Below are 72,089 nucleotides of genomic sequence, written 5' to 3' on the forward strand. Positions count from 1 at the left end.
TTTATATCTGTTCTCTTAAGAGAACTAATTTGTAGTAAAATAGTCTGTAGGCACTTGCAGGAGAGTGAGACCAACGTTAATGATTAGAATATCATGCTTAAAGTATGTCTTCATTTAATTTGAATAACATCTATTTTTCCTTTCTTTTGTTTTATATTGAGTAAATTACATGAGTATTCTTGCTTTTAATTTATTACTAATTATTTTATCTTTAGAGATGAATAACATCTTTCTTTTTTAAAAAAAAATTTAATAGCCTTTTATTTATAGGTTATATGTATGGGTAACCTTACAGCATTGACAATTGCCAAACCTCTTGTTCCAATTTTTCCCCTCCTTCCCCCCAGCCCCTCCCCCAGATGGCAGGATGACCAGTAGATGTTAAATATATCAAAATATAAATTAGATACATAATAAATATATATGACCAAACCATTATTTTGCTGTACAAAAAGAATCGGACTCTGAAATATTGTATAATTAGCCTGTGAAGGAAATAAAAAATGCAGATGGGCAAAAACATAGGGATTGGGAATTCAATGTAATGGTTTTTAGTCATCTCCCAGAGTTCTTTCGCTGGGCATAGCTGGTTCAGTTCATTACTGCTCCATTGGAAGTTATTTGGTTCATCTCATTGCTGAAGATGGCCAGGTCCATCAGAATTAGCCATCATATAGTATTGTTGTTGAAGTATATAATGATCTCCTGTCCCTGCTTGTTTCACTCAGCATCAGTTCGTGTAAGTCTCTCCAGGCCTTTCTGAAATCATGCTGTTGGTCATTTCTTACTGAACAATAATATTCCATAATATTCATATACCACAGTTTATTCAGGCATTCTCCAATTAATGGTCATCCACTCAGTTTCCAGTTTCTGACCATAGAGAGCTGCCATAAACATTCGTGCACATACAGGTCCCTTTCCCTGAATAACATCTTTCTTAATTGATAATTGGTCAAATGATATGAGCAGTTTTCAGATTAAGAAAGTAAATTATACATAATTGTAGGAAAAAGTGTTCTAAATTAATTTGATTAGAGACATGTAAATCAAAACAATTCTGATGTACCAACTTACATATATCAGAAAGGCTGAGAAGACAGAAAAGAAAAATGATAAATTTTGGTGAAGATGTGGGAAAACTGGAACAATAATCCATTGTTGCTTGAGTTATGAACTGATTCAATCATTCTGGTAAGCAATTTGGAAACATGTGCAAAGGCTTATACAACTGTGTATATCCTTTGATCTAGCAATGCCACCACTAGGTCTGTATCCCAAAGAGTTCGTAAAAAATTGAAAAGGATCCACATGTACAAAACAAATTATAGTAGCTCCCTTTGCAGTAGTTAAGTACTGGAAATTGAGGGGATGCCCATACACTGAGGAATGCTTAAACAAAATATTGTATATGAATGTAATAGAATGTTATTATGCTGTAAGAAATAATGAGCAGGTAAATTTCAGGGGGAAAATCCTGTAAAGATCTAAATGAACTGATGCTGAGCAAAGTGAACAGAATCAGGAAAATATTGCACCACTGTAACAGAAAGATTTTGTAATGATCGATTCTGATATACTTTGATCTTCTCAGCCATATGATGATCTAAGACAATTCCAAAAGACTTATTATGGAAAATAATATTCACATCAAGAAGAAGGATTACAGAGTCCAAATGCATATTAAAACATACTATTTTCAATTTTTTTTTAGTTCACATAGTTTTTTGCCTTTTGTTTTGATTCTTCTTTCTAAACATAACTAATATGGGAATATGTTGAATGATTGTACTGCATAACGTACATCAGATGGATTGTTATCTTGGGAAGGGGAAAGAAGAGAGGGAAAGAAAATATGGAAATCAAAGTCATATAAAAGTAAATTTTAAAAACATAAATTTTAAAAAATTTAAAATGAATGACATCATCAGCATGACTTTTCTGAAATTATAAACACACTGTGGGGAGCTCAAAAATTAAAATTGAATAAAGTAGGAATGCAACTTATCCACAATATGATTTCTCCTCTAGAACCCTGGCATGATTTTCATTCACAATAGCATAGTGGTGACTCTTTTCAGAGAATTCCAGATTTTCCAGTTCAGAGGAGAGATGGGTGAACAAGTTAAGTTAGAGAATGATAATATTCCAGTAGTATATATGGATGTTTGTGTGCGTGTCACACACACACATCCATATATACTACTGGAATATGTGGAATGTGTGGAATACACACACACACACTATATATATATATATATATATATATATATATATATTACTGTCAGGAATAATGATATTAAAGATAATTATATTATGTTGCAAGTTTACTGGGAAAGGCAAGAAAAATCAACAACAATAAATGTTTTAATATTTTGTTTCTGATAATTCAGCTTTCTAATTGTCTCAACTCATATCACGGCCACATTATTCTTTTCTGACAAATAATAAAATCTAATGAAACTAAATTCAAATATACTTTCAGTTAAACATTTATTCATTTTAAAATCAAATCATTAAAAATTTATTGAACATACAATTTAGATAATGTCCTCTTTTAGACATTGTGTGCAATGGAATAGAATGTTAAATTTAACTCAAACAACATTTGTTAAATGCCTACTATGGGCAAGGAACTTCACTAGGCAACAAAAATATAGAGCAAACATATCTATCAAAGACATTACTTTTAAAATATAAGAATTGTGATGATAAATGAAGAGTCATGAAACCTTGTATGGAGAGAACTCTCAGATATAGATTTATGGAAAGAGCAGATCCAAGGAACTTAAAGGGAGCTGTATGAAAATATGGAAGAAAAATATCACCAGGATCAGGTATTTTTTATGAGTTTTATTGGTAAAAATTTAACACCAATTATAGAGGAAAATAAGTGATATTTTTATTGTGAATAAAATTAAATGACTTTCTTTGGAGTCTTTCAACTCTGAGATTACATGCATAATCATTTTAAAATTAACAAACAATTAAAAAAACAGGATACTATAGGCTTCATAACTCTGATATTGGCTATATTTATATCTGAAATCTGTAACTACTTAATTTCAACTCATTCTGAGGATCCTAAGGGTAAGCTTGCTGTGTGTATGTTTGGGGAATCAGTGAAGTATTCATTACTATCAGACTACACCGTAGCTCTTGAATCCCTACTAGTGTGTTTCCATATATGCAACTAAACCATGTTATAGTTGAATCTTTTTGTTTCTTCTGTTACGTGAAGTCACTTTTCTGCTACTTTCACACCACCAAAGAAGTTTTAGGCTCTTTTAGTAAGGCAGCAGCTTTATATTCTTTCAGTGAAATAACAGCTTTTATCCCAAGGTTTGTGATGATCAAGCCTTGTAAAGAGTTTTCAATGTAGGAGAAGGGAATGAAGGACTAAGCATTTATATAGTGCTTTCTAAATTCCAGGCACTATATTTAGCATTTTACAAATACTATTTCACTTGATTCTCACAACAGTTTTTGGAGATGAATGCTGTTATTATTCCAATTTTACAGTTGAGGTAGTTGAGGCAAAGATATTATGCAACATGCCCAGGGACACAAAGCTATTAAGGATCTAAGAATATATTTGAATTCAGGTCTTCCTGACTGCATTCTCAGCCTTCCATCTGCTAACCTACCTTGGTGCCTAGTTATAAATTAGTATTCTCAAGGAAAGGATCCATAAAAACTCAGCTTTTGGCCTCTTATGAATTTTGTAGTTATTTTGAATGTATTTCTTTTCCTATAATTATTTATTGGATTTTGTTATTACTATCTAGAAATATGGTTGATTTTTGGAGCTGTATTTTGTAAGCTTTGACTTTGCTGAACCTATTTACTGTCTCAATTTGTAGATCTCTCAGGAATGCATAAAGCATAAGATTGCAAAATCACTATTTTATCTACTTTTTACCTATTTATGCCTTTATGTTCTTATTGTTGTCAATTCTATTGTAGATATTTTTAGAAATATATCACATAATCATAGCAACAATGGGTATTCTTGTTTTACTCCTGTATTTAATTGGGCTGCTTTTAATATATTCTTATTGCATGTCATACCTGCTTTTAATTTTAGATATACACTTTGTGTAATATTTTCATAAGCAAAGCCAATAGACTTATAACTGAGGTATGTATTCTGAACAAAATTAGTTTATTAAAAATTATATCTATCACAGTTAATAAGGAGGGTCAGATTGGCCACTTCATCAAGTCCAGTCATGCCAGTGAGAAGAAGAAGATCATATTTTTTGACACATGAGGAAAAAAGAGAGACTTGGAAAAATAATATTCGGCTACATCAAGAGAAGCAGACTCATATTCAGGTGAAGCTTGTAATTCCTCTATCAGTCAGTTAAGAAATGTTAATTGTTGTGTGGAACTCATCTGTATCTTGCAATCTTTAGTAGGTCATCAGTAACATTTAACTAGCTATCATTTAGAGGGATTTAAATCTTCTCGGGCTACACAAGAGAAAGCAAAGATAGAGATATGTATTTTACTGGATGGCCCCAGTTACTGGGGGTTCATAAAAAACAAAGTGCTGTCTCCTGGGCTAAAGATATGAGTGATAACAGATTTTCTTTTCTATTTATATCATTAAAGTAATTGAGAAGCAAAACTATATTCCCGAGCTTAACTCAACAATGATGTAAAAATATGGTTTGAACAATGGTACAAAATGTGTATATTATATAGAATAACATCAATTACAGAATAGATTCAATTATTTTCAGAAGATTTTTATTTTCAAAATTCATTTATAGATAATTTTCAACATTTACTCTTACAAAACCTGGTGTTACAATTTTTCCTTCCCTTTCCCTCACTGTCATCCCTATATAACAAGTAATTCAAGATATGTTAAAAAATGTTCATTTCCTCTAAACATATTTCCACAATTATCCTGCTGCACAAGAAAAATCAGATCAAAAAGGGAAAAAATGAGAAAAATGTAAGCAAAGAAGAAAAAAATAGTGAAAATACTATATTATGATCTACACTCAGTTCCCATTGTCCTCTGTGTGTGTAGATGGCTCTCTTCATCACAAGACCATTGGAACTTGTTTGAATCACCTTGCTGTTAATAAGAGCCACATCCATTACAATTGATTATGTCATAATCTTGCTGTTGTTGTGTACAATGTTCTCTTGGTTCTACTCACTTCACTTAGCATCAGATAATGTAAGTCTCTCCAGGCCTCTCTGAAACCATCCTGCTGAACATTTCTTATAAAACAATAAAATTCTATTACATTCACATATATAATTTATCCAGCTATTCTCTGATAGTCATCCACTCAATTTTCAGTTCTCTACCATCATAAAAAGTTCTGCTACAAACATTTTTGCACATGTGGATCCTTTTCCCTTTTTAATAATCTCTTTGGATTAAAGGGCCAGTATATACATTGCTGGATCAAAGGTTTGATAGCCCTTTGGGAATAGTTCCAAATTGTTCTCCAGCTTTGTTGGATCAGTTCACAACTCAACCAACAATGTAATAAACTCCTATTTTTCCCAAATACCCTCTAACATTCATCATTATCTTTTCCTGTCATCTTAGCCAATATGAGATTAATCTCTCAAAGTTCTTTTAATTTTCATTTCTCTGATCAGTAGTGATTTGGAGCACCTTTTCATATGACTAGACATGGTTTTAATTTCCTCATCTGAAAATTATCTGTTCATATCCTTTGACTACTTATCAATTGACGAAAGTCTTAAATTATTTTTTTTATAAATTTGCATCTATTATCTATATGTTTTAGAAATGAGAACTTTATCAGAACACTTGAATATAAATATTTTTGCTTCCCTTTATATTATTTTATTTTATTGCTTGCCTTCTCATTTTGTCTGCATTGCTTTTGTTTGTACAGAAACTTTTTAACTTAATATAATCAAAATTATCCATTTTGCATTCCATATAAACTATAGCCCTCTTTTGATAAAAAAAAAATCTTTCATTTTCTACAGATCTAAGAGCTAAACTATTCTTTGTTCTTCCAACTTGCTTATAGTCTCTATATATACATTTTATGTCTAAATCATACCTATTTCAACCTCATCTTGGTATAGTATGTTAGGTGTGGGTCAGTACCTAGTTTCTTCCACAGTAATTACCAATTTTCCTAGCATTTTTTATTAAATAATGAGTTACTATCCAAAAAGCTTCAGTCTTTGGGTTTATCAAATAGTACATTACTATAATCCTTGACTATTGTGTCTTATGAACTTCACCTTTTCCCTGATCAAATAATCTTTTTTTCTTAGCCAGTACCAAATGATGTTAATGACCATTGCTTTATAATATAGTTTCAGATATGGTACATCTAGTTAAACTTCATTTGCATTTTTTCATTCCCTTGAAATTCTTGGGTTTTGTTCATCCAGATATAAATTGTTATTATTTTTCAGAGCTTGTAAAGTGATTTCTTGGAAGTTTGATTTGTATGACACTGAACAAATAAAACAATTGAGACACAATTGTCATTTTTATTATATTAGCTCATATTCTGCAAGTTTACTAAAATGGTAAATTATTTCTAGTAGATTTTTAATTGATTCTTTAGGATTCTCTAAATATGTCATCATATCATCTGTAAAGAGTGATAATTTGGCTTCCTCATTACCTGCTTTAATTTCCTTTTCTTCTCTTATTGTTAGAAGTAGTATATCTAATAAAATATTGAATAGTAATGATCATAGAGAACTACCTTCATTCATCCCTAATCATATTGAAAATGGTGCTAGTTTATCTTCATCAGATATGCTTGGTGATGAATTTAAATAGATGCTACTGATCCTTTTAAAGAATGGTATACTTTGTGATCTGAAAGGAATTTTGTACATTAAAATGTCGATCAAGAAAGAGGTCTACAGAATGAGCTAATTTCAACAGTCCAATGCACATTTCCCTCAAAGATTTGTGAGTATAAACAAACAATTTATTATCCTTGTGTGTGTCAAGCATTTATTTATTTCTATCTCAGTATTAAAAAATTCTCCTCTGGCATTAAAAAATTCTCCTCTAATGTTATATTTCACTCATTGGCTCAACGTTAGGTACATATTCATAAGAAAACCTTGATCATTCCATCTAGTGTATTAGAGAAAAAAATGAAATTAGGTTTTTTTTGTAGGATCTTCTTGTCAGATTTATAAGCATATATTACTCAAAAACAACAATTAGGAAATAAAAAAAAAGTTATCTCAGGTAACTTGAGTTCTCAGTATGATCAAACTAAACAAAGAAAAAAATTGTTGCCATAGATTGAAACATTATTTCTTACACATTGCAATGTGTAATGATGTGATATATTGTACTGACAAAAATATGCATGATTTGGGTGTTATAAAAGCAAGAAATCTCAGGATTTATTCTCTGAATAACAATTTTGCTAGCAACAGAATAATTTCTTTGGAATGTAAATGATGAACAAAAAATATTAGCCATAATATATTTAAACAAAAATGTGTTATTTTCAACCAAGGGTCCTTATGAATATCAATTTTGAATTATACAGATGTACAAAACAAACAGAACAAAACAAAACTGGGTCGTCAAAGTAACAAATATTCATCACTTTAAATCACTTTCCAACATTCCAATTTGAAGAATTCAAGCACAGATTTTCAAAATGTATTTTAATACTTAATCCTTAGTTGTGTTTCATACTCATGAGTTACTACTAATCTTATAGTAACAATAGATCCCTTCAAACTTGACAACTTTCCAATTTTTTATCCATAATGTGTATCTACCCTCAATGATCTTACATTTTAATAGTAAAAACCAATATAAACATATAAGAATGTATAAAATATATACAAAAGAGTAGGAGACAGGATTGGATATCACACAAAATTAAGGCATGTGAGATGACCTAAAGGAACTTTGGAATTCCAAGAAATAGAGGTAAAGGATAAACTTATACCAAGCAGTAATTATGGCCATTTCAAATGCATTGTGAAACTACATGAAACAATATGTGAAAGATAGAGCAAGAAGGGTAGTTTTACTTTAAAATAGAATCATGTAAGTGAGCAATATGTAAGATTAGAAAAAAACAAACCCAGAAAGAGGCTAGGTTGTGACATGTTAATTATAAAATAGACATTTCCATTTGATTCTTGATATAATAGAGAATCACTAAATTTCCTGGGGAGGGGGATAATATGATTAAACCTGTGGCATTAGGGCAATTTTGTTGACTTTGTAGAGAATATTAGAGTCATGAAAGGTTTGAAACTGAAAAACCAAAGGGGGTCAAATTTAAAAACATTAGGAGAAAGGATTTGTGACCTAAACATGGAGAGAATTATGTGGGAAGAGATAAAGGATTCAAGTGAAAAATTCTGTATAGATAAAAATTAAATTTTTAAAAATTTAGATATCTGAAGAGAATAATTATAATATGGTGATGAGGACTCTCAAATTTTAGACCTCGTGGTATGCTTAACAGTAAATGGCAGTTAGGAGGAAGGATGGATTGGGAAATAGAGAAGAGGATTTTGAATCCTGTTTAGGACATTTTGGGTTTTATACTGCAGGACATCATTAAAAGAGAATTACAGGCTACCTCTTATCTCATTATGAAATGATTAGGCAAAATCTTGATCTATATTTAATCCCCAAAAAGCTATGCCTCATAATCTTATAGTTTCAGAATAAATGTCTCTGAATCTCCCATGTCCCAAATAAATGAAGATGAATGAGTTCTTTCCCAAGGGTCTCCTATTATTCAAGCAAAAATAAGTGAGATGTAACATTCTTTAAGATTCAGCCAATATATCACTTCATAAGAGAATTTTTCCCTGGTAGCCATAATTTTAAAGGATTTCACTTTTTTTTTTATTTTCAGGTAGATACTTATTTCTTTATATCCCCATTGGAACACAAACTTCTTGAGATCAGGTGCTATATTTTTGTTTTGTACTTGTGTGCCCAGAGCTGAGGATGGTGTTTGAACATAAAAAAATGATGAATATTAAATTATATCAAAACTAGAAATACCAATTTATATAATCTTAAAAATAAAGCAAACTGAATTATCATCATTTTGCTTGGATCTAGAAATAATCTAATTCTATATACAAAAGTATTGTTTTTTATTTAATGTCAACCTGCCTGCCAAAAATAGAAATTAGCTATGACATAAGATCCAGTACCCTGAAAGCTCCTTGAAATTAGGAATTGTTTCATTTGTTCCATTGCATATGCAGCCCTGATTAGCTTCTGAAGCATAATACCTGCTTAATAAATATTTGTTGAATTGAACAATTAGTTGTGGAAAGTGCCTTACACATGCAAATACATTCAAATGAATGTATCATAGTTATATGTGTATGTATGTAAGGATAGGGACAGAGATAGGGATAATTGTAGACCTATGTATGAATATTTCTCTTTACATATGCTGAGGATTCAAAGATTTTTTTCTATTTCTTGGGATAGTATAATAATTACATCAAATCATAAAACACATTGGAACATTCTAACTTTGAAATATAATAATTTTCCCCATTTTATAGTATTTTCATATTACACATAAAATAGTTTTCAATATTCATTTTTCATATTGATCATATTGTGAAAGAAAAACCACAACAAAGGGGAAGAACTACAAAAAGGGGAAAAAAGAAACAAAAAGTGGAAACAGTATACTTTGTTCTGAAGTCAGTATTCATAGTGTTTCTGTGGATGTGGATGGCATTTTCTAGCACAAGCCTATTGGACTTGTCTTGGGTCATTATATGATTAAAAAACGTAAGTCATCATAATTGATCATCACAAAATCTTGCAATTACTGTGTACAATGTTCTCTTGGTCTGCTTATTTCACTCATCATCAATTCATGGAAGTTTGCTTTCTTCTTCTGAAATTCCCCTGCCCATCATTTCTTATAGCACAATAATAATCCTTTACATTCATATACCACAATTTGTTCAGCCATTCCTCAAGTAATGGAAATCTGTTTGATTTTCAAATATTTGCTATCACAAAGACAACTGCTTTAAATATTTTTACATGTAGTTCTTATTCAATTTTTAAAATCTCATAGTAGTGGTATTGTTGGATCAAAGAGTATGGATAGTCTTATAGTCCTTTAGGCATAGTTCCAATTTGCTCTTCAGAATGGTTGAATCAGTTCACTCCTCTAAAAAAGGTATTTATATTCTAATTTCTCCACCTCTCCCCCCAACATTTATAATTTTCTTTTTTATTCATTTTATCCAATCTGACAGGTTGAACATAGACTGGTAAAAAACAAAGAAGACTTGGGGAATCAAAGGGGTCCTCCCAGAACAATCTGAGAAGCACAGAAGAAAGACCTCACATCTGTATTTAACTAATGTGAAGTGTAAACACCTCCAAGTTAGCTCCACAGAAACAGCAAATAGAGAGCCCTGGAGCTATCTGGGTTTTACCAGAACCCCAGCCAGAACCATGGACATTTTACCTTTTTGGACATCATAGGGAATCAAGGGTCTGAGTTCAGGAAGGCTAAGGAAACCTTGGCTGATTAGAAATGTCATGGGTAAATGTGCTACTGAGATGAGGTCCTTGGCAAAAAGGAACCAGCACACCCAATGAATGCATAAGCTGTGATATAGAGACATTGCTGTCTGTAGGCACTTTCAGGAGCATGGGGCTTTTGGTTTTTGGTTCCAGGTCAGAAGGGAGAGCTTAATTGAATAAAGAGACACCATACCCCCCTCAAAAAAACAGGGAAAGAGGGGCTTACGCTAATAATTCACATAAAAAATGAACAGGCAAAGAAAAAAAACTCAGCAATAGAAATGTTCTATAGGAATAAGGAAGACTGGTGTGAATCTTTAGAGGACAATGAAGTAAATTAAGCCTCCCTCAACCCAAAAAGTAATGTTAAATAACCACCTACCCAGAAAGAATTTATAGAATAACTCAAATAAAGAATTTAAAAACCACATGAGAGAAATAGAGGAAAAATTCAAAAGAACCATCCAAAGAAAACAAAATTATGGGGTGGGGAGTTAATAAATCGGAAAAGGAATATAAGTCTTAAAGAGGTCAATAATTCTTTAAAATTAGAATTGGGAAATTAATTCAATATATATTAAACACGTGCAGTTCTATACTATGCAAGAAAAATCAGATAAAAAAGGAAAACATGAAAAAGCAAACAAAGTTGGGGGGGAGGAGGCAAAAGAAAAGATGGCGGAGAGGACACATTTTGTTCTCATCTTCTGCCATGACCCTCAAATTAATTAGCAAATCAAGCCTCTGAATTAATACTTGAATGACAGAATCCAAAACTATTGAGAGCTCAACAAATTACCAGCAGAATATAATTTTGAAGATCTCCAGAAAATGTCTGTTTCAATTGGGCAAAGAGGGAGGTGGGTCAAACACAAGCAGGTTGAAAACAGACATCAGTGTAGGCAGTCCAGACCCAAGGTGATAGGAGTTTCACATGACAGAGAATGTATGGGAATAAATTAGATCAGCAGAGAAATGATAAAATATACAACACACACACAAAAGGAAAATAGTGAAACTTGAAAAACAAGAATCTCACAGGACCTGGCCATTCCCAACTAGCATTGGAAGTCAATAAACACTGACTCAGTGCAGCCCCCACAGACCCATTCAGCTGTTGTTGCTTGTAGAGGAAGCTTGAACAATTCACCCTGCCTTAAAAACTGATCTCAACTTTTTTTTTTTTTAAATGAATAAAAACTCAAAAGAAACTCCAACTATAGATATTATTTTATGGTGAAAGAGAAGAACAGATTTCAAACCCTGAGGAGACTAAAAGCAGATCATCTTCATATGAAGCCTCAAAAGGTTATATGTCCCCATCACACAAGGCTCTCCTAGAAGAAATTTTAAAAAGGATGTTAAAAGAGAGCTAGAAGAAAAATCGGGAAGGAAAATATAAAATTTGCTAGAGGAGCTGGAAAAGGCAACACAAAAACTATTTGAAGAAAATTCACGATAAAATACACTTATTGAAGTAGAAAAAAAAACATGCAACTTATTAAAAGATAAATTTGATAAAATGGAAAAAGTAAACAACTCCCAGAAAAACAGAAATTTTGAAACAGAAAAAAAGAAATAACTCCTTTAAAAACAGAATTTGTAAATCAGAAAAAAAAAATTCCATAGAGCAAAACAATTCATTAAAAAATTCATTTGGAGAAATACTTTAAAAAGTTTAAAAAAGTAAAGGAAGAAAATAACTCAGTGAAATTCCATCTTGAACAAATAAAAATCAATGACTTAATGGGAAAACAAGAATCAGGCAAGTAAAATTAAAAAAAAAAAAGAAAAGAAAAGAAAAAAATGTATAACACCTAATTGGGAAAACAACCAATATGGAAAATAGAAGTAGGGGAGTAAATCCAAGGATTATTGGACTCCCTGAAATACATGATGAAAAAAGACTCTCGACATTATCTTTCAGGAAATCATCAAAGAAAACTGCCCAGATATTATAGGATCAGAAGGTAAAATGATCACTGAAAGAATTCAGAGAATACCTCCTGAAAGAGACTCCAAAATTAAAAACCCGGGGAATATCATGGCTAAATTTGAGAACTATTAGATCAAGGAAAAAATATTACAAGCAGCCAAAAAGAAACAATTGTAATACCAAGAAGCCATAATAAGGAATACTCAGGACTTAGAAGGATTAAAGGGCCTGGAATCTGATGTTTTGAAAGGTATAGGAACTTGGAATGCAGCCAAGAATAAATTACTTTGCTAAAGTGAGCATTTCCTTTCAGGGAAGAAGATGGACATTCAATGAAATTAGTGAATTCCATTTATTTTTGAGGAAAATGCCAGAGCTAAACAAAACAAACAAACAAAAAAAAATGACTTCAAAATAAAGAACTCGAGAGAAATATAAAAAGGTAAAAAGAAAAGAAAAAAAAAACTCTAGAGAACTGTATTTCTGTTATGGGTATATGTAATGGGCTGAGGTTTGAGTTGATGCACTGAGGTCCCAAGTATGTGAGGCTAAATAGTAATTGGGCTATACTCTATTAATATACATGATTGGATAAAGAATGGTCCCTGCCCACTCTCTGTGCAAGTCCTGCTGTGTTGTATAGGAAATGACGATTTTGGTGGGTGGAGGAGAGAGACAGGAAGAGAAGCAGAAGCTGGGAGAGATTGGGCCTGGGTTCCATACTCCTAGCTGCTGGTCGTGTGGCTGCTGGTCTAGCTAGCTTCTTGACTCAGCTACACACATTGCTACTGCCCGTTCTCTTCCAGCTTCTCTTCCTGTCTCTCTCTCTTCCACCCACCAAAATTGTCATTTCCTATACAACACATCAGGACTTGCACAGAGAGTGGGCAGGCACCATTCTTTATCCAATCATGTATATTAATAGAGTATAGCCCAATTACTATTTAGCCTCACATACTTGGGACCTCAGTGCATCAACTCAAACCTCAGCCCATTACAGGTATACATTGAGAGTATATGTAAAATCTGAATTTACTGTTATAATATAAAAAAGAAGTTAGAGATGGAAGGGGGATTGTAACAGAAAAAAGGGGAAAGCGGAGGTAAATTGAGGAAAAATATATCTCAGGAAGAGGAAAGAAAGCATGTTTTAATTGAGGAAAAGAAGGGAGGGTGAAAAATATTGTGTGAATCTTACTCACATCGGATTTGGCCCAAAGAAAGAATATTACATATATTTGATTTCTTCAAGAAACATCTCTCATCTTATAGAAAAGTGGGAGGGGAAAAGGGACAAGGGAAGGGGTAGGGTAACTAGAAGGGAAAAGAGAAATAGTAGGAGAAAGGTATAAGAAAGGGGGAAGTTCTCTATCGGGGAGGGACTGCTTGAGGAAAGTAGTGCTCCTAAGAAAAATACTGGGGAGGAGGGAAAAGAGAAAAAGAAAGAGAAAAGTATAATTTGGGGTTAATAATATAGCAGGAAATACAGAATAAGTGGTTTTAACTGTAAATGGGAATGGAGTGATCTCTCCCATAAAATATAAGTGGATAACAGACTGCATTAAAAGTCAGAATCCTACAATATGTTGTTTACAAGAAGCACATTTAAAGCAGAGCAATAAAAAAAGGAAAGATAAAAGGCTGGAGTAGAATCTATTATACTTCAGGTGAAGTAAAAAAAAAAAAAAAAGCAGGGGAGCCCATCCTAATCTCAGATCAGAAAAAAAAAAAAGCAAAAATTGATCTAATTAAAAGAAATAATGAAAAAATTATATCTTGCTAAAGGGTATCATAGATAATGAAGAATATCAATATTAAACATATATGCACCAAATAGTGTAACATCTAAATTCCTAAAGGAGAAGTTAAGAGAGTTGCAAGAAGAAACAGACAGCAAAAATTGAATAGTGGGAGATCTTAAAATTGCTCTCTCAGAACTAGATAAATCAAACCAAAAATAAGTAATAAAGAAGTTAAAGAGGTAAATAGAATACTAGAAAAACTACATATGATAGATCTTTGGAGATAACTAAATGGAGACATATAGGAATACACTTTCTTCTCAGGCATTTCATGGAACCTATACAAAAACTGATGATATATTAGGATATAAAGATCTCAAAATCAAATGTAGAAAGGCAGAAATAGTAAATGCATTTTTCATAGACCATAATCCAATAAAAATTACATTCAATAAAGGGTAAGGGGAAATAGACCATAAAGAAATTGGAAAGTAAACAATCTCATCCTAAAGAATGAATGGTTGAAACAGCAAATCATAGACACAATCAATAATTTCATTGAAGAATATGACAATAATGAGACAGCACGCTAAAATTGTGGGATGCAGCCATAGTGGTAATAAGGGGAAATTTTATATCACCAAATGCTTACTTGTATAAAATAGAGAAAGAGAAGATCAATAATTTTGACTTGCAAATAAAAAAGCTAGAAAAAAATTAAAACCCCCCCAACCAAATACCAAACTTGAAAATCTAAAAATAAAAGGAGAGATCAACAAAATTAAAAATAAAAAAGCTAATGAATTAATAAATAAAGCTAAGAGTCGATTTTATGCAAAACCCAACAAAATGGATAAACCTTTACTTAACTTGATTAGAAAAAGGAAGGAAAGATGAAAATCAAATTGTTAGTCTCAAATATTAAACTAAAGCAATCATCAGGTATTTACATTGCCCAACTTTATGCCAATAAATTTGATAACTTAAGTGAAATGGAGAAATACTCACAAAAATATAAATTGCCCAGATAAACAGAAAAGGAAAGCATTACTTAAATAGTGTTATTTCAGAAAAAGAATAAGGGCAAGCTATTAATCAACACCCTAAGAAAGACATCCCAAGACCAGATGGATTTACATGTGAATTCTACAAAAATTTTAAAGAACAACTAACTTCAATACTATGTAAACTATTTGAAAAAATAGGGCATGAAGATGTCCTACCATATTACTTTTGTGACACAGACATGGTGCGAGATACCTAAACCAAGTTAGATGAAAACAGAGAAAAAAAATTATAGATCAATCACCCTAATGAATATTGATGCAAAAACTTCAAATAAAATATTAGTGGGGTGGAGCCAAGATGGCAGAGAAGGCACATGTGACTTTCTAAGCTCCTCTCATTCCCCTCATAATCAACTATTTTATCCAGCCTCAGAAATAGCTCTTCACTGCTTAAATTCATGAAGATCAGAAGCATACAACTTACAAGCTGAAGTCAATCTGGAAGATCGCCAACTAACACAGGCAGTGAGAGACTAGGGTCCTGAGCAGACCAGGGGTGGGGTGATCTCTGTGGTTAGAAAAGTTATAGAGACCACTCTGCTATAGGCTAACTGCTCTGCCTTGATTACAAAGCAGTAAATTGGCAGAGAAATTGAAGCCTAAAACAGAGGATACTCTAAAAAATGCCAGAATCAAACAAGATCTGGCTTTAACTACTCAAACCCGGAAGTGACTCAGGCAAACTGAAATGAAGCCATATTAATAACCAAATTAATAAAAACCATATGATAATCTCAATAGATGAAGAAAAATCATTTGATAAAATCCAACATCCATTCCTATTAACAAAAACTTGAGAGTAGAGAAATAAATGGACCTTTCCTTAAAATAATCAGTAGCATCTATTTAAACCCAGCAATAAACATCATATGTAATGGGACAAACTGCAACCATTCCCAATAGGATCAGGAGTGAAACAAGGTTGTCCACTATCACCATTACTATTTAATATTGTATTATAAATGCTAGCTTTGGCAATAAGAGCTGAGAAAGAGATTAAAGGAATAAGAATAGGCAATGAGGAAACCAAATTAATCACTCTTTGCTGATGATATGATGGTATACTTAGAGAACCCCAGAGATTCTACTAAAAAGTTATTAGAAATAATCCACAATTTTAGCAAAGTTGCTGGTTATAAAATAAACCCACATAAGTCATCAGCATTCTTATATATCACTAACAAAATCAAACAGTCAGAGTTCAAAGAGAAATTCCATTTAAAGTAACTACTGATAATATAAAATATTTAGGAATCTATCCGCCAAGGGAAAATCAGAAACTTTATGAGCAATACTACAAAACACATTCCACACAAATTAACTCTGATCTAACCAACTGGAAAAAATATTAAATGCTCTTGGATTGGGCAAGCAAATATAATAAAAATGACAATACTATCTAAACTAATCTATTTATTTAGTGCTATAACAATCAGACTTTGCAGACTATTTTGATGACCTAGAAAAAATAACAACAAAGTTCATATGGAAAAACAAAAGGCCAAGAATTTCAAGGGAATTAATGAAAAAAAATCAAATGAAGGTGGCCTAGCTGTACCAGATCTAAAATAATATTATAAAGCAACGGTTACTAAAACCATCTGGTACTGGCTAAGAAATAGACTAGTAGAACAATGGAAAAGGTTAGGTTCAAAGGACAAAACAGCCAATAACTTTAATTATATAGTGTTTGACAAACCCTAAGACCCCAATTTTTGGGATAAGAATGCATTATTTGACAAAAATTGCTGGGAAAATTGAAAATTAGTATGGCAGAAATTAGGCATTGACCCACACAACACCGTACACCAAGATGAGGTCAAAATGGGTTCATGGTCTAGGCATAAAGAATGAGATTATAAATAAATTGGAAGAGCATAGGATAGTTTACCTCTCAGACCTGTGGAAGAGAAAGGAATTTATGACCAAAGAAGAATTAGAGATCACTATTGATTACAAAATAGAAAATTTTGATTATATCAAATTGAAAACTTTTTGTACAAACAAAACTAATGCAGGCAAGATTAGAAGGGAAACAATAAACTGGGAAAACATTTTTACAGTCAAAGGTTCTGATAAAGGACTCATTTCCAAAATTTATAGAGAATTGACTCTAATTTATAAGAAATAAAGCCATTCTCTAATTGATAAATGGTGAAAGGATATGAACAGACAATTTTCAGATGATGAAATTGAAACTATTACCACTCATATGAAAGAGAGTTCCAAATCACTATTGATCAGAGAAATGCAAATTAAGACAACTCTGAGATACCACTACACAACTTTCAGATTGGCTAGAATGACAGTGAAAGATAATGCAGAATGTTGGAGGGGATGTGGGAAAACAGGGACACTGATACATTGTTGGTGGAATTGCTCTCCAGCCATTCTGGAGAGCAATTTGGAACTGTCCTCAGAAAGTTATCAAACTGTGCATACCCTTTGATCCAGCAGTGTTACTACTGGGCTTATATCCCAAGTAGATACTAAAGAAGGGAAAGGGACCTGTATGTGCCAAAATGTTTGTGGCAGCTCTGTTTGTAGTGGCTAGAAGCTGGAAAATGATTGGATGCCCATCAACTGGAGAATGATTGAGTAAATTGTGGTATATGAATGTTATGGAATATTATTGTTCTGTAAGAAATGACCAGCAGGATGAATACAGAGAGGATTGGCAAGACTTACATGAACTGATGCTGAGTGAAATGAGCAGAACAAGGAGATCATTATATACCTCAACAACGATACTGTATGAGGATGTATTCTAATGGAAGTGGATTTCTTCGACAAAGAGAAGATCTAACTTAGTTTCAATTTATCAAGGATGGATAGAAGCAGCTACACCCAAAGAAAGAGCACTAGGAAATGAATGTAAACTGCTTTCATTTTTGTTCTTCTTCCCGGGTTATTTATACCTTCTAAATCCAATTGTCCCTGAGCAACAAGAGAACTGTTCAGTTCTGTACACATATATTGTATCCAAGATCTACTGTAACCTATTTAACATGTATAGGACTGCTTGCCATCTGGAGGAGGGAATTGAGGGAGGGAGGGAGGGGAAAAATCGGAACAGAAGTGAGTACAAAAGATAATGTTGTAAAAAATTACCCTGGCATGGGTTCTGTCAATAAAAAGTTATTTAAAAAAGTATTAGTAAAGGGTTTTTAGATGATCATCCCTAGGATAATACACTATGACCAAGTAGGATTTATATTAGGAAAGCAGGGTTGGTTCAATATTAGGAAAACTATTATCATAATTGACTCTATCAATAACCAAATTAGCAAAAAATATATAATTATCTCAGTAGATAGAGAAAAAGCACTTGATAAAATCCAAAACCCATTCCTATTAAAAATACTTGAGAGCATAGGAGTAAATGGACAAAAATTTAAAATAATCAGTAGCATCTATTTAAAACCATCAGAAAGCATCATAAGTAATGGGGATGAACTAGAACCATTCCCAATATAATCAGAGGTAAAACAAAGTTGCCCACCATCACCATCACTATTCAATATTATATTAACAAAGATAGCCTTGGCAATAAGAGAAGGAAAAGAGATTAAAGGAATTAGAATAGGTAATGAGAAAACTAAATTATCACTCTTTACAGATCATATGATGGTATATTTAGAGAACCTCACAGAATCAACTACAAATAATCCACAACTTAGGAAAGTTGCAGGATGCAAAGAAAATCGACATAAATCATCAGCATTCTTATGTACCACTAACAAAATTCAACAGCAAGAGATACAAAGAGAAATTCCATTTTAAAATAACTGCCAATAGTAAAAAATATGTGGGAATTTATCTGCCAAGGGAAAGTCAGGAACTACATAAGCAAAAGTACAAAACTTTTGACACAAATAAAGTCAGATTAAGTAATTGGAAAAATATCAAGTGCTCTTGGATAGGTTCAGCAAATATAATAAAGATGACAATACTCCCTAAAATAATTAAACTCCCAAGAAATGATTTTAATGAACCAAAAAAAAAAAATAACCACAAAATTCATCTGCAAGAACAAAAGATTAAGAATTTCCAAAGAATTAATGAGGAGAAAAGCAAATGAAGGTGGCCTAGCTTCACCAGATCTGAAACTGTATTATAAAGTAGCTATCATCAAAATCATTTGGTATTGGCTAAGAAATAGAGAAGTTGATCAGTGGAATAGATTAGATTCACAGAACAAAATAATCAATAAATATAAGAATCTAGTATTTTAAAAACCCAAAGGCCCCAACTTTTCAGATAATAATTAACTGTTTGAGAAAAACTGTTGGAAAAATTGAAAAGTAGTATGTCAGAAAGTAAGCATAGACTCATACCAAACACATTATACCAAGATAAGGGCAAAATGGGTTAATGATCTAGACAAAAAGAATGATATCATAAACAAATTAGAACATAGGGTAGTTTAAATCTCAGATTTGTGGAGGAGGAAGGAATTTGTGACCATAGAAGAACTATAGAACATTATTGATCATGAAAGAGATCATTTTGATTGTGGAGTTAAAATGTTTTTGTACAAACAAAACTAATGCAGACAACATTAAAAGGAAAGCAATAAACTAAGAAAACATTTTACAGCCAAAGAATCTGCAAAAGGTCTCATTTGTAAAATGTATAGAGAATTGAGTTCAAGCCATTCTCCCATTGATAAATGTTCAAAGGCTATGAATAGACAATTTTCACATTGAAGAAATTGAAAGTATTTGTAGCAAAAATTGATCTAATTAGAAGAGATAAGGAAGGAAATTACATCTTGCTAAAGAGTACCATAGATAATGAAGCAATATCGGTACTAAACATATATGCACCAAGTGGTATAGTGTGGAAATTCCTAAAGGAGAAGTTAAAATAGCTGCAAGAAGAAATAAACAGCAAGCCTATAATAATGGGAGATGTCAACCCTGCTCTTTCAGAACTACATAAATCAAACCACAAAATAAATAAGAATGAAGTTTAAAAGGTACATATAATACTAGAAATATTAGGTATCATAAATCTTTGGAGAACATTGAATGGAGACAGAAAGGAGAATACTTTTTTTTTCTTGGCAGTTCATGGAATCTATACAAAAACTGACCACATATTAGGAAATAACGAAGACATAAATAGTGAGTGCAGTTATTGAGAACATGATGGAATAAAAATTACATCCAATAAAAGGCCAAAAAATAATCAAAAAGTAATTGGAAATTACTTAATCTCATACTAAAGAATGAATGGGTGAAATAGCAAATCGTAGACACAATAATTTCTTACAAGAAAATTAAAATAATGAGATAACATACCAAAATGTTTGGGATGCAGCCAAAGCATTAATGATGAGACATCTTATATCTCTATTTGCATAAAATAAAAAGAAAATCAATGAAATGGTCTTGCAACTAAAAATGCTAGAAAAAGTACCACTTAAAAATCCCCAAACACCAAACTTGAAATTCTTTTTTTTTTTTTTTTTTTTTTTTTTAATTTAATAGCCTTTTATTTACAGGTTATATGTATGGGTAACTTTACAGCATTAACAATTGCTAAATCTCTTGTTCCAATTTTTTACCTCTTACTCCCCACCCCCTCCCCCAGATGGCAGGATGACCAGTAGATGTTAAATATATTAAAATATAAATTAGGTACATAATAAGTATACATGACCAAACCGTTATTTTGCTGTACAAAAAGAATCAGACTCTGAAATATTGTACAATTAGCTTGTGAAGGAAATCAAAAATGCAGGTGGGCATAAATATAGGGATTGGGAATTCAATGTAATGGCTTTTAGTCATCTCCCAGAGTTCTTTCTCTGGGCGTAGCTGGTTCAGTTCATTACTGCTCCATTGGAAATGATTTGGTTGATCTCATTGCTGAGGATGGCCAGGTCCATCAGAACTGGTCATCATATAGTATTGTTCAAACTTAAAATTCTTAAAACAAAAGGAGAAATTAATAAAATTGAAAATAAAAAATACTACTCAATTAATAAATAAAACTAAGAGTTGGTTTTATTAAAAAAAAACCCAAAATAGATAAAACTTTAGTTAATCTGATTAGAAAAAGAAAAGGGGAAAATCAATTGTTAGTCTCAAAAATGAAAAGAGAGAACATTCTACTAATGGATGGGAAATTAGAGAAATAATTAGAAGTTATTTTGCCCAACTTTATGCCAATAAATTTAATAACCTAAGTGAAATAGTGGAATACTTGTAATAACATAGATTGCCCAGATTAACAGAAGAGGAAATAAAATATTTAAATTGTCCCATTTTAGAAAAAGAAATAGAACAACCTATTAATCGATTTCCTAAGAAAACATCCCTGGGGACCAGGTAGATTTATATGTGAATTCTACCAAACTTTCAAAGAACAATTAACTCCAATATTATATAAACATTTTTTTAAAAAAAATAGGGGATTAAATGGAACTGATACCTATACCAGGTAGGACAAAAACAGAGAAAGAAAATTATAGAACAATCTCCATAATGAATATTGATACAAAAATATTAAATGAAATATTAACAAAGAGATTACAGAAAATCATCCTCAGGATAATAACCCATAACCAAGTAAGATTTATACCAAGAATGCAGGGCTGGTTCAATATTACAAAAACTATTATCAGCAGTGACTACATCAATAACCAAATTAAAAATATATATATGTTTATCTCAATAGATGCAGAACAAAGCATTTGATAAAACTCAACACCCATTCCTATTAAAAACACTTGAGAGTATAGGAATAAATGTATCTGCCTTAAAATAATCAATATCATCTACCTGAAATCATCAATAAGCATCATATGTAATGGGAATAAACTGGAACTATTCCCAGTAAAATCAGGAATGAAACATGGTTCCCAACTATCACCATTGCTATTCAATATTGTATTAGAAATGCTAGCTTCAGTAAAAAGAGATGAAAAAGAGATTAAAGGAGTTAGAATAAGTAATGAGGAAATCAAATTATCACTCTTTCCAGATGATATGATGATATACTTAAAGAACCCCAGAGATTCTACTAAAAAGCTATTAGAAATAATTGACAACTTTAGTAAAGTTGCAGCATACAAAGTATATCCACATAAATTATCAGCATCAGCATCAGCATATCTACAAAATCCAACAGCAAGAGATACTAAGACAAATTACATTTTAAAATAACAGTCGATAATATAAAATATTTGGGAAAGTCAGGGAGTATATAAGCAAAAGTAAAAAACACTTTCCACACAAATAAAGTCAGATCTAAACAATTTGAAAAATATCAAATGCTCTTGGATAGGTCAAGACAATATAATAAAAATGACAATACTATCTAAATTAATCTATTTATTTAGTGCTATCAATCAATCATCCAATCAAATTCCCAAGAAACTATTTTTCTGACCTAGAAAAAATAGCAACATAATTCATCTGGAAGAACAAAAGGTCAAGATTTTCAAGGGAATTAATGCAAAAAAAAAAAAAAAAAAAAAAAAAAACAACTGAATGTGTCCTAGCTGTACCAGATTTAAAACTATATGTTAAAGCAGGGGTCATGAAAACAATTTGGTACTGGATAAAAAACAGAGTAGCTGCTCAGTGGAACTGCTTAGTTTCACAGAACAAAAGAAGCAATGACTATAATAATTTAGTTTTTGGCAAACCCAAAACTCCAGATTTTGGGATAAGAACTCACAATTTGACAAAAATCTGCTGGGAAATTGGGAAACTAGTATAACACAAACTAGGTATTGACCCCCTAACACAGTATACCATGATAAGGTCAAAATGGGTTGATGCTGTAGACATAATGATATAAAAAAGTTGGCTGGACATAAGATAGTTTAACTCTCAGATCTATGGAGGAGAAGGAATTTGTTATCAAAGAACAACTAGAACTCATTATTGAACATGAAATAGATAATTTTGATTATATTAAGTTAATTTTTTTTACAAGCACATTTGAAAGGGAGCAATAAGCTGGGAAAAAATTTTTATATTCAAAGGTTCTGATAAAGGCCCCATTTATTAAATATATAGAGAATTGACTCAACTTTATAATGATTCAAACCATTCTCCAATTCATAAATTGTGAATGGAAATTGACAGACCATGAGATGAAGAAATTGAAACTATTTTTAGTCATATGAAAAGGTGTTCCTAATCACTATTGATCAGAGAAATACAAATAAAGACAACAATGAGATATTACTACATATTTGTCAGATTGGCTAAGATGACAGAAAAAGATAATAATGAATGTTGGAGGGGATGTAGAAAAACTGGCATATTGATATATTGTTGATGGAACTGTGAATGGATCCAAACATACTGGAGAGCAATTTGGATCTCTATTCAAAAAGTTATCAAACTGTGCATACCCTTTGACCAAGAAGTATTTCTATTGGGCTTACACCCGAAGGGAAAGGGACCCATATGTGTAAAAATGTTGGTGGCAGCCCTTTTGGTAGTTCCAAGAAACTGGAACTGAATGGATGTCCACCAATTGGAGAATGGCTAAATATATTATAGTATATGAATTTTATAAAATACTATTGTTCTATAAGATACGTCCAAAAGGATGATTTCAGAGAGGTCTAATGCTAAGTGAATTGAGCAGAACCAGGAGATTATACACGACAATAACAAGAGTATATGATGATTAATTCTGATGGACATGGCTCTCTTCAACAATGAGAAGATTCATACCACTTCCAATTGTTCAGTGATGAAGAGAGCCATCTACACCCAGAGAGAGGACTGTAGCAACTGAATGTGGCCCCAACATAGCATTCTCACTCTTTCTGTTGTTGTCTGCTTGCATTTTGTTTTCCTTCTTTTTTTTTCTTTCTTGATCCATTTTTTCTTGTGCAGCGAGATAACTGTATAAATATGTACACATGTATTAGATTTTGCATAAATTTAACATATATTGCACTACCTTCCATCTAGGGGAGGGGATGGGCGGAAGGAGAGGATAATTTGGAATAGAAGGTTTTGCAAGGCTCAATGTTGAAAAATTATCCATGCATATGTTTTGTAAATAAATAGCTTTAATAAAAATAAATAATATAAAATAAAATAAAACTTGTCAGTAACAAGAAAAAAACTATGTACATATGAAAAAATAAAAAAGAAAACAAATTTGGCATTCATTTTCAAAAATAAAACATTTTCCCTTTTACAAATCAAGTGTATTTGTTATTGTTGATGTCATTTTCTACATTTAGGATTTACCAAAAAACATAAATAAATGTGTCAATAATAAAGGGTTGGAAGATTTTACCATTGCCCTAACATCCTGCCTTTTGCCAGAAATTGCTTTGTCTTATGAGGTGACAAGATAGCTAGTATATAATGTGCTGTCATTCAGAAACTTTCCTTGGTGGTAGTGTAATGCATTTTGAAATATACTAAGGATATCTCCTGAAGGGAAATTATCTTTAATCCCCTTTTAGCATGCTGAGAAAATGTCTTCATTGAATTATACACCTGTATGCCACAGTATTTTTCTTCAAAAAATTTCACAGTGCATAGGTAACACACCATGACTCTCTCTACGTATCTGAAATAAGCCTGTGGTAGTACAGCAGAATGGTCAATATAGTTTGTTGTGTCCAAACCAACGATTCAGTCTAGATAGGAAGCAATTGAATATACTGTGAAAAGATCTGGATAGATTGCTAGAAAACAAAAGAAAACAAAACAAACAAATAAAAAAAAAAAAAAAAAAACCTCCATCTTGGTAAAACTTTCCAATTATTTGAATATTTTGTCTTCATATCTTTTAGTACACCCCAGAACTCATGAGTTAATTATCCAGGAAGTTCAATTTGATAATTCTCTTCTTTAGTCATTAGGTTTTTAATGTGTACATGGTGCTGGGCATGCAAAAAGTAACTAAAGTATGGAATCCTGATTTTAAGCAAGGAAAGAAGAAAGCATTTAATAAGGAACTACTACGTGTGCGGTGGCAGCTAGGTAACATAAATAGATAGTGTACAAGTTCTGAAGTCAGGAAGACTCATATGATCAAGAGATTTATGAATTTAGATAGGAAAAATAAATCTCTACTTTCACTAACCTCTAATTTAGCATTTCCTTCCAAAATGAATTAAGACAAAAGAAAATATGCTGAGAAGCTGCCTTCATTCGACTACTAAAAGAAATGATGACATGAAAATAGTTAACAATCCTTGTCCTCGAAGTAAACTCATTCTTCCACTGATTCATATCCAAATTTCTTTATCAACTGCCAGTAATATGTACCCAGTTTTATCTACAAACCTCTTTCAACAACAAAGTAATGGTGATTTAATTTTGATCCTCTAAATCTAATCCCTTGAGACTCACAGACTGAATGATTCTGTGACCTATTTGCACTGTGTCAGTAAGTTGAGGACACTTTTTTAACTATGGCAAGTTTTGTGGAAGTGATGTGAAATAAATTTTAAAGTATGTTTCTAATTTTGGCCAGTTTCTAGTTTCATTATTTTGGCCATGTCAAATAATTTTTACTTCTTTGGCACTTTAGAGAATTTCAGATGTTTAGAGAAAGTGATCCCAGTTTCCCACTGCCTACAAATACACATACACACAGAGAGAATATTTAAATGTAGATTAGTAACACACACACAGTTTTAGGTGACATTTTTCTATATCAAGCTTACAAGACCATGAAAACTCCCCAAATTTTTAAATGAATTCTTGCCTACTCACAACAGTCTATGATTTACTTGTATTTTTGATTTTCAAAATCCAAATGAAAAACTTTATATTTGTCTGTTACATTTAATCTAATAGTTTGGCATCCTAAGATCCTTTAGAATCCTAATTCAATTGCTCAAGTATTAGCTCTCCCTCTGAGCATTAACTAATCTATCTATAACCTACCTACACAGTGAACAAAACACTATCTATTACTGCAAATAAAGTTCTTTTCCAGCAATTTATGATTGGCATATTGACTGCATTTCTAGAATGTTAAATTATTTGGCCAAGATTGCACAGATAAGTAAATATTTTTTCACCCCTCTGGTAGAATGTCTTCTTGACTGAAAGATGGCCTTCTATCAACTATAGTATGCTATAATAAGAGAACTTCAGAGAAAGACTTGTGTGAAAACAAAAGGAATAAAAGTAGAAATTTTATTGAGACAAATTTGGTCTCAACATAAGGAAAATAAAATATCTGAAAAAAGTGAGTATTCTGAAAACAAAATAAAGTGTTTTGGGAAGTAATGGGTTCTATATCACTGAACTGTGGAGAATCACTTCTCAATGATGACGTAGAACAAATACCCACTCAGACCATGACTTTATCCTCTTACAAAACTTCAAAGTGATCATTTGGATTAAATAGAGAGATATTGTGGGAGGACAAAAGATTATGTAAAGTTTATGAGTTGCAATGTTTTTTCCCATCCACATTTCTGTGAACCAAATGTCCCTGACAGAAATCCCTTCAAAGTGCAAGAATATACTGTTTCTTGAAAATGTATGTTTTTATACATTTCACCTCACCATGTTTGGTCATCTGAAATCTCAGTGCTCTCTGAGGGGTGGGAATAGGGAATTTTTAAATAGTGGTTTAAGCAATTATTTATAGCTTTACAGAATAAAGATGACAGAAATGGGAGACCATAAAAAAGAGAAGAAAACAGAAGATGTAGAGAAAAACAAGGGCGACATAAAAGAGAAGTAACAGAAAAGGATAAAAAAAATTTTAAAAAAAGTCTTCCTAAAAGACAGCTATGAGTTTGATGCATCATGGAGTACAATTTTTAAGATCTACTCTTATCAAGTAAGACACAAAGTAACATTTTTAGGAATAAATCAAATAGCCTGGAAGTTCCACATAAATTTCTTATACTGCCTATATTCTTTTATATTGTAATATAGTTAATGACGGATTTTTGTGACTAATGTGAATGATATTCAAATAAAAAGGCACTTTGATTCTTTCCTTTTCCTAGGAAACTTGATTTAAAATGCATTTCTAGTTATACATCTTTGGCCCTCAGTGATTATTTTCATAAAAGGAGAAGAATGAATAGTAAATCAGCCTATTGTGTCCACAAATTAACTGTGGTCTGCTGATCGATTCTGCTCAAATTAATTTGAACTCTTTGGTGCATTTTTTTTGCTAAATATCACATTATTAAGCATTCACAATCAGCCAAACTAAGAGTGACAGGGAAATGCATCAATTTCATATTTACTTAAGTATTTATTACAGAATCATTATGAAATAACCTATAAATGGGAAAATATAAACAATCTTTACATAGAATTATACAGCAGGGAAGAATGGGAGCTATACATGTGGAAAATAATTAGAATTATACATAACAGGTAAGTAGGAAAACAAATTTTAGTTTACTACTTTAATTGTATGACAATTTTAACATATTCATAATAAAGAAGTAAACTCCCACATCATTTGAAATATTTAAACACAGCCTGAATGTCCATCTTTGGGGCATATTGTGTTAGGGATGGTTTCAATGAGATTCAGAACAGCACAAACTTTTAAAATTCCCTTTTAATATTATGTGTCAATGACTCTATGTTTTTGAGGATTGGCCTAAGTGTGGATTTTTGACCCCTTTCTTTATTTAAATTCTCTTCTAGACTAATTTCATTCATTTTCAATGTTTCTGTTATGCACACAATGTATGTGAATCTCACATTAATATTTTTATGTCAAACTTCTCCTTTATTTGCTCCTATCTGGTATATTGAGCTATGTTTATTTTCTATCAGCACAGATACAACCTACCCAAACCTAAACTCATTAGTAAATATAAATATATGTGTGTGTATATGTATATATATATATGTATATATGTATATATATATTTACAAATATTTATAAATATATAGGTAGATATATAGATATACAGTAGTAAATTATACTGCTACTCTCAAATAAATAGAATGCTGCTTTCATTACCAAAAATTTTATATGTTTATTAATGAAACCTACATCTTCCCAGGAATCAAAACCTTTGAGTCATCTTTGACCCTTTCCATAACCCTAACATATGAACCATCATCAAATATGAGGTATTCTTTCTCTTCAATGTATCTTAAATTCCTACCTTCTTTGCTCATGCTATAGTGATTTAAAGGCAATATTTACTTCTCAAAGAGACAATTAAAATACGCTCAAAACTAAAATCTTTCACAATAGTCTGTCCCATGTTTCCTGCCTACCACTAACAATGAATTCCATAAAGCAAAATAAGGATCACATAATAACTTTGTCAAAGTTTAAAGTTGTAACATCTTATCAGCATAATCAAGATGCCCCAAAATCTGGTCCTAGAAGACTTCTATTCCAGCATATTTTCTTATTAAAAATATTTTACTGACTGTACTCTAACAAATTGTATTTACCTTTTCATGACTTTTTTTTTTGTTTGGCTGATGAATTAGGATCATCTGATTGTAAGCTTCTTTGAACATAGCGAATGTTGTTATAACTTTGTTTACTCTTTTTTGTATAACCAGTACTTAGTACAATGTTGAGATACTTAAAAGATATTTATTGATTGATTGTTGTAGCATGAAGACAAATGAGTTTAGATTCAGAAAACCCGGTTTCTAGTCCTGGTTCCACCAAGGACTAGTCATGTGACTTCAACTATTTCTTCTCCATTGAAGTTTTAAATTAAAAATTATCAACCCATTCAGATTATAGTAATTGTTGTGTAACTCCAGACATTTTTTCCTTTGCTCAGGGAGCTCATCACCTAGTTCCCTGTTTTCTACTCATTGTCAGTTTCTGCCTTCCTATTATGGGACTTCCAAAACTACACTGATACTTTTTTAAAGTTGATAATCTCCCAATTATTCACTTTCCATCCATAGAGATAACCACATATCATATCTCATAATGACCAATAAGTGTTTCACTTCTTTGATTAAAAACTTTAAAAATAGAGCATTATAATTATAAATATATGTGAACTAACTATAACTGAGCTTTAAATGTAGGAATATAACTCTGTAGCTCTCCTCTAGACCCAATTATTTCCTTCTGTTATTTCACAGTGAAACTTTTCCCAATATCTTATTTTATGATTGAGATGTTCTATGAGCCCTTTCGTTAATCCATTGCTTTCTTCTTGAACAGATTAACCTCTGTTACTTTGATTCTGTCTCTGCCTCTGCCTCTGCCTCTTAGTTTCTGTCTCTGTCTCTATCTCTGTCTCTGTGTCTCTCTCTCTGTCTCCGTCTCTCTTTCTTGGTCTCTGGCACTCTCCTTCCTGTCCCTACTCTTTCCTCACTTCCCTTGCACTTCACTCCCTTCACTTTCTGTCTCCTCTCCTGTTCTCTCTCCTCCTCCTCCTCTTGCTCTTCCTCTTCCTTTCTGTTGAATGCATTCAAAAGAATACTTATATTTTAAGTCTAGAAAATTTACTTTAATGTCTAGATATAACAATATATAATATGAATGTATTTCTCTCTCTCTATGTGTGTATATATATATATATATATACATATATATATATATATATATATAAAATGTGGTTATATATCTTCAGACAAAAATATTATATGTGTTATACATACACAAAACAAATATGCAATATGCCCAAAATAAATGAACAATATATGAAATAAATCACACAGATATTATTTCTGTACCTATAAACACATATATCTATGCATGGACATCATAAATTAGGACCAAAATATTTCTAAGGTTAACTTTACTTTTTCAAAACATTGGCATTGGAGCTTGAGTAAAGCTTCACTTAAAATTATGCGCAGAGCTATGAATACACTTAGTAGTGCTATGAGTTTCCCAAAACTATTTGCATTCTTTATCTGGTCTCTTACATTAATCACATATACCTAAATAATAAAGGCATTAGTTAATGTCCTTCTCTGGAGCTTAAAAATGTATTCAATCAGTAGGTCAATAACCATTTAAGTTCTTACTTAAGTCACATGCTAGGCAAAATTGTTTGGCTTGGAATAAGCCCAACATTAGAGATGTGATAAAAGGTAGTAAAACAGAAGAAAACAGAAGTCAATAGAACAAAACAAAGTATAACCACTGATCTCTAGATGCTTTCACAGAAATGGTATATTCAGAGTAAACTGTAGACAATTTTATCAGGTAAAAGAAATATCAAAGAGGTCTTAGAAAGGCTTTTTACAGAATGTGGATTATCAGTTTTTTTTTTTTTGTTTTGTTTTTTTAGCTGACACGTGAAGAATGTCATACAAGAAATAGAAAAATAGAAATTAGGTGAAACAGAATTCTAGGCTCAGTAGTCATCTCATGATAAATACGTGTAACTGAGAGATATGAGGATCTTGATCAAGGAACATTGAGGAGGAGGATATGATTGGATCTCATGATACATTGGTTAAAGGATAAATTTGTAGTTAATATGCAAGAATGCTGAAACTGTAAGAATGAACCAGCTTACGAAATTAAAAGCCAATAAAATTTATTTGATACTAGAAGCATTAGGGAACCAGTTAAGTTGATTGAGAGTCAGATGATAAGGTCTCATCTGCAATGTAGGAAGATCAACTTTATAGCTGAGCAGAGAATGTATTTGAATGAGGAAAGAATTGAATCAGAAAAAGTATGCAGAAGACTCCTGTAATAGTCTATGTGGGCCATTATGGAGTCTTTTCTGTAAGTGCAGGATGTCAAAGGTAGTGTCAGAAAAGAAAAGAGAGATTGTGATAAGTTATAAAGGTGGAAATGAAGGACTTGGTAACAAATTGGTTTTGGAGAATTAGAATGAGAAATTAAAGATGACTAAGAGGAGAGCAATACCTTATAGTGTAACAGATAAATTAGGAAAAGGCAAGGTTTTGAGGGCAGGATGAGTTTCTTTTGGGACATTTTGAGTGTAAGATGTATTTCAAGATATCCAAAACAAAATTTAATTTTTTAATTTTTTTTTATTTTATTAAAGCATTTTATTTACAAAACATAGGCATGGATAATTTTTCAACATTGACTCTTGCAAAACCTCTTCCAAATTATCCCCTCCTTCCCCCCACCCCCTCCCTTAGAGGGCAGGTAGTCCAATGTGTACCATCTCTTAATGCTACCGTAATCTTGTAGTTCCCCTTTGAGCTACTCTTAATGCCCATTCTTTGATGGCATGGTTAGGACACATTTACCAGTCTTTGGGCAGCAATCTGGATAACAAAGAGGCAGACCACCAGGAGGCAGGGGTGAAGTGAAAGAGAACTTTATTGTTAGATAGGACATATTTATACCCCCTGAGAATCTGGGGGAAGGGGGAGGTCCTCTAGGAACCTGGCATAATGGGATTGGCCTGAGAGGAGTGAGGGAGGAGTGGTACCTTTGAGAGCACTAAGGAGGGAGGCGTGGTACCTGGAGTCAGACACAGCCTCTTGGGTCTATGCCTCACCTCCATGGAGGACTTGCCTGTGCCTGGGTACCTCTTATACCTCAGGTCCTCCCACATGCCTGGAGTCCCATTCCTCCTTCTAGATGCTTTTTAACCCTTACACCATGCATGTTAAATATGTTAAAATATATATTAAATCAAGGCAGCTAGGTGATGCAGTAGATAGAGAACCAATCCTTAAGTCAGGAAGACATGAATTCAAATCTGGTCTCAGATGATTAACACTAGGCAGTCACTTAACCCCAATTGAGCAGTAAATAATAATAATAAATATATGCATATATTAAATCCAATAAATATGTACATATTTATACAGTTATATATATATATATAGTTGCTGTACAAGAAAAATTGGATTGTGAGTGAAAAAAAATTAAAAAGGAAACAAAAAGCAAGCAGACAATAACAGAAAGAGTGAAAATGCTATGTTGTGATCCACACTCCATTGCCACGTTCCTCTCTCTGGGTGTAGATGCCTTTCTTCATCACAGAACAGTTGGAACTGGTTTGAATTATCTCATTGTTGAAGAGAGCCATGTTCATCAAAATTGCTCATTGTATAGTCTTATTGTTGCCGTGGACAATGATAACCTGATTTTGCTCATTTCACTTAGCATCAATTCGTGTAAGTCTCTCTAGCCCTCTCTGAAATCATCCTGCTGGTCACACAAAAAAAAATAGATAGTTTCATATATGCCAAATAATTTCAAATATATGCTAAACATAATGTCCTGATTTCATATCAAGAGAAATTGAAATAATGAAATGCATTTATAAACTATTCAATTATTAGTGTTAATAAAATGGATTATTTTCATTTTTTTATTTTAGTGACAAATACACTCATATCAAGAATAAGGATTTCTGGAATTTCTAGCCAAGATGGCAGAGAGGATGCACACATCTACTTAAACTCCGTCTTTTCTCTCAGAATAATTTATTTCATGACAAGCCTTGGAATTAGTGCTTGACTGAAAAAAAGAACACAAATAATTCCCAAGGAAAATATCCTTGAAATTCGCCAGAAAAGGTCTGTTTTTGCTCAAGGGTGGGGACAGTTAGATCAGGCACAAACTGAAGGCAGGCAGCGGCAGCACAGAAGACAGAGTAAGGCAAGTAGCTCACAGCTGAGCAGACAAGAGAGGGGAGGGATGTGACAGAGAGGAGAGCTGTACTGCAGTATTGACTACTTTGCCCTGGCAGCAAGCCAGTAGACAATCAGATAAGCTAAAAACACAGGGAATAAAGACTATAACCCCCAAAAGCCAACCTCTCTTAGGACCTGGTCACACCCACCCAGAGTGTCTCAGCAAGCCCTCATAGTCTCATAGTCTCAGTCTCAGAGCCCAGATGCAGCACAGCCATTGCTGTCCTGCTAGTGCCTTTCTGTTGCCCTCTGCAGTCTGTAGAGGAAATTTGGTAATATCATCCAGTGCCCCCACCCTCTTCAAAAAAAAGGAGACTGCATTTGTTTTTCTTGTTAGTTTTTTCTTTTTTTTGATTCTTCTTTGACAAAACGAGCAAAAAATTTAAACGAACTCTAACTATTGATAGCTTCGCTATGGATAGAAAGCAGACTTTAAATCCTGAGAAGACTAAAAACAGACTGTTTCCAGATGAATCCCAAAAGGGGAATATGATCTGATCCTCAAAACAAAAGACTTTCATAGAAGAAACTAAAAAAGGCTTTCATAAAACGGGTAGAAGAAAAATGGGCAAAGGAAAGGGAAGCTTGATAAGAGAGTCTGGATAAGTCATCCCACTCATTAAAAGATAGAGTGGATAAAGAAATTCAGTCCTTGAAAAACAGAATTAGTGAGGTGGAAAAAGAAAATAGCTCTTTAAAAAATAAAATTGGCAAAATGGAAAAAAAATTCCATAGAGCAAAGCAACTCACTTAAAACCTCAATTGGACAATTAGAAAAGGATATAAAAAAGTGAGTAAATAAAATAATTCATTAAAAATCAGAATCGAACAAATGGAAATGAATGACTCAAGGAGACACCAAAAATTAGTCAAGCAAAAAAAAAAAAAAAACAATGGAAAAAATGTCAAATACCTTCTTGGGAAAACAACAGACCTGGAAAATAGATCTAGGAGAGACAATCTGAGAATTATTGGACTTCCTGAAAAATATGATGAACAAAAGAGCCTGACACTATTTTCCAGGAAATTATCAAGGAGAACTACACAGATGTTATAGAAACTGAGGGTAAAATAGACATTGAAAGAATTCATCGATCACCCACTGAAAGCAACCCTAAAATCAAAAGCCCAAGAAATATAGTGGCTAAATTCCAGAACTATCAGATGAAGGAAAAAATACTGCAAGCTGCTAGAAAAAAATCATTCCAAATACAGAGGAGCCACAATAAAAATTACTCAGGATCTAGCAGCATCCACATTAAAGGATTGAAGACCTAGAATATGATATTCCAAAAGGCTAAGGAACTTGGTATGCAGCCAAAAATAGCTTACCCAGCCAAAATGAGCATCTTTTTTTTTCCAGGGAAGAAGATGGACATTCAACTAAATAAGTGAATTTCTTCTATTTTTGATGAAAAAAATGGAAGTAAAAAAACTTTGATCTACAAATATAGAATTCAAGAGAAACCTAAAAAGGTAAAAAGAAATCTTGGTAACTATTTTTCTGCTATAAAGATATATAAAGAACACATGTATACTTTGTTCTAGAAACTAAAGGTGGAAAGGAAATTGTACTGGGAAAAGGATAAAGTGGGGTTACTACAACTCAGGAAGATGCAAAGGAACCTATTATATCTGAGAGAAAGAATGCAGGGGGATGAAGATAACATGTAGTTTTACTGCCATCAGAATTTAGTTAAAGAGAAAAATATTAGACATATTTGATTTTTGGTGAAACTTCTCCCACCTCATTGAAAAGTAAGAGGGGAGAAGTGAAAAGGGAAGAAGTAAGCTAAATGGAAGGGAATACAGAAATTGTTTGAAAAGGGGGTAAGATAGGGGGAGAAATTCTAAGGTAGGGGGGAGGGATACTAAAAAGGAGAGCTGTGAGTAGCAAGTAGTGCTCACAAGTTTAATAGTGGGAAGGGGGGAAGGGGAAAGGAAAGGAGAAAAGCATAAGCAGGGGTTAACAAGATGGCATGTAATACAGAATTGGAAATTTTAAGCATAAATGTGAATGGGGTAAACTCTCCCATAAAGAGAAAGTGGTTACCAGAGTGGATTAAAAGGCAGAATCCTACAATATGTTGTTTATAGGAAACACACTTGAAGCAGGGTGATACATACAGAGTAAAAGTAAAAGATTGGAGCAGAACCTACTATGCTTCAGGTGAAAGCAAAAAAGCAGGGGTAGCCATTGTGATTTCAGATCAAGCAAAAGTAAAAATTGACCTAATTAAAAGATATAAGAAAGGGCACTATATGTTGCTAAAGGTAGCATAGATAATGAAGCAATATCAATATTAAACATATTCTTGAAAGAGAAATTAAGAGAGATGCAAAAAGAAACAGACAACAAAACTATAATAGTGGGAGATCTCAATATTGCACTCTCAGAATTAGATGAATCAAACCACAAAATGAATAAGACAGAAGTCAAAGAGGTAATTAGATTACTAGAAAATTTAGATATGATAGATCTTTGGAGAAAACTAAATGGAGACAAAAAGGACTACACTTTTTTCTCAGCAGTTCATTGAACTTATACAAAATTTGATCATATATTAGGACATAAAAATCTCAAAATCAAATGCAGTAAGGCAGAAATAGTAAATGCATTCTTTTCAGACCACAATGCAATGAAAATTACATTCAATAAAAAGCCAGTGGAAAATAGGCCAAAAAGTAATTGGAAACTAAATAAGCTCATACTAAAGAATGATTGGGTGAAACAGCAAATCATAGACATAATTAATAATATCAACCAAGAAAATGACAATAATGAGATGTCATACCAAAATGTGTGGGATACAGCCAAAGTGGTATTAAGGGGAAATTTTCTATCTCTAGAGGCCTACTTGTATAAAATAGAGAAAGAGAAGGTCAATGAATTGGGCTTGCCAAAAAAAATGCTAGAAAAAGAACAAATTAAAATCCCCCAGTCAAACACTAAACTTGAAATTCTAAAAATAAAAGGAGAGATTATAAAATTTAAAGTAATAAAAAACTATTGAATTAATTAATATTAGGCATGAACCCACACTTAACACCATACATCAAGATAAGATTAAAATAGGTCCATGATTTAGGTATAAAGAACAAGATTATAAATAAGTTAGAGGAACATATGATAGTTTACCTGTCACACTTGTGGAGGAGGAAGGAATTTTTGACTGAAGATGAACTAGGGATCATTATTGATTATAAAATAGAAAATTTTGATTATATCAAATTAAAAGCCTTTGTACAAACAAAACTAATACAAACAAGATTAGAAAGAAAGCAACAAAACTAGGAAAACATTTTTTACAGTGAAAGGTTTTGATCAAGGCCTCATTTCCAAAATATAGAATTGACTTTTATTTATAAGAAAGCAAGCCATTCTCCAATTGACAAATGGTCAAAGAATATGAACAGACAATTTTCAGATGATGAAATTGAAACTATTTCCACTCATATGAAAGAGTGTTCCAAATCACTATTGATCAGAGAAGTGTGAATTAAGACAACTCTGAGATACCACTATACACCTGTCAGATTAACTAAGATGACAGGAAGAAATAATGAATGTAGGAGGGGATGCGGGAAAACTGGGACACTGATGCATTGTTGGTGGAGTTGTGAATGAATACAACCATTCTGGAGGGCAATCTGGAATTATGCCCAAAATGTTATCAATCTGTGCATACTCTTTTTTTTTTTGATTTTTTATCTTTAATTATAATTTTTTGCATACTCTTTTATCCAGCAGTGGATGTCCCAACGAGGTACTAAAGAAGGGAAAGGGACCCATATGTGACAAAATGTTTGTGGCAGCCCTTTTTGTGGTGGCTAGGAACTGGAAAATAAATGGATGCCCATCACTTGCAGAATGGTTGGGTAAATGGAATATTATTGGTATGTAAGAAATGACCAGCAGGATGAATACAGAGAGACTTGGAAAGACTTACATGAACTGATGCTGAGTGAAATGAGCAGAACCACAAGATCATTATACACTTCAACAACAATACTGTATGAGGATGTATTCTGATGGAAGTGGATATTTTCAACAAAGAGAAGATCTAATTCAGTTCCAATTGATCAGTGATGGATAGAAGCAGCTACACCCAAAGAAGGAATACTGGGTAATGAGTGTGAACTGTTTGCCTTTTTGTTTTTCTTCTCAGGTTATTTTTACCTTCTGAATCCAATTCTTCCTGTGCAACAAGAGAACTGTTCAGTTCTTCACACATATATTGTATCTAAGATATATTGTAACATATTTAACATGTATAAGATTGATTGACATCCAGGGGAGGGGATGGAGGAAGGGAAGGGAAATGTTGGAACAGAAGTGAATGCAAGGGATAATGTTGTAAAAAAAAAAATTACCCATGCATATGTACTGTCAATAAAAAGTGTTTTTGATCAGTTAGATATTTGTCAGGAAAATTTAAATACCTATATATGAAAAGTGGAACAATTGTATCTCTGGGACTTTTAGTGTATTGTATCTTCATGGAATACTAGAAATTAAAAGCAACTTACAGACTATTAAATCCAATTTAGTCATTTAACCAATTAAGAAAATTCATTTCAGAGAGGCTGTGAGACCTATTTAATATCTAAAGTTACTGCAGCATCCTATATCACAAGTGGCAACATTTGGTATGACTGTTTGCTTTAAAAATTCTTATAATGTAGCAACGGGTTGAAATTATATTCAATTTTAATTTGACTCATTAAAATCCATAGGAAGTCTTGAAAATGTATTTTATTTTACCAACATCAAAGTGTAAATTAACATCCAAGGTTTATGTTCAGAGAAATTATTCTGTACTGTGGGCTCATCCTGAAATATTATTTTGGCTGCAGTAATAAGATTTTTTACAGTTTTTAAGAAACCAAATTAGAAGTGTTTGCAAATGTTTCATTCTCCTTTTGTGTCTTATTCTTCGTCATAGTTCACAGCACTCATATTGGATTTTATATAATGCAATAATCTTTCTAAATGATTACCATTTTGAAAGTATTATTATTTAAATTTCATTTAGTATTAGGGGAACAGAATTTGAAACTCCGGATATTTGTTGGTGGTTTCCAGACATTTGTGTTTTATCTTAGAGGACTACAGTGGGACCAGTGAAGTTTATCATTTTGTTGTCCTCCTTAGCTGTCCTTGAAAATGTTCCTCTCAGACTCGGTTCCCTTCCTTCCAATTCTAATTGTTAATTCATGTGTAAATATTAATCCTCACTAAGAAGTGGCATTGAGTATTATCGGATATAATGTGCACAATGTGTGGGAAACTAATGCTGTGTAATAAGTTCAAAGATTAGTTGTAGCTTAAACAAAAGTAGCATATTCAGTTCCTCTTTTAAACAAAAGAGGAGTTTGGATCAGATTACATCCTTCTCTGCTTTTCCAGGGTCTCTCTTGATGCTTTTAAATCAGTATTATTTACTTTTATTTTTGTTATGTATGAATCAAATGAGTTAACTGAATTTTCTCAAGTCCACTAACAACAGTTAAATTATCATGGCAAGACAGGTATGCACATATCATTAACAATTGCCATTAATGAAATTTGAACATCCCATTGAGGATGTAGTTCTTATCCTCATAAATTGATCATACTCTTAGAGAGCAGCTGTATGTTAGTATTAAAAAAAAAAATCTGTACACATTTCTTCTAAATTAAATGATTTGTCCATGATCTCATAGCTAGTTAGTGACTCAGATCGCATTTGAACACAGGAAAATGTCGTCTTTGCTTCAACTCTGGCAGTCTATCCACGGTTATACCTATGTATGGTATAAAAGAAATCTAGAATAAAATAGTGTCAATATGTCAAATAGAATCATGCTACTGAGGGTTTAAGATCTAAATATGATTTATATGCTTTGGGCATCAATGACCTGTTATTCATCAGTTTAGAACATCCAAAAATAATTGATATATTTGATTTTTATGCAAATGTACAAGAGTTACATTCAATTTAATACTTTTCTACTAAGGCACTGTATCACATTTGATAATACGAGACAACTCTATCCCAGAATTTGTCTTCAAGAAACATACAATCTAGTAAGAGTATAAGACAAGGAAGATTGAAGAATCCCTCAAGTTCCTAGTGGCAGCAAACTAAAAACTGGTAGTTCTGATAGTCACTACATCATGTTCTAATAATAGGAAGTTATTTCAGAGGGAATCAAGCCTAAAACATATTGAAATATTAATATTAAACCCAAAATTCCTAGCAAGTACTTTTCTAGCCTTACATTAAAAAACTCTACACTGGAGGTTCTCACTTCATCATAGGGCAGCCTATTTTCACTTTAGATACTTTTAGTAACAAGTTTTCTCTCTATTTCACTAATTTAACCTAAATTTTTGATTATTAGGAATAATACCTGCCAATTTGAGTCTCCTTGTGTAGAAGCTGAGACTAGAATGTAAAACTGAGGTAGCAGTGGGTGAGATTTTATACATTTGTGCTTGTTATATTATTACTGTAAAGTTAACAGATACTGGTTAAATAGAACTTCAATATTGTTCACTAACACATATTATTTGAATGATCATAGTCATTAGGGATTCAAGGTAATGGCAGTAGAGAAGATATACTCCAAAATCACTCAGATTATCTCTAAAATCTAAGGGCTACAATCTACAGCCTACATGGTTTTGGAGAAAATGACAAATTTTCCATCCTGCAATCAACTAAAACCTTAAATCTTTTTGGGTTTTATTTTTAAATAGCTTTCATTTCCTCATGCTCTTACATTTTGCATTTGAAAAGTTATCATTTTGAGTCTAATATATATGTGCAATTGTCTTCTTTAGTCACTAAATGTTGCTTTACATATGTCCAAGATCATTGTCTACACATATAATTAGGCAAAATTTTGGAGAGTCTACTTTCATTTCACAAGTTACTTGAAATTTGAGCAGATTGACCAATGCCATATAACATTTTTTAGAGACTCTAAATGAAAGGCAAATCCTTTCAAACTTTTCTTTGTTCATCTTATTTTATTTTTGTAAGGAAGAAGAAAATTGTGGACCAGTGATGAAGAAGCTGGGAAATCCCAGAAATCTATAGTCATTGATAATAATATTAACAATAACCAGCTCTTATGTAGCCCATATTCTGAGCCAGGGACCATGTTATGCAATTTATAGATACTACCTGATTTCTTGATCAAAACAACTCTCTAAAGTAGATACTATTATGATCACAATTCACAGTATAGGAAACTGAGTTAAACATGTTTAGTAACTTCCCTAAGATTACAAAGCTATAAATCCCTGAAACTGGATATGAAATGAGTTCTTTCTATTCAGATCCAATACCATATTCTCTGTGCTACATAGTTTCCTGTCAACATGACAGGTGCTTTCATGATCCAAAGAAATTGTGTAATCTTTAGAGAGTAAAATTGAGGATTTTAAAAAATACTAACCTCTATAGGGAAGGGAATATTTCATATTTTACCCTTGGGTCTTCAACTCTTAACACAGTATCCTGTATGTGTTAAGTCTTTGGTCATAGTTTAAATTGACTTAATATAACTTAAAAATAAAATTAAAAGATAGGATTTTAGTAAATTAAATAGAAATGTTCCTTTGTGTATGGTATTGCTGAAGCAGTCATATTTCTGCTGACAGATACTATACTGAAAGTTCTAAAGACTCACACAATCAGTTCCCTTATTCTTACAACCCTTTTCAGACTAATATGTTTTTAAAACTCTCAAGGCATTTTTTCCCTTTAGGATAATTTTTCCTCAAAGCTACCCTATAGTAGTCATAGCCCTTTAAAAGGTTATCCACAGATTTTTTTAGAAGAGTTTTGGAGATTATTAGAGATTTTCATATTCAAATTCAAGGGAGATAGATGAAAAGGGTACCTAATTATACTGGAAAGTTCCTAAAAAATTCAATTCAGTGAGATTATATAACATTGATGATTGTAAGGCCATGATTAAGTAAAAGAATTCCCATGGGTCATTTTTGCATAAAACTGCTAGGAAATATGAAAGTACTTATGATTACCTAGTCAAGGATCTCCCTTTCCTCATAGCCTAAGAGAAACAAGCTTTTGAGGATTTGAGAAACAATGCTTCTATAACTTGTATGATTAACCCAAAGTCTACACACACACACATACATACACATAGATACAGAAATAGGTATGTGTGTGTATGTGTATGTGTATAACTTAATTCTAACATAATAGAATTAAACAGGTCAACAATTACTTAATAAGGCTTACTTTGTGCCAGATATTGTTCTTATCACTGAAGATAAAATGGCAAATATAAAACTGTCCTTTATCTCAAGAAGATGGCACTGCAATGACAGAGGCAATATACAAATAACACTGAACATATAAAATAAATAAATAGCTGATGTACCTAATAATTTAATGTTTTCAAAGAACTTTTCAATTTATCTAATTCGTCCTTAGAGAAACTCTATGACATAGATGCTGTTATTAATTCTAATTTTGTAGTTGAAGAAACTGAGGTTGAAAGATGTTAATCACTTTCCTAGGACCACACAGCAAGCAAATGTTTGGCTTCAAAACAGGTCTTCCCAACTCTGAGATACCACTACACACCTGTCAGACTGGCTAGAATGACAGGGAAAGATAATGTGGAATGTTGGAAGGGATGTGGGAAAACAGGGACACTATTATATTGTTGGTGGAACTGTGAATACATCCAAGCATTCTGGAGAGCAATTTGGAACTATGCTCAAAAAGTTATCAAGCTGTGCATACCCTTTGATTCAGCAGTGTTACGACTGTGCTTATATCCCAAAGAGATCATATAGAAGGGAAAGGGACTTGTATGCACGAATGTTTGTGGCAACCCTCTTTGTAGTGGCCAGGAACTGGAAATTGAGTGGATGCCCATCAATTAGAGAATGGCTGAATAAATTCTGGTATATGAATATTATGGAATATTATTGTTCTGTAAGAAATGACCAACAGGATGACTTCAGAAAGGCCTGGAGAGACCTACAGGAACTGATACTGAGTGAAATGAGCAGGGCCAAGAGATCATCATATACTTCAACAACAATACTATATGATGACCAATTCTGATGGACCTGGCCATCCTCAGCAATGAGATGAACTAAATAAGTTCAAAGGAGCAGTAATGAACTGAACCAGCTACGCCCAGCGAAAGAAATCTGGGAGGTGATTAAAAACAATTACATTGAATTCCCAATCCCTATATTTTTGCCCGCTTGCATTTTTGATTTCCTTCACAGGCTAATTGTACAATATTTCAGAGTCAGATTCATTTTATACGGCATAATAACGGTTTGGTCATGTATACTTATTGTGTATCTAATTTATACTTTAATATATTTAACATCTACTGGTCATTCTGCCATCTGGGAGAGGGGTTGAGGGGGAAGGAGGGGAAAAATTGGAACAAGAGGTTTGGCAATTGTCAATGCTGCAAAATTGCCCATACATACAACCTGTAAATAAAAGGCTATTAAAAAAAAAAAACAGGTCTTCCTTTTTCTAAGTGCAAATCTTTTGCCAATGTTCCATTCCTATGGATTTTATTTGATGACATTAAAAACGTTATTTTAAACAGGGATCTATAGGATTCATCATCCTAATAAAAATGGTTAAATATAGCTGCTTTAGAGCGAGATGATTTCCTGACTCAATATATTACTTGGAGAAGAAAGAAGACAACCCATATGACTCTTGTGCAATGACTATTTGAGCAATAAAGCAAGGGAGTTCTTGAAAGAGTGAAGGTATATTAAGAAGACATTAACCAGCCACATTCCAGGCATGCCTGTTTTTGGAGAAAGTTTGAAGTATCTTGTATAGTAATCCAAATCACATTGAAGTGCTTTAGGACTCATTGGGGGAAAAGACGCATTTGAAAATTAGAAGGTTGCCTAGATAGAATTCCCAAGAAATGATAGTCTTAGAATGCTTTATTTAAATTTGTTCATAGGTTCTTATGAGTCCCTAATATCTTACACTAAAGGCTGAAATAGAAGCTGTTCCACAACTGAGAGGCATATTCTTTAAATAACAGTGTGGAAGTTTCCTAAATTTCCTGTAACCCATGCATGGGGAAATTATATACTCTAATTTGATTATTCTCAATTTATTACAAGTGGGGGAAGATAGAAAGAGGAGGGAATGGATTTTCTTCATGTTCAAATCTCAGAATATAATTTGGTCAAAGGGAGAACCAAGATCATGAGGGTGCTATAAAATAGAAAGTAAAGAAACCTTGGGATAACAGAACATGTAAAGAACTAGAAAGGATTATAAATTCCTTGTAATTCAATACCCTCATTTTACAAATAAAGAAACTGAGGAACAAAGAGTTGACTACCTTCCTAAGACCACAGAGTAAAAAAAAAGTCATTCAGCTAGAATTTGAAACTAGATTAACGATTCAAATCCATTGCTTTTTTCATTAAATTCTGACAATTCAGGATTCTTCAATAAAAATCTTCTTTGATTGATAGCCTACCCATTTTTCTGAAGTTCAATCTCTTAAGCAACTAATTAAAATAGTTAATAAGAGAAAATTGAAATTATAACTATTATATAAGATCTGAATTACAGCTATAAATAATTTCAGATTTTTTTCCCCATTCAATATTATGGAAAAAGGAAAAGGAGTCAGGAAGAAAATTTTCTTCTTATTCGTGGTAAGAATTTTTTTCTTTTCTAGCATTAAACCATATTTTCCCCTAAGAATTCCTTTTTCTAGGTAATTATGTTTCCTCATAACATAGCATAAGGCTACATTCATCTTTTCATATACCATAGATCTAGACAGGCAGCACAATCTATAATTTAAACCTTTGTCCATCATATCCAGTACCTGATCTGCACCCAGTTATTAAGATACATGTGATACTAGAAAATATGCATATTTTCTAGTGCGGGGAGAGGTAGTTATCTGTGGGAAGTGATGTGTAGGGGTTTAGAAAAAAAATTAAACTCTAAGAGAAAGTCTTTATTTTCCCATAAATTATTTATAAATTATTGTTCAGATGCCTCTGTGCATCTTAGTCTGTTGTTAGACTAAATTTGCAACACAGACAGGAACAATTGATACCAAGTGATATCTAAGAACAGAGGTGATGGGAGAGCTAAAAGTTCCAGAGTATATTGTGTCCTTCATCAAATTGCTCTTTATCTTAAGCAAAGTAGAAAGTAGTGTCTTAGATTTCACATAAGATTAAGAGTAAAATAATATTTTCCTAAATCACAGAGAACATGAGTCAAATCCTTATCATGGATGACATGGTGAGTCTCAGAAATTATATTATTATCATGTAAGATTTTTAATTTCAAAGGACTAAAAATACATAATCCTAATCTTTCTAACTGATACAACAGAAGGTAACCATGCAGTCATGTTTATCCACCCTTCAAAAAACAATAAAGCCAACAACAACAACAAAAATTATTAGAGTTCTTGGGTAATGTTTTTCATTAATTTCTAGCAAAAATAATTATATTTATGAATATAAATGCTTATATAAATATTCATATCCACTGACATGTATATAAAATATGTATGTCAACTTATACAGATTGTCTCAAGAGGTTTTTAGTGGATATACAATATTGAAAGAAGAAATTGTGTAATTCAGTCACCTTTTGTGTGTACCGTACAAGAGAATTGCTAAGAAAAATCAACTGAGCTAAGGATTAATGGAAGATATCCGGGTATAGATGAGTCCAATCATAGTTCTTCTTCATATCTTGATAATAATTTTTAACCTTTCTTATGATATTTGTACATCTCCAGCATCTGAATGACTTACTGCTTGGATCTAGTATTGTTAACCCCTCTTTGATGAATTTCCTAATGTAAAAGTATCATGAAATCTTTGATGCCTCCATTTTTACCCCGTCATCAAAGGTGATGTCTTCATTTCTTCTTTCCCACCTTTATCTCCCCTCCCATTTATTTTACCTTGATGAAGCAAAAAAACAAAAAAGAAATATTTGGAATTACTGGATCATCTAAGGAGAAACATTTCTTCTTCAAATTTTATTTGCAATTTTATCCATTTCAGAAATTCATGTTAATCTTGGGGGAAACATAAGAAAAATATGCTACATGAAGATAAGGTGAAATGGAATTAGAACTGGTTGCATATCTGGATCCAAATTGTGGTCTTTTAATGGATTCAAATATAGTTTTAAGGAAATTTCTAGTGAAAAGCTTCAGGAATTATATCCATTACTTTATCATTTTTCTTTCATTTTTTTCCAAGTTTAAAATCAAACTTTATTAATCAAAGCATACAAAAACAAATTTTAAACAGACCAACAAAACTCTGAGTTTTAGAGGTTCCTTTTTTTAATGAAAATTAATAGTATTTTATTTTTCCAAATAACTTGTCAAGATATTTTATAGCATTAATTTTTACAAGATTTTGAGTTTCAACCTTTATCCTTTCTTTGCTTCTCTGTCCCCTCTTATTAAAATGGCACGAAATTTGACAGATTATGTATATGATATATAAAATTTATATATTAGTAAATATTTTGAAAAATAAAGTTCAAAAATATACAAATCATGAAAAAGGAACAAAAAGCAAGTGAAAAAATATGTTTTCATCTGAACTCAAAGGCCCTAAGTTTTTTGTTTTGTTTTGTTTTCTTTTGCTTTCTGGATATATATAGCATTTTCCTTTATGAGTTATTTGCAATTGCTTTGGATCATTGTGTTGCTGAGAAGAGCTGAATCATTTGTAGTTGACCACCATACAGTATTGCTGATACTATATATGTTTTCCTAGTTCCATTTTACCTTGTATCAGTTTGTTTTTTTTCCACTTTTTCCCCCTGGAATGTGTCTGTCCTGCCTTTATTATTGCATAATAGTATTCCATTACATTCATATAACAAATATTGTTCTGCCACTTCCCATTTAATGGGCATTCCTTTCAATTTCTAATATTTTGCCATGAGGGTTACTATAACTATTTTTGCATTAGGGGTCACTCTCCCTTTTTTATTCTCTTTGGGATACAGACTTAGTAGTGGCACTACTATCTATGTACCCATATTATAGTTGCTCTTTGGGCATAGTTCCAAATTGTTGAAAAATGATTTCTTTATCAGAGACTTGTGCTGTAAATTTTGTTTACCAGCATTTTAGTTTTCTTCCAATCATCTTTGTATTGGTTTTATTTGTATAACAGTATTTGAATTTAGTATAATTAAATATAATTAAAATAATTTATTTCATCTTTCATATTTCTTTCTAGTTCTTATTTGGCTATGGATTCTTTCCCTTCCCATAGATCTGACAGGTAGATTCTTTTTTACTCTTCTAATTTGTTTACATTATCACTATACCATACACCCATTCTAACCTCATTTTGTTATACAGTGTAAGATGTTAATTTATAATTATGTTCTGTCTTGTTTCAAGCTTGCCCAATAATTTATTTCAAATAGTAAGTTCTTATCCCAAACTTTGAGGTTTTGGATTTATCAAAGATTAGATTCCTCTGATTGTTAACTACTGCATCTTGCGTATTTCATCTATTCCACTGATTCACCACTCAAATTTTAGCCTGGACTAAATAAGTTTGATGGTTTCTGCATTATAATATAGTTTTCTAGTATTCCTTAGTATTTTTTTCAGTAATTTTCTTGATATTCTTGACCTTTTGTTCTGCCAAATGGATTTTCGGGAATTTTTTTTCTTGGTTCTATCAAAATATTTTGGTAGTTTAATTGGTATGGCACTGTTCAGGCAAATTAGTCAGAATTATCATTTTTATTATGTTGACCCATGAGCAACAGACACTTCTCAAATTGTTTAGACATACCCTCTATCAATGAAAATTAATATCTCTTCTATAACTTATAGTCTTAGAGAGATATCTTAAGCCTTGAGATTTTTAAGTAACTTATTCTGGGACATCAGGTTTATAGATACTATTTCAATAACCTTAGTACTACTTTTAAGACCTTAATAACTTAGTTTAATAGGTTAAAATTCTTCAGGCTTTAGGCTAAAATTCTAACTGTATATGTTAGAAATAATGTATAAATTTAGTTATTCTTTAACCTAAGGCCAAATTTCAATGTGTTATGCCATGATACTATTTGAAATTAAATTTAGTAGTTATGAATGTAAAATTTTATACTTAGATTAAAACAAATAAATATCTGGATAGTCATGAAATATATGTCTAACTGATACTTTTTGCCAAATCAATGTGAATGTATTACTAGACAACAAACTCAATAAAATCCAATAATATGACATCATAGTAAAAAAATGCTAATTGCATTGTAGTTTACCTCTAGAGAGCCATTATGTCTAGGATGATATGTATAACCTTTAATTTAACTGGGTGGTCTAAATGTAAGATGCTTATCCAGGGACCAGTAATTGGAAATGCTATAATAGAAACTAAGACATGAATCTTGATAACTTCACTATACATGAAAGCAATGATTAGATAATATAGAGCTCAAAATCAAATAAGTGGTTAGGTAAGTAGTAATTCAAATCTGTCATTTTACATAGTAAAAAATTAAGACCCAGAAACTAAAATGACTTCTCCAATGTCATACCAATAGTAGATGTGTCAGTCAAGATTCAATATGAAATTCTTTGACTTCAAATCCCATATTTTTCCATAACATTATTTAGGCAGAATTTTTCTTTCTAGAGGAAAATGAAAGTATTGGGTTATGTAGCTTCACACTGTCCCAAGAGCAAGAAGAAATATCATATCATGGAATACCATGTCATTCCATCTTATAGCATTCATTCATTTCTAAAGAATTAGTACTAAAGTACTATAAAGTACTAAATGATTAAACTTATTTGTTTTATCAAATTGAATTCCAGAGAATTACAAGGTGGAGAAACTACTTTAAATTTCACAAAATTATCCAAATGAAATGTCTATATATCTTAATAATTGATGACTTTAATCCATATCTAAGCCTAGACAGTATGGTTTAAAAAACTGAAACATCTGTTTTTAACCACTCATTATTTACCTAAAAGTAACAGCTAAGTGAAAATTACCTTGCATGCCATAGACAAAATCCAGAACTTCCATGTATAAATAAATATCATATGTATATACCTAAATATGTATATAAGTATGTATGTAAATGTGTATTTGTTTGCCTTGTATTCTAATTTTTCTCTCCATTTTCCCCAACACTTCCCCTAGAAGGCAATTTAATCCAGTATATGTTTAACATGTGCAATTGTTCTATATATATTACCAAAATTATCTTGCACAAGAAAAATCATATCCAAAGGGGGAAAAATGAGAAGAAAACAAAATATAAGCAAACAACAATAAAAAAGTCAAAGTACAATGTTGTAATCCATACTCAGTCCCCACAGTCATCTTTCTAAGTGCAACTGGCTCTCTTCATCACAAAACCATAGGAAATGCCCTGAATCACCTTGCTATTGTAAAGAGCCACATCCATCAGAATTGATCATTTTATCTTGCTGTTTCTGTACACAATGTTGAGTCACTAGTTTGCATAGTTTGATACTCCTTTGGATATAGTTCCATATTGCTCTCCAGAGTGGTTGGATCAGTTCATAAATTCACCAACAAATCTCATAGTTTAATAGAGAATTGTTGGTCCTTTATTCTCAAGGAGGACTTAATTACATAATGAGGATGATGGCTTTACTTTCCCATGAACTGTATTTAAGTGAGATAGAGCTGCACAAATTCATCAACCTCATTCACCGTCCCAGAGTTGTCCAATGGTATGAGTAATTTCAAGATTACTGACAATGGCTCAGGATATCATATGTGAAATTTGCCTTTCTACTTAAGATCTTTCCAAAGTCTTAGTTTGTCTGAGGCAACATCTCATCAATAATTAAAGTAGAGGTAAAAATTGAGACTAAAGATAGCCTAGGTTATTATCACCAAAGTATCAATCTAGGACATCAAGATGGCACAGTGGATAGATCACTAGCCTTAGAGTCAAGAGGACTTGGGGTCAAATCTGGCCTCAGACACCTAATACTAGTTGTGTGATACTGGGTAAGTCACTTACCTGCAATTGTCTTACTAGAATAAATGCATAAATATGGAGAAAAATAAATGAATAAACACAAAAATAAATAAGTACTCAAATATCAGTTTTAGAGGAAAAGACTCCCAAAGTTTCTGGCCTGAACAGAAAACAATTGCCATTTATATTAACTTTAAGTCATCAATTCTTATACAATGAAGGACAGAAACCTAAGTTAGGTCAATGGTCTTTCATTGAAAGCCAGAGGGATTTGGGTTTAGAGACATACACAAGTAGCTCAATTTGAATCTTAATAATCATTTTAAAGCCAGTTGTTCTAAAGCTACATAAAGAATCATAAATGAAAAGAGTACAGAACAAAGAGTAAATTGTCTCAGTTTCTGAAACAGAAGTAGATTTTTTAAAATTTCATCCAAGTCCTAAAATATCTTACAATGTATATATGACAAAATATATTTCTCTTGACAAAACTCCCACATGTAAAGATATGACACCTGAAGGAAAAAGAGAAACCACATATAGTAAGAGAAAAAAAGGAGGAGAAGAAAAAGAAAGAGGAGAAGAGAAAAGAAACAATAACAAGAGAAAAAAACAAAGAGGAAAAGAACAAAAAAGGAGAATAAAAACAAGAACAGCAAGAAGAAAGAAAGCATTGCTCAAACTTGAATTTGAAAACTGAATCCCTACAGAGCAGCTGCTACTACTCACACTTTGCTGTTCATCTTTAGTTCTCAACAAAAACCAATAACATCACTAGGGTGATGATTCAACATGTGAGTGATTTGGATTTGAGGCAGAACTGTGAAGTCATCAAACTCACTGTCCTCTTCATGGTCACCAGAATCCAGTGCAAGACAAGAGTCTAGATGAATGGTTATGGCACACTAATAATGAAGGAAGACAATAGAAAAAGAAAGCTAAGGGATAACTAGGTGGCACAGTGAATAGAGGTCCAGCCCTGAAATCAGGATGACCTGAGTTCAAATCTGGTCTCAGACACTTAATACTTCCTAGCTGTGTGACCCTGAACAAGTCACTTAACCCCAACTGCCTCAGCAAAGAAGAAGAAGAAGAAGAAGAAGAAGAAGAAGAAGAAGAAGAAGAAGAAGAAGAAGGAAGAAGAAAGAAGAAGAAGAAAGGAGAAAGAAGAAAAAAGATAAAAGAAGAAAAAAGATAAAAGATGGGTGGTTTGGGAGTTCCTGTTTATCAGAAGATATCTGGTTATAAGACATAATGATGATGATGATGATGATGATGATGATGATGATGATGATAGTGATGGGATCAAAACCAAGCAAAAAAGCTGTTTGACAAATATATCAATATCTGGTGTTTTGAACTCTCTATAAAGGGAATATTTTTAGAGAATTTTGTTGCTCAACCCTTTATCCCTTCAATTATAATGGCAGAAATACCTGCAAGTACTAATCAGGTGTGAATCCCAATTCTTTATGATGATCTGTCCTTCTGTGTATAGGGGATGATGATGATGATAGAAAAAACAGACACCAGCTTGTGCAAATGATTCTAAAGAGAGCTGGAATTTTGAGCTTTCTATAAAAAGGGATTTTTGCCTCCAAAAATATGAATTGATCCCAGTTCATGGAAGAGCTCAAAAAGAATTTTGAAAATCAATTTATAGGGAAAGAGGAGAAATTGGAAAGAGAAATGAGAGTGAAACAAAAAAAATCATGAAAAATAAGTCAACAGCTTGGAAAAGGAGAAGCAAAAAATTCTGAAGAAAATAACACCTAATGGCTTAGCTGTACCAGATCTAAAATTATATTATAGAGCAGCAGTTACCAAAACTATTTGGTATTGGCTAAGGAATAGATTAGTTGATCAGTGGAATATTAGGTTCAAGGGATAAAACAGTCAACAAATATAGCAACCTAGTCTTTGACAAACCCAAAGATCCCAGCTTTTGGGATAAGAACTTACTGTTTGATAAAAATTGCTGGGAAAATTGGAAACTAATATGGCAGAAACTAGGCATTGATCCATACTTAACGCCGTACACCAAGATAAGGTCAAAATGGGTTCATGACCTAGGCATAAAGAATGAAATTATTAATAAATTAGAGGAACACAGGATAGTTTACCTCTCAGACCTGTGGAAGGGGAAGGTCTTTATGACCAAAGCAGAACTAGAGATCATTACTGATCACAAAATAGAAAATTTCGATTATACCAAACTGAAAAGTTTTTGTACAAACAAAACTAATGCAGACAAGATTAGAAGGGAAGCAATAAACTGGGAAAATATTTTTACAGTCAAAGGTTCTGATAAAGGCCTCATTTCCAAAATATATAGAGAATTAACTCTAATTTATAAAAAATCAAGCCATTCTCCAATTGAAAAATGGTCAAAGGATATGAACAGACAATTCTCAGATGAAGAAATTGAAACTATTTCTAGTCATATGAAAAGATGCTCCAAGTCATTATTAATCAGAGAAATGCAAATTAAGACAACTCTAAGATACCACTACACACCTGTCAGATTGGCTAAGATGACAGGAAAAAATAATGATGATTGTTCGAGGGGATACAGGAAAACTGGGACATTGATGCATTGTTGGTGTAGTTGCGAACGAATCCAACCATTTTGGAGAGTAGTTTGGAACTATGCTCAAAAAGTTATCAAACTGTGCATACCCTTTGATCCAGCAGTGTTACTACTGGGATTATATCCCAAAGAGATTATAAAGAAGGGAAAGGGACCTGTATGTGCACGAATGTTTGTGGCAGCCCTTTTTGTAGTGGCTAGAAACTGGAAACTGAATGGATGTCCATCAGTTGGAGAATGGCTGAATAAATTGTGGTATATGAAAATTATGGAATATTACTGTTCTGTAAGAAATGACCAACAGGATGATTTCAGAAAGGCCTGGAGAGACTTACACGAACTGATGCTGAGTGAAATGAGCAGGACCAGATCATTATATACTTCAACAACAATACTAGATGATGACCAGTTCTGATGGATCAGGCCATCCTCAGCAACGAGATCAACCAAATCATTTCTAATGGAGCAGTAATGAACTGAACTACCTATGCCCAGAAAAAGAACTCTGGGAGATGACTAAAAACCATTACATTGAATTCCCAATCCCTATATTTATGCACACATGCATTTTTGGTCATGTATACTTATTGTGTATCTAAGTTATATTTTAATATATTTAGCATCTACTGGTCATCCTGCCATCTAGGGGAGGGGATGGGGTGGGGTAAGAGGTGAAAAATTGGAACAAGAGGTTTGGCAATGGTTAGTGCTGTAAAGTTACCCATGTATATATATCCTGTAAATAAAAGGCTATTAAATAAAAAAAAAAAGAAAAAAAAAAAAGAAAAGAACACCTAAAAACAGATTAGGCCAAATGGTAAAAGACGTGTAAAAAAAGACAATGAGGAGAAAAATGTCTTAAAAAGCAGAATTGGCCAAATGGAAAATGAAGGTACAAAAAAATGATGGAAATAATTATTTAAAATTTGGAATTGAACAAATGAAAGCTAATGATTTAATGAAAAGTCAAGAAACAAAAATAAATTTAAATTAATAGAAGATAATGTGAAATATCTTAGTGGAAAAACAACTTATCTGAAAAATGGATCCAGGAGAGATAATTTAAAATTATTAAACTACCTGGAAGTTGTGATCATAAAATTATCCTAGACTTTATTTTCAAAGAAATTATCAAGTAAAACAGCTCTTAAATTCTAGATCCAAAGGGTAAAATAAAAATTGAAAGGATCTGTTAATTGTTTCCTGAATGACAGCCAAAAAGGAAAATTGGCATAAACATTATAGTCAAATTCCAGAGCTCCCAACTCAAGAAAAACATCTTGCAATTCAAACATTTTGAGGCCTTTATTAGGATAACACAATATTTAACAGTTTCTACATTAAATTTTTGGAGAACTTGGAATATGATATTCTGGAGGACAAAAGAATAGGATTATAATCAAAAATCATTAATCTTATAAAATATGAATAATTCTTCAGTGGTAAAAGGATATTAAATAAAATTAGTGACTTTCAAAAGAGGAAAAAACAGGGAAGGCAGATTGGGGGAAGGGATAGTCAGAAAAAATACTTTTGAATATAGACAGGGTGAAAGGAGGGAGGGAATAGAACAAACATGAAGCAGATAGAGTTAGCAAGAATAATTTTGGACAAAAATGAAGTAAATTTCTCTGATAAAGACCTCATTTCTCAAACATATGCAGAACTGAGTCATTAAAAAAGAAACATCCCCAAAAGATAAAAGATCAAATGATAAGAAATTTTCAGATGAAGCAATCATAGCTAACAACATCCATATCAAAAATTATCTATCTCAATGTTTATAAAGAAATGTAGATTAAAATAAATCTGAAGCAGTACCAAATATTCATTGTATTGGCTAATAGTACAGAAAATTTTACCCATCTTCTAGCTCTATCTAGCCCATCTAGGTATTTTTCTCCTCATTGTCTTTTTTACACGTCTTTTACCATTTGGCCTAATCTGTTTTTAGGTGTTATTTTCTTCAGAATTTTTTGCTTCTCCTTTTCCAAGCTGTTGACTTATTTTTCATGATTTTTTTGTATCACTCTCATTTCTCTTTCCAATTTCTCCTCTTTCCCTATAAATTGATTTTCAAAATTCTTTTTGTGCTCTTCCATGCTCTTTTCTGACTATCATATGCATAAAACAAAGACTGGAAGATCTAAAAGAACATTTAGGAGTCTGGCAACCTGTATTTTCTCATTAAAAATTTCATCATTTACTTTTATTTTAACATACTGCAACTTATATATCTTTTTGCATAGAATAAAATTGAACTCCATAATTCTAAATTCAATAAGAATTGGTTTAGAATTTCCATCTTCTCTAATATAGCGTTTTTATTCACCTTAAAGTTTTTCTATAATATAACATATTGACTTAGAACTATCTTGAAAAATTACCAAATCATTCTTTTCTCCTTCAGTCAGTTGATAGTTAAGATTTTAATTAAACTGATTACTTTGGTAGATGCCCATCAATTGGAGAATAGTTGAACAAGTCGTGGTATATGAAAGTAATGGAATATTATTGTTCTATAGAAAATGGTGAACAAGCTGATTTTAGAAAGTCCTGGAAAAATGTACATGAACTAATGCAGAGTGAAACAAGCAGAACCAGGAATACATTGTACACAATAACAGCAAGAATATAAATGATCAGCTATGATATACTTGGTTCTTCTGCATGGCTCAGTGATCCAAGGCAATCTCAATGCACTTTGTTCAGAAAATGCTATCTGTTACTAGAAAAGAACTAAAAAACAATGTAAATCAACACATGCTATGTTCACTTGTTCTTTTTGTTTTGTATCTCTCCCATGGTTTTTCCCTTTTGCTCTGATTTTTCTCTCCCAACATGATTCACAAATCAATGAGTGTTAAAAACAAATAAATACATAAAAATTAAAAATTAAAAAAAACTGTTTACTTTGTGGTCTGTTGATCTAAAGCAATATTATCAACAACAACAACCTAGGTGGTTTATTGTATGTATTTATTGTATGTATGCACATATGTCTGTGTATAAATTTAACTACCTATCTGCTGATCTATCTCTTTGTATATCTTTTAAACTAGTTCATTTTTGCATTTTCTCCCATTCATGCTCTAAAAATGAATCAGAGGGACTTTAATTCTTAAAGAGACTTTAAGAATATCATAGCAAAACCCTCATTTCACAAATAAGAAAACTAAGTCATTGAGAATAATATGATTCATTTATACATACTCAGCTAATGAGTGATTGAGTTAGGAGTTAACTTAGGTATTACTGACATTACATCAGTGTCCTAATGTACCATACCACAGGTGTCAAAGATATTACTTTTCACACCTAAATGCAGTTTAAGCTGGATTAAAATTAAAATATAATTCATTAATATTTAACAAAATAAAATGTATTAAACAGAAAATATTAATATGATTAATAGATATCAATATACAGATAACAAAGATCCCCCGGTATGGTTGATCAGCACTGCTTTTGACTTTGGTAGCATTCTACTATACCACATGAATAAACCAAACACAATATTTCTCTTAAAAAACAGACTTAAATAATCACATCACCACTTTTTCATCACAAAGACTTGACAAATTGGAGTTATTTTTATTTTTCCATATCACTTTGAATTATCAATTGGAGAATGGCTTGAATTCTTATAAAGTTGAGTCAATTCCCTATATATATTTTAAAATGATACTTTTATCAGAACCTTTAAATGTAAAAATATTTCACATTTCTTCTAATTTTGTCTATATTAGTTTTGTTTGTATAAAAACATTTTAGCTTAATATAATCAAAATTATCTATTTAGTGTATAATTACAAGTTCTAGTTCATCTTTGGTCACAAATTCTTTCTTTCTCCACCAATCTGAGAGATAAACTATCCTACATTCTTCTAATTGGTTTATAATGTAATTCTTTATGTCTAAATCATGAACCATTTAAATATTATCTTGATATATGGTGTTAAGTGTGGGTCAATGCCTAATTTCTGCCCTACTAGTTTCCAGTTTTCCCAGAAGTATTTTTTTTTGAAATAGTGAGTTCTTATCCCTAAAGTTGGAGTCTTTGGATTTATCAAACACTAGATTGCTATAGTCATTGATTCTTGTCCTGTGAACCCAATCTATTCCACTGATCAACTACTCTGTTTCTTAGCCAGTACCAAATGGTTTTGATGACCACTGGTTTATAATATAGCTTTAGATCTGGTACTGCTAGGCCACCTTAACTGGCTTTTTTTCCCATTAATTACGTTGGAATTCTTGCCCTTTTGTTCTTCTAAATGAAATTTATCATTATGTTTTCTAGATCTGTAAAATGATTTCTTGGGAATTTTATTGGTATGGCACTAAATAAGTAGATTAATTTAGGTAGTATTGTCATTTTTATTATATTTGCTCAGCCTACCCATGAGCACTTGATATTTTTTGAACCAATTAGATCTGACTTTATTTGTGTGGAAAGTGTTTTGTAGTTGTGTTCATATAGGTTCTGACATTTCTTTGACAGATAGATTCCCAAATATTTTATACTATTGACAATTTTTAATGGAACTTATTTTTGCACCTCTTGCTGCTTTTTTGGCGATATGTAAAAATGCTGATGATTTATGTGGATTTATTTTTTTATCTTTCAACTGTGCTAAAGTTGTGAATTGTTTCTAGTAGTTTTTTAGTTGATTCTCCATGGTTCTCTAAGTATATCATCCTATCATCTGCAAAAAGTGACAATTTGGGTTCCTCAGCTATTTAAATTTCTTTACTCTCTTGTTCTTCTCTTATTGCAAAGCTAGCATTTTTAATACAATATTGAATAGTGATGGTGATAGTGGGCAACTTTGTTTCACCCCTGATCTTACTGGGAATGGTTCTACTTTATCCACCTTACACATGATGATTGCTGATGGTTTTAAGTAAATGCTACTGACTATTTTAAGGAAAAGTCCATTTATTCCTATATTCTCTAGTGTTTTTAATAGAAACACATGCTGGATTTTGTCAAATTCTTTTTCTGAATCTAGTGAGATATTTTTATGGGTTTTATTAGCTTGGTTATTGATATAGTCAATTATGCTAACAGTTTTCCTAATATTGAACCAGGCCTGTAGTACTAGTACAAATCCTACTTGGTCATATTAAATTATCCTGGGGATGATTATCTGTAATCTCTTTGCTAATATTTTATTTAAGGTTGTTGGCTCAATATTCTTTAGGGATATTGGTCTATAATTTTCTTTCTCTGATTTCACCCTACCATGTCATAAAATGAATTTGTAAGACTCCTTCTATCCCTATTTTTTTTCAAACAGTTTTTATGGTATTGAAATTAATTGTTCTTTAAACATTTTGTAGAATTCACATGCAAATCCACATTGTATTTGGCCAACTGAATTTTTAAATGAGTTATTTTGTTCATTGGATTTTTTTTTACATTTCACAAATTCTGTTTTTCAACAAATTGGTTTCTCTTTCATATCTATTTTGTAAGGTGTTATATGTTTTTTTTTTCCATTTCATCAAGTTAATTTTTATGGAGTTATATGTTTTCTCCATTTCATCATATCTATTTTGTCAGGAGTTTTCTTTAATTTGTTTTTCCTTTTCCATAACCTCTTGCAAAGATCTCTTTCCTTTTCCCATTTTTTTCTTCTATCTCTCTTTAAGATCCTTTTTTTTTTGTCATCTTGCAGGAGAGTCTTGTGAAATTGGCACCAGCCCACTTTATCCTATTGGGTTTTTTTCTAAATATGATTTGCCTTTAAGAAATTCAGGGTTTGATGTCTGTTTTTCTCTCACTCCATAAAAGCTGTCTACAATCAGAGTTCTTTTTATTTTTCTGCTCATTTTTAAGGTTTGAGGTTTTCTTTTAAGGCAATGGGGTGACAGCTGATAGCCACTTTAATTTGTCTTGGGGTAGTTTTCCTGATTGACTTCCAGTTCTGAGAAATCATGGCAAGGCCCTGTGTTTTTATGGGGCTGAAGGGCTTACAATTTGCCTTTTGTATTTGTCTTTGGGTGTTTTAAAGCAAATCTGCTAAACCATATGCTTGCAACAGGGGTAGAGTAGCCTAAGCCCATCACAATAAGTTCCTTGGAGCATGCTCTGGCTCCCTACACTAGCTCCTTGATCTGGGCTTCCTGAGCTACAGTCTGGGTTTGGCAGACTGTCCCCCTGCCAGATTGAAACAGATCTCTTCTAATGTTCTTCCAAAGTATCTTCTTCACAAAACGTGTTGTACTGTAAATATTTATGGGTTCTATCTGTTATTCCAAAATTATACTATTATAGTTTGCTCTTGGTTTGAAAGAAGATTGGAGCAAGTCAGATTGAGATTTGTCTTTTCTTTCCTATTTTGGCTCTACCCTTCCAAATCACCATATATTTAGAAGCATATGTGGATTTCAGAATTAGAAGCTATATAAGAATCTATTATAATCTTCTGATCAATGCAAAAGTTTTTTCAACAACTTTCTTACAATTTGTCTATTTGAATTTTCAAGTTTTTTTTTTTTTTGCATATGCCTGCTGAGAGAAAACTCATATCCAAATAGGTTATTTTATGTATATATACTTATAATTGCCCTAAGTTGTCCAGAGTATTTTTCCCTTAAATCAAGAAAAAATTTATAAGGCATTTCCTTTTTGTTAAGCAAATTAATTGTTCTTTAAACCATTTAATTTAGAATTCACTTGTAAATTCATCTGGATCTAACATGAAGATTTTTTTTTCCTTAGGGGGATTCAATTCCTTTTTGTATAAATGGGTTATTTATTTTATTTCTTCTTCTGTTAATCTGGGAAATGTATATAGTTTTGAAATATTCACTATTTGTTGGCTTTAATTTCCTCTTAATTTGGTAATGATTTATCCTTTTCAATTTTTTACTGATAATTTGGTCTTACTTTTCCTAAACAAATTATGATATGTGTGTGTGTGTGTTGTGTGCTTGTATTTGCTAAGATATTTGATTTTTGTGATATTTGCATTTTTTTATTTCTGGATGCTGGCAATATATTCTCCTTAACCTGATAATTCCAGAATTTGGCTGCAATAATTTTTGGAGTTTTTCATCTTGATATATCTTATTTTATTATATTATATCTTATTTTATTATAAGTTTATTAATATATTCCTTCAGTGATTATTTTACCCTCTAGTTCTAGGATGTCAGGGAAGGGTTGTTTTTTTTTTTTTTTTTTTTTTTTTTTTTTTTTTTTCTGAGGCAATTGGAGTTAAGTGACTTGTCTAGGGTTACATAGCTAGGAAATGTTAAGTGTCTGAGGCCAGATTTGATCTCAAGTCCTCCTGACTTCAGGGCTGGTACTCTATCCACTGTGACCCCTAGCTGCCCCCTCCTTTATAGTTAAAATGTGTTTTTATTTTTTTTAAATCATTTGCCTTGAGGGAGTCCAATAATTCTGAAATTCTCTTTTCTGGATCTATTTTTCAGATCATGTTTTTCCAGTGAGGTTATTTTACATTTTATTCTCTCTCTCTCTCTCTCTCTCTCTCTCTCTCTCTTTCTCTCTCTCTTTTTTTTTTTTTTTTGATTCTTTTTATTGTGTTTGATTGATTTTTGTGTGTGTTTCATAGAATTACTAGTTTTCATTTGTTCAATCCTAAATTTTAGGAATTATTTTTTTCAATTAGCTTTTGAACCTCATTTTTAATTTTGCTAATTCTACTTTTAAAAGAGTTGTTTCTTTTAGTCGAATTTTTTCCTATTTGACCAATTATTTTAGAGGCTTTTTTTTTCAATTTACATTCTTCTTTTTTAAGCTGTTGATTCTGGAATTTCTGTCATTGTTCCCCAATTTTTTTCTCCTCCTTACTTGACTTCTAGAATTATTTTTGATTTTTTCCAGGACTTTTTGAGTGAAAGCCCATTTCAATATTCCCCTTTGAGATATCACATGTCTATGTTGACAGTGCTATTTTCTTTTGAGTTTATATTTTGACAATTTCTTTTGCTATAGTAGTTTTCTATTATTAAGGTTCTTTTCTGTTTCATTTGTAAGCCAATTTTGTAACTTTTAAACTTTGGTTTTGCTTTAGGGGAAGAGGGAACACTGTCCCAAGATTCTTATTTTGGTTTACAGGGACCTAGTTTCTGGCTTTCCATGTTAGGGCCTCAGGTGCTTGTTTCTTACTCACTGTGATGGGGGAGTCTGCTTTAGTCACACCTGCTATTACCTGAGAACCACAACTGGCCATTTTCCTTCAGAACTAGGACTAGAGACTACCTTTATAGCTGAACTTCTATACCATTATGAAAGGTATCTCTGCTGATACGTTCTGTGGCTGAGAGTCTTTTGCTGATTTACTTGAACACCATTTATACCTTTCACTCAAGTAAAACAAATCTTTTCTAAATTCCTTATAAGTTATGTTGAGCTCAAAAATAACTTAATTTGTCTTTTTGTGGGATTTGTTACTTCAGAAGCCATTTAGAACCTTGATTTAATATTGTTTCCAAGAGGATATGTTCAGAATTCAAGCAGTTTTCTTGCTTCTCTCCATCATTTTGGCTTCCCCCCAAAATTTTCTCACCTTGCCTTAATCATCAAATACGTTTTGCCTCAGATAAAATGAGATCTAGAAAATACTTTAGCCTAAAAATGCCAAGATATCCCACTGTATCACTTTGATATATTTTTTGCTGCCGGACCCAGATGGCTCAAGAGCAATGAGTAAGCCTGATAAGTCTTATTTTTTTTTTTTATTTAATAGCCTTTAATTTACAGGATATATGCATGGGTAACTTTACAGCATTAACAATTGACAAACCTCTTGTTCCAATTTTTCACCTCTTACCTCCCCCACCCCCTCCCCTAAATGGCAGGATGATCAGTAGATGTTAAATATATTAAAATATAACTTAGATACACAATAAGTATACATGACCAAAACATTATTTTGCTGTACAAAAAGAATCAGACTCTGAATTATTGTACAATTAGCTTGTGAAGGAAATCAAAAATGCAGGTGTGCATAAATATAGGGATTGGGAATTCAATGTAATGGTTTTTAGTCATCTCCCAGAGTTCTTTTTCTGGGTATAGCTAGTTCAGTTCATTACTGCTCCATTAGAAATGATTTGGTTGATCTCGTTGCTGAGGATGGCCTGATCCATCAGAACTGGTCATCATCTAGTATTGTTGTTGAAGTATATAATGATCTCCTGGTCCTGCTCATTTCACTTAGCATCAGTTCGTGTAAGTCTCTCCAGGCCTTTCTGAAATCATCCTGTTGGTCATTTCTTACAGAACAGTAATATTCCATAATTTTCATATACCACAATTTATTCAGCCATTCTCCAACTGATGGACATCCATTCAGTTTCCAGTTTTTAGCCACTACAAAAAGGGCTGCCACAAACATTCGTGCACATACAGGTCCCTTTCCCTTCTTTATAATCTCTTTGGGATATAATCCCAGTAGTAACACTGCTGGATCAAAGGGTATGCACAGTTTGATAACTTTTTGAGCATAGTTCCAAACTACTCTCCAAAATGGTTGGATTCGTTCACAACTCCACCAACAATGAATCAATGTCCCAGTTTTCCCACATCCCCATGATAAGTCTTAATAGATCTGTCTGACTTAAATGAAATTTGCTTCCAAGTCGACATAACATTCCTTTGAGAACAAAGAACAAACAATAAAAATCAGATATTGAGAAATGTTTATCTAGGCTTTTTCTAAAAATAGAAGTTCTAGGAGAAGGGTGTCAAAAGATAAGGACTTAAGCTTAGTGGTAATTTCAAAATGATGAAAAATGGCTGAAGTAGACTTTTTTTTTCAAAATGGAGTTTCTATGTAAACTAAAAGAAGAAGGCATCTGATATATGATGTTGAATCCAAATGAATAATTTACACGTGTTATTTCATTTTATCCTTACAATAATCCTGCAAGCTAGAGTTTATTATAGAGATTATGAAATGTACTCTTTTTATAGATGAGGATGTGAGATTGAAAGACTAAATATCTTTTGGTAGATCGCATATATGGTATGCATGTAAGAAAAGATTTTAGCTCAGGTCTAATTCTTTCTAAATCAAACTCTCTAATCTTTACACCACATGGCTGCCAATTGTGTGGTGATATAAGACACAGTACAATGATCTAGATGTTGAGTTTGAAACTAAAAAATTAAATCATATGTATTACCCATAATTGACTAAAATGTATTCAATAAATCCAATACTTTTACCAAATGAAAGATCTTCAAGTCTTTGACAAGTCTTGTTCTTGATAAAATATTCTTTTCTCCAGACTTAAAAATGTGGTTTCAAATTCCCTTGACATTTTTCTAACTCCTCTGATTATGTTCCAGTTCATTAGTGCCCTTATCCATTTACTATTTTAGGCATTTAGGGTTCATAATTAACTTTGCTTCTAGAATGTGGGAAAATTGATTTTTATATTAATAATCAGCATTATAGTTGGGACCCAAAGATCCTTTTTTGCTCTCTCATTCAAAGTTCAGTCTCTTGAGAAAATTTCTGACCTTACTGAAAAACTCAACCACCCAAAGCATCTTATCTAGATAGTTTTCTCAACTCCACCATCTTCAAATTAAGTAGGACTGAGTGGATTGAGTACTTTATATAGATTATTCAAAGCATAATGATCTGAGAGTACTGATATGACCAAAGTCATATCCCCTTCCCCAGACACTCATTAGAAAAAGCACACCACTCATTATAATATTCATTCTATCATGATTTATTAACCAATAAGAATTGATTTTCAGTCTCAGGGACAACCCCTTTCCAAAAGATTCAAACTTAGACCCATACAGGGTTTTTGGTTGCCAAGGATAATTCTGACTTCAATTTATTATTTCATACCCTAATTAATAAATTGATTATTTATTACATAATCTATAGGACTTTTCATTTGTCTCAAATTAATTAAATACTTCAGGGCTGAGAATAAGAATGGTGAGGAAAAGAACAGGGACAAGGAAAAAGAGAAAAGAAAGAGCAGAAAGTTTGCAATGAATGTAAGGATAATAAGGATAATAAAGTCAATGACTTTTCTGGAAAAGTTTTAACATTGAAAACATGCCAATTTCCCTATATCTATGAATTGAACAATTACTTGGAAAATTTGATAAAAACAGGGATATGGAGCTAGAAAGTTCTAAGTGCAATTCTGGCTTCAAATATTTACTAACTTTGTTACCCTGAAGAACTAAGTTAATTTCTGTCTGCCTTAGTTTTCTCAAATATAACATGGGAATAATAACAGCACTTACCTCCTAGAAAATTGTTGTGAAAACTAAATTAAATATTACATATAAAATGTTTAGTGTAGTATCCAGCACATTATAGGGACTTAATAAATGATCTCCCCCATGCTAATAACCTCCTAAAATCCTAACTCAGCATTTATAACATTGAAGAAATCCATGAAATAGAAAATAAAATGAACAGCAGTGAAGAATACATATTGTGATGAATATGTTCCTTGAGGAAACTTTTGTGATGATAATCTGGCTTGATGCTGAAATTTTGGGCAATTAGTTTTGGTAACGCTGCTGATTTTTTCTTAAATCAGTGAAATGAAATTTCTCCCGCAAGTAGCATATAGATATAGTATGTGGCAATTTATATATAGCATATAATATACATATGTAATATATATATATAAACATATGTATGTAGTATAATAAATACTAAAAGTATTATATATAATTATGAATAGTAATAATAGCTAAATTTTCTATAGCACTTTCAAGCACTGTGCTAGGCATTTTGCATTTTTTATCTCATTTGATAATTGTAAAGACCTGAGAGAAAGGTGGTATTATTATTATCCTCATCTCACAGAAAAGGAAACTGAGACAAAACAAGACAAAATAGCTTCTTCAGGGTCACATTGTTAGTAAGTATCTGTGGTTGGATTTCAACTGAGGCCTTTCTGACTCTAGGCTCAGCTTTCTACCCACTGTGCCATCTAGATTCCATAGTTTGATTGCTCATATTAAATATAGCTAGTTCCCATTTTTTCCTGAATAATGAATCACCTACAACAGTTGCATGGATTAAAGTTTTCATTATTTATTATTATAATTATATGTAAATGTAGCACTTGTTTCCAGTCCAATGGGAATATGAAGAGTGAATTCATCATGATTATCACTGGAATCACTTCTATGTGATCTGTTAACAAACAAACAATAAATCAAGGTATGGCCAAAAAAAAAAAAAAGGATCTGAAATACCAATAGCTAATTTTCTGGAAATGCTTCTGTACAGATGATGCTAACATTAAAGTAAGGTAAATATTGAACATGAATGAAATTAAATTCCTACTTAACCCCAAATCATCACTGAAGAAAACAAGTTCTCTTAAAATAAATTCCAGTAGAGTACCAGTCCTGAAGTCAGGAGGACCTGAGTTCAAATCTGATCTCAGACACTTAACACTGCCTAGCTGTGCAACCCTGGGCAAGTCACTTAACCCTAATTGCCTCAACAACAACAACAAAAAAAAAATGGGATCCAGGATTCCCTTTACAGCCAGCACCAAACACCGATCAAATGTCAGAAATAGGTAGAAAATTTCAAGAACTCAAAGAAAGACAATAACTCCTGTTATCACCTACAGACCAGTAGTCCTACTTGCAGTATAGACTTCACAATTGTCAGGCAACCATATACATTCTTCTGTGAGAATTCTAGTCCCTACATATTCAAGAACAACAGAGACTGAAGAAATGAAAGGATAACTTCTTCCTATCAAAGTCTTTGTAACTTTCAAATAATTCATCATCAGAAATTAAAATGACTTTATTAGTAAATACGGTATTAAAACAGGAATATTTCCTATGTTCCATTCTAAGGAGCTTGAGAATGTCCTATGTTATGACTTAGATTTTTTAAAAGTATTAAATATACTCAGAGGAAACACTGAAAATTTTAATTTCCTTATTTCTTAAGTTTATGATACAATTTTCTACCAAACTTTTAAAAAATCATTGGTTATACGATACAAATTAAAAATTCCACTATATAAATTATTTCATGAAACTGAAAAAAGTACTTTAACATAGTCTTTTTATCAGATAATTATAATACTATACCTAGATCAATAAAAAGCAAAACATAGGAAAGCTGTAATATAAATTTCAATTTTAAAATTAGATAAATTTTGGTCAGACTAAAGCAATATGTAAAAATTATTATGACCACATATTTATAACAGAAAAGTAAGCCATTCAAAATTGGAAAAACAATAGTAAATAATCATTAAATGTGAAAACATAGAAAATCATAAGATTATCTCAAAAGATGCAAAAAAAATTTGATAAAGGACTGTATAAATTTGTGCTTAAAAATACAGTTTATACATACATGGACCTTTGTTTTAAAATGTCATTTAAAAAGTATTGACATAAAAGAGAATTGTCAAGGAAAAAGGATGCAGAAAAATTTTTGTTCTCTTCATATTGGCAAGAAGTCTAACAAAATGGAAACATAAAGTAAGTCGATAACAAAATGTTAACTTTGTTTAATGAATGGCAGAAGAATTTAAGCAATGCTATGTTTTTTTTTTTTTAAAAACTAGAGAATTGAAGGACAATTGAGAAATAAATTATTGACTAATATCTGAATAGACTCCCTTGCTGTTGAAAATGAATTCAACCTTTCTTTTATAAATTTTTAAATATTTTTATTTTTTATTTATTTTATTTATTTTTATTTTTTAAATTACATGTAAAGATTGTTTTCAACATACATTTTTCTAAGATTTTGAGTTCCATATTTTTTCCCTAATATAATAAAAATGACAATTTCACCTAATTAATCTATTTATTCAGTGCCATACCAATCAAATTCCCAAGAAAGTATTTTACAGATCTAGAATTAATAATAAAAAGTTCACCTAGAAAAATAGAAGGTCAGGAATTTAAAGGGAATTAATGAAAAAAGGCAAATGAAGGAGACATACCTAAAACTATATTATAAAGCGGTCATCAGGAAAACTATTTGGTACTGGTTGAGAAATACGGTAGTGGATCAGTGGAATATGTTAGTTCACAGGACAAAATAGTCAATGGTTGTAGTAGTCTAATGTTTGACAAACCCAAAGACAGCTTTTGGGATAAAAACTCAATACTTGACAAAAAATGCCTTGAAAAGTGAAAATTAGTTAACATAGAAACTAGACATTCACCTACATCTAACTTCTCATATAACCAAGATAAGGTTGAAATGGGTTTATGACTTAGACATAAAGAGTCATATAAGAAAATTAGAAAAGCAAAGGATAGTTTACCTCTCAGATTTATGGAGAAGGAAAGAATTTGTGGCCAAGAAGAACTGGAGTACATTATTGAATACAAAGGGGATGATTTTGATTACATTAAGTTATAAAGTTCTTGTAGAAACAAAATCAATGCAGACATTATTAGAAGGCAAGCAATAAACTGGGGGAAATTTTTATATCATGAGATTCTGATAAAGGGTTCATTTCTAAAATATATAAAAAACTGACTCAAATTTTTAAAAATTCAAGCTATTCTCCAATTGATAACTGGTCAAAAAATAGGAACAACAATTTTCAGATGAAGAAATTTAAATTACTATTGATCAGAGAAATGCAAACACACTTCTCAGATTATCTAAAGTGACAGGAAAAGATAATGATGAATGTTCTAGGGGATGTGGGAAAACTGAAACATTGACACATTGTGGATGGAGTTGTGGACTGATTCAACCATTCTGGAGAGCAATTTGAAATTATGCCCAAAGTTCTTTCAAATGATGTATACCCTTTGATCCAGTAGTGTTTTTACTGGGCTTATATCCCAAAAGAATAAAAAGAATGGAAAGGGTCCCACAGGTGCAAAAAAAATATTTGCAGCAGTTCTTATGTAGTGGCAAGAAACTGGAAGTAAAGTGGATCCTCATCTGTTGGAGAATGTTTGAATAAGTTATGATGTATGAATATTATGGAATATTAAAATAAAGCATGATCAGCAATATGATTTTGGAGATATCTGGAGAGACATACAGGATCTGATGCTAAGTAAAATGAGAAGAATCAGATCACTGTACAAAATAATAAGAAGATTATACAAATATCAGTTCTGATGGACATGGTTCTTTTCAACAATGAGATAATCGAGACCAGTTCCTGTGATCTTGTGATGAAGAAAGCCATCTCTATCTAGAAAGGGGATTGTGGGAACTGAGTCTCAGTCAGAAAATAGTGTTTTCACTCTTTTTTGTTTTTTTTGCTTGAATTTTATTTTCTTTCTCATTATTTTTATTTTCTTTTTCATGTGATTTGTCTTGCACAGCATGCTATTTATGGAAACATGCATAGAAGAATTGCATATGTTTAGCATATATTGGATTATTGCTGAGTAGTGGAGAGGGTAAGGGGAAGGAAGAGGAAAAATTTGGAACACAAGGTTTTCAAGGATGATTGTTGAAAATTACCCATGCATGTGTTTTGAAAATAAAATGCTTTGATTAAAACAAAAAAAAATCTATTGATGTTGTGTTAGATCACTGAACTACTGAAAACAAAACCTTTCCTAGTTGATCATCACACATCCTTGCTGTTAATGTGTACACTGTACTCATTGTTCTGCTTGTTTCATTCAGCCTCAGCTTAGGTATATCTTTCCAAGACTTTTTATAATTAGCTTTTTCATCATGTTTATAAAACGATAATATCCCTTTACCTTCACGTCTGACAATTTATTAAACCATTCTCTAACTAGCAAAAAATTGGAAAAGCAGAGGATACCCATCATGGGTATCCCAATCACCAAAAAAAAAAATTGCTAGCACAATAAGTAATTACATTAATTTTCTAGTTTGATATGAAATTGTTTTTAATTAGCTATTTTTAGTTTTTTTCATTGCATGCCTAATTCATTGATCTACTCTATTTCAATATTTTATTTATATAGCTATTTAGAGATGTATAATTTTTATGACCATTGCTTTGGCTGCATCTAATAGGTTTTAATGTGCTGTCTCATTATTGTAATTTTCTTGGTTGAAATTATGTATTATTTCTGCATTTTGTTGTTTAACCCACTCATTTTTAGCATTATTATTTAATTTCCAATTGGTATTTAGTCTATCTTTCCCTAGTACTTTATTGAATATAATTTTTATTGCACTGTTGTTTGAAAAAGAAGCATATAACATTTCTGCATTTCTGAATTTGATTGTGAGTTTTTTATTCCTTAATATCAGATCAATTTTTGTGTAAGTGTCATATACTGCTGAGAAAAAGGTGTATTCCTTTCTGTCACTATTTAATATTCTCCAGAGGTCTATCATATCTGTTTTCTAAAATCCTATTAACCTCCTTCATTCCTTTCCTGTTTATTTTGTCATTACATTTGTCTGATTCTGAGAGGGGAAAATTGAGGTCCCCTACTAAGTGTTTTGTTATTTCTTCCTGTAACTGGATTAAAATCTTCTTTTCCAATTTTCCTGGTCTACTACTTAGTGCATACACATTTAGTATCAGCACTACTTCATTATTTATGGTACCCTTTATCAAGATGTACTTTCCTTGCTTATCTCTTTTAACAAGATCTATTTTTAATAATTTTGCTTTATCTGAGATTAGAATTGGCACCCCTGTTTTTTAACTTCATCTAAAGTATAATTAATTCTGTTTCAGCCTTTTTCCTTTATGCTGGATGTGTTTCTCTGTGTCAGATGTATTTCTCATAAACACTACATTGTAGGATTCTGTTTTTTTAATTCACTCTGCTATTTGCTTCTGTTTTATCAAAGAGTCATTCCATTAACCTGAATAGTTATCATTACCAGTTCTATATTTCCTGCTATCCTATATTCTTCCCTATATATAATTTTGTTCTCTCTTTGTACCCTCCCCTTAGTTGTTTCTTTTAACCTATCTCACCCATTTCCTTATTTCCCATTATCCCATCCCTATTCTCCTACTATTGTTATTTGTACCCACCGTACCCATTACTTTTTCTCCTTCCATCCCTTCCCCCTTTTCTTAGTAGTATTTTTTAACACACTTCACTCACTACTTTACCACCTATCAATTCTTTCCCGTTTCTAATTAAATTAACTAAAGGTTTATCTTTTGTTGGTTGTTTTCATAAAATCAACTTTTCCTTTTGTTTCCCAGTTCAACAGTTTTCTTGCTTTCAGCTTTATTAATCTTCCCTTTTATTTTCAGGATTTCAAATTTAATATTAAATTGGGAGTTTTTAATTTGTTCTTTTTCAGCTGCTTCAGTTGCATGTCCAATTCATTGACCTCTTTCTCTATTTTGTGCAAGCAAGCATGGAGAAATACAAAATTTCCACTAAGAACTGTTTTGGTGCATCCCATAAATTTCAGTATGTTGTCTCATTATTGTCATTTTCTTGAATGAAACTATCAATTTTGTCTCTGATTTGTTGTTCATCCACTCGTTTTTTTAGAATTAGTTTCATTTCCAATTAATATTTGATCTATTTTTCCCTGATCCTCAAATCATGATCTTAACATGGTGCATTTACTATTTCTGCCTTTCTGCATTTGATTTTGAGGTTTTTATGGTCTAATACATGGTCATTTTTTGTGTAGGTTCCACTGAGAAAAATGTATAATCCATTTGGTTTCCATTCAATTTTCTCTCAAGGTCTACCATACCTAATTTTTCTAAAATTCCATTTAGCTTCTTGACTTCTTTCTTATTTATTTTGTACTTTGATTTATGTAGTTGTGATAGAGCATGGTTAAGATCCCCCACTAGTACAGTTTTGCCTATTTCTTCTTGCAATCTCTCTTAGCCTCTCCTCTAGCAATTTGGATACTATACCATTTGGTACATATATGTGTAATATTGATGATTTCTTCATTATCTATGGTACCCTTTAGCAACTTGTAGTTTCCTTCCTTTTCTCTTTTAGCTAGATCTATTTTAACTTTCATTTGATCTGGGATCAGGTTCATTACTCCTGCTTTTTTTTTTTTTTTACTTCAGCTGAAGATAATAGATTCTGCTTCACCCTTGTATCTCTCTGCTTTAAATGTGTTTTATGTAAATGTCATGTTCTAGATTCTGGCACTTAATCAAGTCTGTTATCGATTTCCAATTTATGGGAAAGTTCATCTCATCCACATTCACAGTTAAAATTACTCTGTATTTCTTCCCATCTTATTTTCTGTTATATTTTTCTCTTTCCTTTCCTTTCCCTCATTACTAATGTTTTGCTTCTTAACACTACCTCCCTCAATCTGTCCTCACCTTTTACAGCACTTTCCCCTTCTTATCCCTTTCCACTTATACTTGTTTTCCTTCCTTTTCTTTCCCTTTTCTCCTGCTACTTCTCTATATGATGAAACATGTTTCTGTATTAAACTAATGTTTGATATTCTCTCTTTGAGCTTAATATGATGAGATTAAGATTCACACTATGCTCATCCCTTCTCTTCTTTTCCTCTGCTTTTTTGCCTCTTCTTGTGGTATTATTTACCCCCCTTTACCTCCTCTTCCCTTTTCTAACATTACAATTTTTTTCCACATATAGCTTCTTTTTGTATCATCACAGTGAAGTAAATTATACCTATATCCTCTAAGCATGCTCCCAACAAAGATGTAGTTCTTACGAGTTAAACATATCATTTTTCCATATAGGGAGGTACCTTATACAACCTATGTAACCTTTAAATAACAAGGTTTTTTTTTTCTTTCCTTTTTACCTTTTTTATGCTTCTCTTGGTTTTATGTATTTCAAGATAAAATTTTCAGTTCAACTCTTCTTTTTTCATTAAAAATAAATGAAAATCCCCTAGATTTCATAGAATGTCCATTTTTTTCCCACTGAATGATAATGCTTGAATTTGCTGAATAGTAGATTCTGGCTACAGTCCAAGTTCCTTTGCCCTACAGAATGTGATATTCCAGACCCTTCAGTCCATTAATATGTAATCTGCTAGGACTTAGGCAATCCTGATTATGGCTTGTTTGATATTGGAATTGTTTATTTCTGTTAATTTCTCACTACCTTAATGTGAGATTTTTGGAATTTAACTACAATATTCCTTGCAATTGTCATTTTGGATTCTCCTTCAGGAGGTGATTGGTGGATTTTTTTAATGGCTATTTTACCTTCTGATTCTAAGACATCAGGGCAGTTTTCCTTGATGATTTCTTCAAATATGTTGTCTAGTCCCTTTATTTTTCTTTGTGGTTTATTAGTCCAATCATTCTTAGATAGCTGCTACTGGAAATTTTCCAAGTAAGTTATTTTTCTGATGAGGTACTTTACATTCTCTTCTTTTTATATTTTTCTTTTTTGTTTTGTTAGACTGATTGTTGATGTCTCATTGAATCATTCACTTCCATTTGTTTGTTTTTAATTTTTAGTCATTTATTTTCTTCAGTTAGCTTTTTTATCTCTTTTTTATTTGGCCAATTGAACTTTTAATTGACTTGTTTTGTTCATTGATTTTTTTTTTCATTTCAGAAATTCTGTTTCTTATGGAATTGTTTTCTTTTTCCATTTCATCAAAACTATTCTTTAAGCAGTGTTTATTTTTCATACAAGTTCTGTTTCCTCTTCCAGAGCTCTCATTCCCTTTCCCCATTTTCCTTCTTATTTTTAAAATTTTTCTTTAATTCTTCCAAGACAGACTTGTGAAATGAAGCCTACCTCATATTCAACTGTGTGGCTTCATCAGCAAATGATTTGCCTTTAGTGTACTCAGAGTTTGAGATCTGTTCTTCTCTGTGTCCATAAAAGCTATTTATGGCTAGACTTCTTTTTGATCTTTTTGCTCATTTTCAAAGGTTAAGGTCTACTCTTTGGGCAAAGGGAAGATTGTCCTCAGCTTCTTCTAGGGGGGACAGCAGCATCACAGTTTGTTGCTGCTGACTTCCTTGACATGATGGATGGGTATGGCTAAGTCCCACATTATGCTAGTGTTCAAGGATTGCCTATTTACTTTCTATATTTGAGTTGGAGGCCTCAAACCTAGTCAACTGATATACTGGCTTCTTCACCTGAACAGAGTAGCAAATGCTGCTGTATTTTGGCTATGAGCTTCCCACTACTTTCCAACAGCACATAGAAGCCTCTCTACTCTGGGTGTCCCTGCACTACCCTGCACTATACTGAACCTATGTTGGTCTACAAATTGAGAATGCCGATTGAGACAAACTTTTCCTCAAGTTCTAAAATATCTTCTGCTGGAACTTTGTTGCACTCCAAGTATTTCTGGGCTCTGTCACTCCAAAACCTGTTCAGAGGCTTGATCTGTTGTTAATCTGAAGGAAGTCAGGAAGAACTCAAACACCTGTCTTGGCTCTGCCACCTTTCTCATTTTTTCTTCTTTTCTTTTGGTATTCCCTCTTTTTTTTAACTTTTATAATGGAGTTCTGCTCCTGGGATAAAGGCAGTGCTGTCCTAAGCTTCCTGTGCAGCTCTCAGCTATGGGACTTTGGCCTCAGGAGTCTTTTATGCTTGCACTGTGTAGTTTTAGCTGTTCTTTCCAGGAAACATCCTGGTTTCCCAGAATTCATCTTCTGAGCTGAAAATGAGGCTTTTCTAATAGACTGCTCTTCTGCTGAGCTAGGACAAGTGTCTCAGTTGCTGTTTTCCTGTAATTCAAACTCTCTCACTCA

The sequence above is a fragment of the Sarcophilus harrisii genome, chromosome 2, assembly GCF_902635505.1.
Source record: "Sarcophilus harrisii chromosome 2, mSarHar1.11, whole genome shotgun sequence".
Taxonomy (NCBI): Eukaryota; Metazoa; Chordata; class Mammalia; order Dasyuromorphia; family Dasyuridae; genus Sarcophilus; species Sarcophilus harrisii.